The sequence below is a fragment of the Diadema antillarum genome, unplaced genomic scaffold (genome assembly GCF_040938485.1).
Source record: "Diadema antillarum isolate AM-2024a unplaced genomic scaffold, OU_Dant_1.0 seq00001051_RagTag, whole genome shotgun sequence".
Taxonomy (NCBI): domain Eukaryota; kingdom Metazoa; phylum Echinodermata; class Echinoidea; order Diadematoida; family Diadematidae; genus Diadema; species Diadema antillarum.
In genome coordinates, this window is record NW_027271881.1 from 1 (window position 1) to 50,896 (window position 50,896).

The 50,896-nt window shown below is 38.8% G+C and overlaps 1 long non-coding RNA gene across 1 annotated transcript; it reads right to left on the minus strand.

Annotated features, from left to right (window-relative positions):
* Positions 1-13,835: 13,835 nt before the first annotated feature.
* Positions 13,836-50,510, minus strand: LOC139743140 (uncharacterized). Its single transcript, XR_011711736.1, has 3 exons — positions 50,451-50,510; positions 23,862-23,886; positions 13,836-13,924 (listed from the first exon to the last, which is right to left on the minus strand). It is a non-coding gene; the product is annotated as an uncharacterized lncRNA (long non-coding RNA).
* Between the last annotated feature and the right edge of the window lie 386 nt (positions 50,511-50,896).

Sequence of the window (50,896 nt, forward strand, 5' to 3'; positions counted from 1 at the left end):
CAGGAGTGTAATTACAGCAATTTGCCGGTGTAGGTTTACGGGCATAAAAGCGCTCCAGTGCTCGCTCTTGAGTCTCAAGGACTTGTGGGGATGCGTAGCTAATGGCATACACAGCGAGAAGTACCTACTTGTGCGCTTCCTGGTTGGGGAGAAACGCGATTTCATTGGCCCTTCAAACTGCTGCGCCCGGGCATGCCTGAGACCCTGCGCAACACACTGATTGCCCCCAAAAGCGGCGCAACTGCCTACTACAAGATTAATAAATAATAAACGTGTTCTCAATTCAAATTCGGCCCATCCGCTCAAACGCATACTATTTTGCCTGTTGTCTCCATCCAGCCCAGCGTCTTTTATCGCTGCATTGCACGAGCCCATCTCTGGTGTGCACACACTAGATAAACCGCCTTCATCCTAAACTCTCCAATGAACATTGGAATGGGATGGAATGGGAGCTATTAACATTGCATCATACCAATGATAAATAATGACCATGGTACATATGGTGCATTCAAAAAAACAAAACAAAAGGGAGACAGTTTTTCTTTTCTTTTTTGGCGGGGGGGGGGGGGGGGGGGGGGAGGGTTTCACCTGACACTACTACCAGCACATGGCATACTACAATACAGCGAATCTTCTCCGTAAAGGGTGCAATCTTTTTAGTCATCTCCCTTCTTGCTAGATTAATTCACATACTTTTTTCACTTGTATTGTCTGTGTCTCTGCAGGTTTGATCTTACTATTTCAAACCTTTCCTTACAATTTTCAAGGACATGCACACAAAAAGACACAACCCCCCCCCCCCAAAAAAAAAAAAAAAAACCAAAGCAAAACAAAACAAAACAAAACAAAACCCAATTGCTGCCAGCATGATGTATTAATTCTGACACTTGGACTCATAAATATTTTAAATTTGGGCCACTTACATATTCAAATGTATTTCATATTAAAAATAAAACATCTTCTAACAACAACAACAAAAAACCACCTCTAATAAGCATTTGCAATTCAGGCCCTTTAAACTTGGAGTAACAGAAAAAAAAAATGAAATTATCTGAAGACACAAAGAGACTACAACAAATCTAACAGAAACTGATATCCTACGAAAACTTTAAAAGAATACTTTCAATTCTCATTCGTTAAAAAAAAACCAAAAATGAGACAGGTGAAACTCATTTTCTACAAGTGGTGCTCCAACTACAGATCTCTACATAAACTTGGTTGGATATTAGACAGGCTGGAAATCATGTATTATTACTTTTCTGAATGCCAATTTGGCTCAAATTATCTCTCAAGGAAGTGTATTTCTTTTTTTATCCATCATTTATTTGCTCAATCTTGACTTGGTGCACCAGGTACAATAAAATTGGAAAGTTAAACACGATTACTATAAAACCGCAAATTTTCGCATGCATGAACCTTCAGCGAATTCTGCGAGGAGCGACTATTCATGAAAGTAAAATGCACATGAATTTTTTTTTTTTTTGTCTACACAATCCAATACATGTAGTTTATTCATTACTTTTTCATGGTCTGCAATTCGTGAAGAATTCATACAGCAAAACAGAAGGCTGTCAGCTCCAATTAGCGAAAGTTTCATGCCACGAATGTTTCTGGTTTTACAGTACTGTATATATGCTAGTATACAATGTTTCACGAGTGATTGAGACCCGAAATGACCGAATGATAATTGAGTATATCCTTTTCAGGGAAATATAAGTTACAGATTTCTCACTCGTTATCTGTAGTCCATTGTGTTACAGGAGGCAATTTTATCACAAGTTGCTAATTTCGGAAATATCAATTGACTTGAGGAATGTGAAAAAAAAAGAAAGAAAAATGAACTAAACATCGCAAAACATATCAGGTATACAACTCTCCTTTTTCCTGCTGGATCAATATCGGTAAACTTCACTCGTTTATAATTTTGTGGACGAGGTAATCCATACCTATTACCTAAAGAAAATGTTTGTACGTTGGTACTTCAGCGTAAGTTCCACTGAGTTTAAAGTCCTGTAAATCTGCACACTGGACAATATACTATTTACATATTATATATATCACACCAGCATAGCACAGCTGTTAATTTCATAGTTTTTAAAATGATAATATCATCAAAAATAAAATCATTTTAATGCCTCTTCTTTATGAATATCCAAGTCATAATGACACTGTACCATATTGTGATATTCCAGAGAAGCCACCTTGTGTTTTGATAAAAACTCATTAATATTCAGTGACGTTTTTATCATAACAAATTACCCTTTCAAAAAAAATATATGAATAAATGTATATAAACAAAAAATATATATTCATCTATATGTCAATCATGTGTGCCTCTCAGTGATGTACTTGTACAGTTAAAGGACTGGGGATGGTTGATACTTCTGTCTGCAAGCACTAACCACAAATTTGATGAGGATCACATTAATTTGATTTCCTCAGGAATACTTAACCATGCACATTACCTCGAAGAGTTAGGTATGAGTAGCAGAGGGAGTGTATCTTCTTCTTTCTTTCTTTTTCTACGGGTAGCTGGAACCACTGTCTGCGCAAAGATAGTGACTGTTTTTGTCAAATCAACGGTGACCCTGAGGTGCGCACAACATGATACTCCTGAAATCTCAGCCCTTACCCTCAAAAAAATTCGGAAACAGATACCACCCACAACCGTCCGCTCTCGCACGCATATAACACGAACACACCGTATATTCGCGACAATGACGAAAAGTTACTGGTCCATCAGAAGCCTGCATAGGTCAGCTTACAAGAAGTGATGGAGGCCAGACTTAACCCACCAGCATGTGTGAAGTCACTGTTCCCTACGCCACTACTACAACAGCTGTTTTACTCACCAACTATTTCAAATCCATCCACCTTTGTCATGCCCTACGAGGAAATTATAGGGGACTTTGATTGTTTATCTTAAATTTCTTTGTGACTCTTTAAAAGAAAGGGGTGGGGGGACAATGGAATGATTAAACAAGCTGGTGCATTCAAACAGATAGTTCTCCATCCACAACTGTTTATGAAACAATTTGAGATTGAAATTTGCAAGAACTTGAACACTATTTCAAAGTTGCAATAGATAGCATGAAGCTCAAAACTGTTGAATTAAGATTAACTTGCTCAGAAACTAATAGCTAAAGTTCAATTTCACATGGTGGATAGATATTACACCACAAAATGGACCTTGGAATTGCTTGATTTGCTAATTCAGTTTCTCTTGGGATAACTGAAGCTAAATTCAGCAGCATTTGCAATTGCCTCACTTTTTGTGTAAACGAAATTAAACAAACTAACTGTTAAGATGAAATATAGATGTGTGTCTTTATCTTTGAGATTGAGAAATTAAAAAAGAAAAAAAAAAACTAACGGAAACAGTACTGAAAGTTGCTTCATAGCATCAGTCTATGGTATAACTGTATATGGTGGATGATACTGAATTCCAGTTATCCCGAAAATTCCACATATCCAGCGTTTCAATGCTCGTGACATCAAAAAAGAAATAAGTTTCTGGATTTTACCTCGTATTCAATATGGCAATGGAAATTGGTTTGAAACTATGTTGACAAGCTCTCAATTTCTTTATCATTTCTGATTGCTACTTTGCAGCCAATAAATGTGTACTCAAGATCATTTGTCATTCAATCATGTACTTGTAATTTGTTTTTTTTTGAAAAACGAAAATGAACTGAATTGAATTGAAATGGCTTGAACTCAAGATCCTTTGTGATTCTCTCGCGTAATTCTCTCATATATTTTTTTTTTTTTGAAAAATGAAAATGAACTGAATTGAATTGAAATGGCTTCTGAAGTGAATAACTTTTAAAGTATAACCTTGATGTGACACAGCACTGGAGGAGTTTACATTGTACTTGCAGTTAACCGACAGTGTTTTCAAACTTACATAATACACACTGTATTCAACTTCTCAAAAGTAAACAAAATCCTGTCCCTAAAGACTAGTTTGGAAGTCCTGAAGGAATATGACAGTTACAAAGGTGTGCCCCACTCAAAGTGCAATTTCACATCATGTAAAAACTGATTTGAATAGACAGAGTAAGTTTCCCCACAATGATTACTGTACTTAGAAAGTTATGAAATCTGTAATATGATTAATAAGATCTTAAAGCTTTCCCCCAACAGTGAAAATTGGTTGCAGCTACATGTGTTAATTAGTTGAAGTAATGGTATCATCAACTCGCCACTCTCCAACTTATTCCTGCCAACATGCAGTCCCATACAAATCCCTGTGAATAATTTAGCAATGACTACTCTTTGCCCTAAATGTCAAGCTTGGTTCTTCCAACATGGCAAATTTTTGATGGGTTAGTAACAAATTTTTCTCTTGGATTTCTAGTCAAAAGACATTAAATCTAATAAAAATTTTCAAAAACAGTGTAGGATGATGGGAGACTGGAGATGTTATGACATCTGATGCCAAATATCAATTTCCATATATACATATAAATTACGTGGTTGCTACTAATATCACCCAGTTTTGTGACATTATATAAAACACTGTAATGCCACACCTTCAGTATTTTATGATTCTTCTCTCACTCAATTCTATTAACTCCATGGAAATCAACTTAAACTTGGTGTGAAATTGCATTTTGATTAAGATATCTCTAACAAACATTTGTTGCTTTTCAAACAGTATAGACAGAGGGGAGAGCTTTTTGACAAAAATTAACTAGAGGGAGGAGACTCAAATTTGTTTTGATTACTAGCAATACAGTCAATAAATTCTGATGTACATTTCGGAAGGAGAAATCTTCATAAGTTGACAACCACGTAATCTGATAGTCACCTGATTAGGCATTTGCTGAACAAAGCACAGTGAGAGGTATTTCTTTCAATTATTTGACAGATGAAATCAGGGGGATTTTTTAACATCTTTTTATGACTACCATCTACAATCTAACTTTATCCACAGTAACTGGTACATCGTGACTTTTCTCCTGAATTCAAATAGGGGGAGGGGGAAAGCAGCATTTTTTCTCTTTACAGCTCTATCCCATTTTGAAATGGTGCTTTCTTCAAACTCCCCGAATGCTGCAAAGAAAACTTAGATTATCCATGAGTTTAACTTGTGTAGTTATGTACAGTGTAAGTTCACCACATACCAGTAGTCTTCTTTCTGTCTTTTTATTTTAATTTTTCTCTTTTCCTTTTCCTTCCTTTCTGATTATTTGCACTTTCAAAGAATCATAGTAATTTGTACTCCAAAGAACCCTACATGGATTGGGAAGAACGATCTGTTGGTTGAAGTAAGATTTGTAAGATTTTGTAAGATTTTTTGTCAGATTTTATTGACTCTATCAACCCCCTCTCGGGGTATGAGAGTACAAACATATTTACAATATACAAAAATGTAAGTGATAATGTACATGTTCATGCGAAAATAACAGATATACAATGTAAATAAACATGTTTACAAAACAAGGCGTAAAGGACGTTTAACTACTCTACCACTACGTGTACACACATTCACATCTGCTTTAATTTCTACAAAACTACTGTCTTTCTTCTTTGGTTATGAAGAAAACTGAAACATAATCATTCTGACAAATTTGGCTAGTTTTTTCAAATAGCAAGCATTAGCTGAATTGAATAGTTTGACCATATGTAATGCACTTGGTCTACTGGCCATCAAGCTACTTGGTAAATACAATAGTCTCTCTTTGTGGAAAAAGGGACAAACAAAAATATAATGAAATTCATCCCCTATATCAGCAGATGATAGTACAATGCAATTCATCTGTCAGGCTTGCATTGAACCTGCCCTTAACGGGTAATCCATTAGATCGACATCTGAATTTACTTAATGTAATATAATCTTTCTTACACAATACCTGTAAATACTTCTCAAACATCAAATTATCCTTAAACATTCTATAATTTGTAAAAATTCTATTTGACCATGTGGCTGCTCTCCACTCTTAACTAAACATATCAAAAAGTCTAACTTTTGAAGTATGTGAAATCCATGCAGCACTAAATCCACCCCCTTGTGCTAACCACACATTCCCTAGCCCTGCATAATCAAAAATATTTGCGATAAATAATAACTATTGTGATTTTGATGGGGAGTGTATGTCTCCTTGTAAATGGAGAAGAAATATGAAAAGTGTACATGAGTGTTTGGTTTCTTTTCCCATAGCTAATCTCAACCAGAATCCAATCATTCGACATTTAATATGGTTCAAAATTACTCCAAGTCCGGTTTCACCATGAACCATACACTCAGGAGTACATTTGTTCACGAGTTTTCCTATGGAAAACTTCAATTTGGTCTATGCACTCATAACCCCAGACTTCAAAACCATAGAGTAAAACAGGTAAAACAAGATGATCAAATAGATGGCACTGTGTGTCCACAGAGAGCTGTACTTTTTAGCCTTGATGAACATGCTATAAAGTGCTTTTCTAGCTTGTGTGACTTGTTTAGAAATTGCCTTTTTAAAACTACAGTCGTACCATTATAATTAAATTTCACTCCAAAGTACACAAAGTCATCTACAACCTCAAGTGGATCACCAGCACAAACAAATTCAGGAATTCTTCTAACCTTCCCACGGGAGAAAATAAAAATTTTAGTCTTGCTAGCATTAACAGTCAAGTGCCATGTCTGACAATAACTATCCACAGCATCAAGAGCTTGTTGCAACTCCTCCGGAGTTTCTGCTAAAATTATTGTATCATCTGCATAAAGTAAACAAGAAAGACTTAAAGCTTTTTTGACGTTATCAGAATCCAGGTGGTCAGAAATCTCACTTTCCAAATACTTCAGTCCACCATATGATTTTCTAATGTATTCTTGAAAATCATTCAGATAAATGGCAAATAAAAGTGGGGAAAGGTTTTCACCCTGTCGTACACCAGTGTTTACCTAAATGATTAAAATGATTGACAAAATCCCATAAAGAAACATTTCCTTTTGTCTTTACCTTGCGTTCTTTATTACTGTTGAGTAATTGCCAATATTCTTTCGGATTGGATGCCTGTAGTGAACGGAGAGATTCATTTAAATCTCTATGAAATGTCCTTCTTTTATGTCTTAATAAATTCTGGTAAAGCTTTCCAGTAGATTCATAATGATTCAGTAGAGTAGTAGCTCCTGAACTGCCCAGAAATTTAAGCTTCCTCATCAATCGATTTTTAGCATTCAAATACTCCTGCCGCGCAGCTCTGCATTCTGCATCAAACCAAGGCTGACGGTTGTTTTTATCCTTGACAGTCGCATTTGTATTTATATTATGACGAGATTGTCTCCACTTACAAATGCCAACATCTTGTGCAACATTGACGAACATATCGCATAATTGTGAGTAACAAAACTCAATACTATCTTGATTTGCATTAAAAATTGCGAGTCTGAATTGCTTCTTTTATTTTATTTTGTTTTGTTTTGATTTTGCATGTGCATGGGAACATTCTTTTGATTACAAATACTGTAAACATAATACTACCACTGTATATTGTTGTGTTCTGTGGTTTATCTTTTACTGAATGAAATAATGATGATGATGATGATGAAATAATGATGCAATGCTCTCAAACTAGAAACAGTCACCGAAGAAATTTTTCAAACTGGACCAATTTCAGAAAATATAGCTTGTTTTTTGTTTGTTTTTTATTCTTCTTAGCTGGCAGAAGTGTTTCTACACATTCAGTGTGTATCTTAATATCTAATAAAAAATAATCCTGTGTTATCTTTTTGAGCTAGTTATGAAAAAGCATGACATTTGCAGAATATTCCACATTTACAGTAATAAAGATGAGAATGATGCAATGATGTTAACTAACACTATGATAATAATAATCTGCACCATTATCACTATCAAAACTGCAAATTACATTAGCATGCATACAATATAACAACTATCTGGAGACAATGACATTGTGTAAAGCACTACAGTACTCCTAAGATAATTGATCAATTATATCAACTGCAGAAATATCTCACACACAAAAACAAACACTTGAGAGTATACCAGGTAGGCTGATGGTGAACTGGAAATATTTTTATAATAGTAATAATAATGATGATGATGATGATGATGATAATAATCATCATCATCATCATCATCAATATGATTTATAATATGCCAATCCACTCTGTGTGGTGCTCTTAGTCCAAATAGAATCAAGAAAGAGAAGGCTATAAGAAGAATAAAAAGTACAGAAAAACAAAAACACATATAATTGAAAAAAGACACTAAACAAGTGAGTTTTCAAACCACTTTGGAAGGAATATAACGAAGGGCACCAGTGTGAGCAGATGGTTGTGAGCCCTACGTTGTTGCAACTTTTGGAAATTATAAGAAGGCCACTGTTTGAAGGATTTTAGGATTCTTTTCATGACATCTATTGAAAGGCTCGCTGGTGGCATCTTTATCCAACTGCTTACTCGTCATCACGGAAGGCTTGACGTTCTGATGCTCCACTTGTAACCTGTGATTTTGTCTAGCTTCAGCACCCTAAACCTTGAAAAGTTTCTTTCATCTGTTTGCTCTTTTAAGGTACTGTTTACCTTTGGGAGCAGTGATTTAAGAAATGTTCGAGTTATCACATTTGAAAAATTTGTGTAAAATGTAAGGATATATCACTATTTTTCCCACTAGACCATAACTGTAGACAGTTTAGTCTAGAAACATTGTTATCATAATGTTATTCACATTTTGTATATTTAACAACAGTAACATTGATTATAATAAATTCAAATTTTTACATTCGTTGTTTCTATCCCTAACTCACATTTTAGAGCTATTTTGAGGCACTAGTGCTAGGTTTTTGTTTCATCTGTCAATGGTAAATAATGACTTTAACATTATAAAATGTAGTCCTGAACTACCATTGGATGGAAATTCACTTTTTGTTGCTATGGTGCAGGAGCAGACATCACAGGCGTGGAATCGAGTACATATCACAATTTATATAACACCCACTCATTAAACACTCTCTCCATCTCAAATGCTGCTGATTCTCTCTTGTTTCTAAATTCATAAAACATTAAAGGTAGGGGATACCTTTTACAGACCTCCCAAAATGCAGCAAAACATTAAATATGAACCTCAGGGGACTTGTTTAGGCCACTGCTGAGAAATTTGGAAGTCAACAGTTATCTACAATTTGAATAATGTACAAAACTCAACTACTCAGTAGTTCTGTGTGTCAGCCACACTTAAGCCTTTTTGTTGCAGTCTTCTGTATTTTTTATCTATAAACACAAATCTAAAAGTATAAGAGCTGATGTAATAACATATAGAGTGTGGGGCAAGAATGTATATAGAAATGTTTGTAAGTTTTGATGAACTTTCTTCACAAAATATACATGATGGACACACATGCAGTACATGGGTCTGCAAAGGTAGCCTAGTAATGTACTGGAATTTACGGTGAGCCCCGAAAAAAAATCAGTTCAAAATCTAACGGTCAATAAAAATGTACTGAAAGTTACCTTCCACTTTCAATACTTTATGGGATTTTCTAAAATGATACTCTCTTCAACATACCGCTGTATTTATACAACTCTTCATTTAAGGCATGCAAATGGGATTCCCTACCTTTAAATGACAAGGATCTATTTCAGGTGTTATATAGAACAAATAATAAATGTTTTTCATTCGTACACTGAACAGAATATTTCATTTAAAGAAAGATGAAAACATTCTAACTTGGCTGTGCCTCGTTGAATGGATCATTTCATCTTTCACCTCATGAAATATTCTGTCCAATGCACCCATAAACATTCATTATTTGCATACTATTCACCTGACCTACATTAATGTATCAAGAGTACCCGCACACAAGGCATGCAGACACACTTTCCAGAGATGTGAATACATGAAACAAAGCAAGTTTATCTGCAATGTTCTTGAATTTTACAGACGAGTTATAAAGGCTATCATTTTACACCAGTTAGGTAGGTGGGTGGGTGTGGGGGAGGGGAAGGGGGGGGGGGGGAGTTGAGGGCAGCCTTGAAATAGAAAAATCCCAGCCCAGCCATTTTCAAGGAGACGTTTTGATTTCACCATCTTGCAAAAGGAAATTGATTTGTCGCACCACTTAACATCGCCACACGAAAGGGTGAGATGAGAAATTAGAGATCCACTTCTCTGTTTTCACAGGTAGTAAACCTATGCACTGTGTGGCCACAGATTTCTAATTGTTTCATGGGGAAAGGTCAAGTCAGATGGCTTTCGTCTGCCTCTGGTTTTGTGAGGGCTGAGTGTGTTAAGGCAACGCGGCAGCATTTATGCAGGGATGCAAAATTAGTAAATACATGTATGTACCATTGCAGTCTTCTTAGGGCTGAAACGCTGTATTTTTGGAGGGGGAAAAAACACCCCACAATACTGGTATTTGTTACTTTTCCTGTGATGTGTACTAATACAATTTGGAAAAACAAAACAGTATTTTCAATGAAACCTATGGTATTTTGTGGGAAAAAAAGTGTATTAAATGATGCAAAAAAACTAACAGTTGGCATCTCCATTCACTGTAAAGCAAGATATATTCATGGTGTGAAATTTTCCCGAATTGGAGCCGACGGCCTTCTTTTTTTTTTTTGCGAATCGCCTCTGACATTCTTATGTGTTATAGTGTACACGAGAACTTTCGAATGCTTTTAATTTTGCAAATCTTGACTCTGGCAAAATTTGCAAAATAAAAATACATACAAACATTTCTGGTTTTATGGTATGTTTTTTCTTTGTTAACTGTTACATTGTGTTTCCTTGTTTAGTTCATTTTCTACACACTAAGCCCATCTAGTTTTCATGACTTTGTGAAGCAGGTGTTGAGAGGGTGAAAAGATAGAGTTAGAACAGGGGCGGATCCAGGAATTCTGTAAAGGGGGGCATGACTAATATTTCTGGTGCCACTTCCTGGTTTCATTTCATTTTTTTTCTCTTTTTATTTCTTTTGTTTTTGACAAAAAATAAAGGGGGGCGTGCGCCGGTTGCACCCCCCTCTGGATCTGCCAGAAGATGAAGGGGTAAAAAGCATTATGTGCAACCCATCATGAAATAAAACCTGGTAAAGTTCCTGTACCCCAAAGCTTACAATTATCTCCTACAAATTAAGTAGTCAAAGCCTATTGAGAGACAAACACACATTTGACATATTGGCTTTGTTGTTTGAAGTTTAGGATGTTGGAGCATATAGAACATCAAACATTTGAGCACATTAACTAGGGTCACTTAAGAGCATTATAACTTTCAGAACAATTATTGTATCTTCCTTGTAGCCAAATGATATAAATTAGCAGTTTTCTTCGCTTCAACCACTGCCAGTTTACCAGAGTTACCCCATGACAAGGCAAATTTCCCAAAATAAGGCACAGAAGAGAGAGTTCGTTCTTGATCAGGACTGGAATTTAGGGAGCTTCGGAGGAGATCATATGGGAGTCCTGTACATCACTGTACTCAATTTATGATACCAATGAAATTTTCACACCGTGGTCGCTCCCATTTACAATTAACTACAAAGATTTGCCTTGGGTGTTGCTAAGAAAATTCAAAAGTGCCCGGGTACCTGGGCGCATGGGTGGTGTGAACTGTAATTTGACAAGGGTTGTCTAAGTAGGAAATGATACCTTTGGGCAAAATTAGAGGGGGAAAAAATGGGAGGGGAAAAAAAAAAGGCTACCAGCACTTCCCCTTAATGAAAAACTATCATGATAAAACATATGATGCTTCCCAGATCATTGAATATGATTTTGGCTTGTGGTCAAAGTTTGTCACTCTATTATAAGAAAAAACAAATCTATTACAAAGATTTAGCTCATTTCAAATAAGCTTTTGTATAGCATCTTCATCGACTAATGACCTATTGTGCATCATATGTGTGTGTGCGTGAGTGCTCTTGTGTGTGTGTGGGTGTGTATGTGTGTGTGCGATTCTGAATACATGTACTCTCACGTGGTGTCTTATACACCAGTAGTTTATATCTAATTTGAATTTGTTGCAAACAAATTTATGCTCCTCTTGTAATCAGAAAGAAGAGTCATATGTGCATGTTTTTTTCTGAACTGTGCAAGAGTTTCCCAACTCTGCCAGGCTGTAACTTCACTCTTAAATCTGGACGAAATCAAGCAATTACACTGGAGTGTTATACAGTATTTTCAAGTTGTGAAAGGAAATTCAGGCAGAATAAAGTTTGTTTAATATGATTATTACTTTGTGAAATACATAATAATTTACTGATTTAGAAATCACGGTGTCTTACTAACTGAAGCTGAAATAAAGTAATTTGTTTTAGAATTGATAGAGGCACAACAGAAAACAGAAATTGAATAAGGTAAATTAGGAATTCACCTATCAAAGTGGAAATATATTAACTAAACAACGGAAGAGCTTGCTGTATATTTCTTTCATAATCTTCTCTATTCCTTTCCCCATCTTTCTCAAAGATCAGACGGTATCTTTGTGATAAGTAGATGATGATTAATGTCGTGTCGGGGGGGGGGGGGGGGGGGGGGGAATCAACCATAAGTTTCACAGTGAGTTAGCCCATGGACCTACAACGTTGTAGGTCCATGGTTAGCCTGTATCTATTGTTACAGGATTGTAGCAGATGATAATAACATGGTCTTCTTTATCCAGGGTAGCCTCTTCAGTGTTGCCACTGTTCTACCACAGGGTCCTGCCATTATTATTACCCTAGCATTGCCAGGTACCCATTTATACACCTGGGTCGAGAGGGACATAGTGGGCAAAAACATCTTGTCCAAGGACGCAAGCACTGGGCGGGAATCAAACTCGGGTCCTCCGATTGGGAGTCTGGAGTCTTATCCACTATGCCCCAGCATGCTCATAAGAAGGGAGGTAGGGGTAAATGGGACATTAATAGGGTGGTTGTTGTTGGTGGTGGTGCATAAAGGCGCTTCATAGGGTGGGAAAGTGGAAGTACATTTAGGTTTATGGGTTAACGGTTGCCTTATTTTCAGGAAGAGAAGAGAACTTGCCATCGCAGAAGGGGAAGGAGGTATGGGCTTCCAAATGTCTTTACTTACCTTTTCATAATTTTGATGTATATTTTTTTGTTTGTGACAACAGTACCAAGAAGCAAAGGGTGTTTTGCTTTGTTTTATTTTTTTCTATTTCGTTTACTGCTGTATTATGTTAATGATGAAATTCTACAATTTTGTTGCTGTGTGTAATATTGGAATATGCTATTGTTTTATGTGATTGACAGACAGAACTTAATAAAAAAAAATATGTATGTGAATGTACAATTAATATCTGCTCATTCATTCAAAATATCCACGGGGAAATAAAAGTATGACTTGACAACAAATGCCTTCTATAAATAAAGGACATAAACAAACTTATCCAAACGATCACAAAAACAAACACACGCACACACACACACACACACACACAGAAAGATAGACAGACATATTCTTGGAGACAGAAATGGCAGAAAATATCAGCATCACAAAGAACTCACATTACAGGTTGTTTGTACGAGAGCTTTGAGGTACATCATATATCCAACTTCAACTACTATCCATGCATTCGTACAGGAAATGGAATGTAATGCAACATTATTCGACAATTTTTATGAATTTCTTTTTTTTTTTTTTTATTTAGAGCACACGAGGACTCTTACCGGCCAGCCGGAGTTCCTGCCGCCCTGATAGTTGCCCCCTTGCTGGTTGCCATACCCGCTGCCGTACTGCTGGGAGTGCTGCGAGCCGTAGCCACCACCTCCTCCTCCCCCGCTGCCACCGCCGCCCCCGTAGCCTCCCTGCTGCTGCCTGTAGCCACCGTACTGTCCACCGCCCCCGCCGCCGCCGCCGCCCCCGCTACGGCCCCCGTAGCCCTGGGAGTAGTTGCGCTGCTGGTTCTGCTGGTAGGCGTGCCCCTGAGATTGCATGTTGCGCCCCCATCCCTGGTTGGATTGCGCACCCCTGAGACATGGGAGATGGCAGCATAGACAAAGGAAAACAGAGAGAGTAGCTCATAAGACACATTCCAATATAGAGAGATGTGGTAAAATTCTCACAAAAACAAACAAACTATGCACTGTCATCAACACTCTCACTCACTTCGTTGTCATATCACAGCACAGAACAATCATAACATGATTTCACTTCCAATTAACTCATAATCCGGACTGAAATTCAAAATTCCTTTTCTAAATTAGCATCTAACATGAAATGTAAATAGTTTGGCATATCTGATTCTCCTTGTTGAGATCCAAGGCAGTTAAAATACATCTTGAGGCATATATACTGTAAAAGTGGTTTCTTTCGCGATGGTTTTATTTTCGCGCTTTTCGTGCTTTGAGGTTGAACCGCGAATTTAACATCATGCAAAAATGTTTTTAACTCATCGCTTGTTACAACGCTATCATTACCAACCGCGAATTGAAACACACGCGAAAAAGTCGGCACCGATGGAAACCGCGAAAGTTTCTGTACGCGAAAGAAACCACTTTTACAGTATGACATGGCTCTACACTAACTTTTTATTTCACTTGCCCTGTCTATGGCAGTTGATTTTTTTTCCCCCATCTGGTACTCTGAGGTTTGCACAAGCTGTGATTTACTATGAATCCAAATAGTCATAAATTTTTGTCACAATTCTGCACAAGCCACAATCAATGCCACTTGAAATGTGATGGCATGCACCATGCTGCACATATGGTAGTCAGGTATAGACATAGAGTAGATTGTTGTACACCCACACTCCAAAACTAAACACAGAAAATTAGTATAATGAACAAAATGACCAAATTCAGTAAATAAATTTGACCAAATGATCCTGTACACGCACATACGAGATACACACGAAATTTCAGAGAACGCATCTATAGCAACCACCCGTCTTCAATGGCCACTCTTTGTATCTCCCTCGGGTGGCCACTATAGACAGGTTTGACTGTGTATCTCAAAGACTATAATGAGATTCACATCAATGGTGCCACGAGTGGGGGGGGGGGGTGGGGGGGGAGGGGAGGGGAGGGGAGAGAGGTAGAAGAGAGGGGAAGATGACAAATATGCAGACTCTCTGTGTTATTCCCAGACAGACAACAAACCGATGCATGAAATTAAATGATTCGGCTCAAACTTCATGACATGTCAACAGTCAACAACCAAAATAATATATTTCATTTTTTCCTCTATTTTTTTCTCCTGATCACCTGATCGCTGTGTGTTTTTAATCTGAGCTGAGTCAAAATGTGATCATGCTGCATACACAACATGTTCCCCCTCTATTGCATTGCCATAATGTGTTGATTTCGAGTACGCATGCTCTCTTAGCTCAGAGAATTAGCTGCTTTTGGGCCCGCTCTGGCATCGAGACAGCCAGTACCTACTGCTGCTCCAAGCCGTCGACAGCCCAGTACTGTCACCACTCCTTGCCCATACAATAACAGTCATAAGGTGTGTTTGTTGCTTCCTGGACTTGTTAGCAATCATGCCAGGTTTGCCTTCACAGATAATAACAACTTTTCAATGCAAACAAATTCTGCACAGAAATGGCCTTCTTCTGAAGAGATTTTTTTTTTTCTGTTTCCCCTCATATTACCATCAGAACTTACAATGTACTTGCCCAGTTGCCAAGTAAAATCTCAGTAGGCTTCAGACACTACATTTCAGTGATATGGTACCATATCTTTTTATCATAATTTTCACCAGGTATTGATGGTGCTTCAAGAACAAAAACTTCAATTTGAGTTCCATTTTGTTAATTCTACCATTGGCTATTTCTCAATTCTAAACTGATCAAAACCTCTAAATCACCATATTCATAAATCATCCTAAAATTGGCGACATATTGCAGAAGCTAAAAGTTAATGCTTTGCTCTCAAGTTGGCAAATGTTTGTTGTTCTTTTTTTTTCTAATTTTGTGCAGGTGTAACCATTTCAATCAGTTCAAACTAGTCTTACTTCGATGCTGGCTACACATTAAAATTTGGAGTTGCCAATTTAACAAGAAAAAGATAATCATTTCTGAATCAAAATTACCCAAACACTGGATGGGATTAGCTGTAACATGACACTTATATCATGAAATGTCAAGCTTGTGATTTGTTGCTGTTGTCTTATAATAGTTATTTAAGACCATTTCATCTTGGCTGAACAGACTATATTTAGTGCACATTCAAGTACATTGTGTGGGTCTGGAATTTCTCCACTTTTCTTGGCAGATCAGCGGTGACTCAAATGTGATTTCTTACAAATTCTTCAAATATCTGACGAGAGTCTGAGAATGTTTCCTCTAATCCCACAATGTGACTCTACTTTGAATAAAGATGATTTCATATACACAATTGTACTGCCACTGATAACTAAAATTAAGACTACAAATTCAGTCCTGCTCCTCTGATCTACACACAGCAAGTAAATAACACAACCAATTTTGATTTGCATAGGAACTTTTCATAGAATGCAAGACTTCAAACAGTTTATTCTAGCCCTGTCATGGCAAGTCTTGAGCACATTCTGCTGGAGGTACATGGTAAGATATAAACAATGTCAACTCATAGCAAAATTTCATATTTGGGGAGGTATTTTCTGAAGAAAAACAACAAACAAACAAGCACATGATGTGAAATAGCTACTTAATTTTCATTTCCTCAGGCCAGTATGGTATTGCGCTTTACTTATTTTATAATAAGAAACTGGTAAGCTTGTACAGGCGTTCTTATGATAACCAAGAGTTTGAGTGCCACATTATCCTTAGCATGTCAACATTCTTCATCACAAATTGTTATATACGTATGTATTTGCTGTTCGATCTATCTATACAAGAATATTCATATATACATGTTTATGTCACTTCTCAAGAGCAAGCAAACATTGACAGATCTTTTTTTTTTTTTTTTAATCTAAAAACAAAGACTTTCTACAGAATTTTCCTCAGATAGACATATCAATTATTTGTTACTTGAAAAGAAATATCACAGGCTGATCAAAGTTTGGCATTAGCCTGTTGAAGATTATTCTTGAGTATACTTGGGAAGGTGTCTATGGGAAATGCTTGTTGTAGCAAAATCAGCCTGTCCTCAATGGGTTAAAGTACTGGGATGCAACATTGAATACTTTAGCATCGGCAAATACGACATAGACCCCGTTTACAGTGCGGGGCTGGGCTGGGCCGAGCCGCGGCCGAGCCCAGCCTCAATTGCGAGGCCGGGCCCTGCAATTTTGTCCGTTTACACTGCCGGGCTCGGCCGCGTTTTTGATTCAAACCTTTCGATATTTTGTTGTAGTGGCGCTCTGCTTGTAAACAAACGCAATTTGGTATTGTCTGGTTTGCAGACCCTTTGCCAACTGAATTAAGTGGCGAGAAAGTCGCCGTTCGGGCAAAGGTCTTTGCCGAAGGAAAAAAATCCTTTGCAGGACAAAACCACCTTAAACTATACTAGTTTTTGATGTTGAAGGGGTACATATCCTGAATAGCGAAAGTTACAGGCAGAGGGTTTGGAAGCCAGACTAAAATTGGCAGCGCATTTGGCCCAGTTTGTGTTTACACCAAGAAAAGGCCGGGCTCGGCCGCGGCTCGGCCGCGGCTCGGCCGCGGCCGAGACCACCTCCAGAGCGAGGCCAAATGCGAGGCCAATTTTGGCCTCGCATTTGGCCTTTTGCGCGTTTACACTGAAATGAATATTTTGTCGTAGTGGCGCTCTGCTTATAAACAAACGCAATTTGGTATTGTCTGGTTTTCAGACCCTTTGCCAACTGAATTCCGTGGCGACAAAGTCGCCGTTCGGGCAAAGGTCTTTGCCGAAGGAAAAAAATCCTTTGCAGAACAAAACCACCTTAAACTATACTAGTTTTCGACATTGAAGGGGCACATATCCTGAATAGCGAAAGTTACAGGCAGAGGGTTTGGAAGCCAGACTAAAATTGGCAGCACATTTGGCCCAGTTTGCGTTTACACCAAGAAAAGGCCGGGCTCGGCCGCGGCTCGCGAGACCACCTCCAGAGCGAGGCCAAATGCGAGGCCAATTTTGGCCTCGCATTTGGCCTTTTGCGCGTTTACTCTGAAATGAAGGTGGGCTTGGCCGCGGCCGAGCCTCACACTGTAAACTGGGTCATATACAGTTGGATTGTGTAAGAACCAAAGGGAAAGAAGGGTATTTAGCTATAAGAAGAAAAAATTATCACATTGATACACTTTGCCCGGATTAGTGTGATGTGCATTTGTTAATAAATGCCACTAAAATACTTCTTCATTTCATTTTGATCACTGAAGACTATTGCACTTCAACATGCAGGTTAAAAAAAAAAAAATTTAAAAAAAGCTCTGATATGCTCTTAGTGTTCAAACTCAACAGGAGCAGAGGTATTTTTTGATTTGTTTAGTTTATACAAAATACAAATGGTATACAAAATGCAATAGTATATGTGCATGCATGTGTGTGTGTGTCTGTGTCTGTGTATATGTGTTTTATGAACGCAAGGTGATCACAATAACATACTATAATAAAAAGAAACACACAAATATTTTATGAACACTGTTTCATATCCTCTGTCACTGGTACATTTTGATGATGCTTGATACAGGACTGCCATTCTGTAGGGTGAACATTTCCTCCATTTCTGTTTTTTCCACAAGTGACGGGTCTTTTTTTGACACTCCTGCACAGATTTGCCACTAATGTATTCACAACATATTTCTAACACATCCACATACTCTCCACACAAAATCTGTTTTGGTTGAGAACACATGTTCCTTTGAGGTCTGTTTTTTTTTCTACTAGGAAAAAAATAACGATTATATCAGAGCAGGTAGGAAAATTGGCAATCCTCAACAGTATAGCGCTACATACAATATCCTCTCTAGACCTGTGAAAAGTCTATGAATATCTCAATTTCTAGTCCATTTCAGAGAAAAGCTCTGCATTTATGTGCTAATATGACTTGTCAGTCTTTGCAATAGCACAACATGCACACACACACACACACAACAAAAAAACAAACAACCGTCCAACTCTTCCAAAAGAGACACCAATTTTTGAAGTTTACATCATTCCCCAAACATAAAAGATGGTCAGGTGGATTTTTGAAAGCTGCTAATAAGTATTACACTATCTCTACTCATCCATCTCAGGTTTTTCATTCTGGATTATTTTTGGCAACATAACTATGCATCAACCAGGCCCACAAGGTTTGAAAAGAAAAGAAAAAAATGCAGCACCACCATATTAGCAACATCTCTCATCTCAGCAGCTGATTGGCTATGACCTGCTGTTGCCATGGTAATCATACGATAGTTAATTGGCAATATATGAGAGATGCTCCATGGAAAGGTCCTGGGATCACACAGACATATGGACGGACAGACGGAGTGCGCTACGAAATGTACCATTCACATCGACCTGCCTTTGTTTCCCCTACATTTACATCACATGTGTAGTAATGTGCTTTTGCCACAACCAACTGCTCTTCAGTTCACATATGGCTACACATCTGCATGCACGCACACACAAACACGCACACACACACACAACAAAACCACACACACTGAAGCATTGACAATGTTCATTACAATTGAATGATTTCTGAGAATACTGTTACCCTGAGATATCCCCCCCCCCCCCCAGCTGCAAAAACTGATGTAAAGATGGTACCTCCATGCTCAGTTTCATACCAGTAAGGATACAGATCACAGACTAGGCCTTTTCTCAGAATTTCTCTTCAATGAATGTTACTCCCTTTCCAAATGCTTTCTCCCCCCCCCCCCCAAAAAAAAAGCACATGTTTAGACTAACACTGTATGAGGGCTGTACAACTCAGTCCATAGAATAGCACGGTGCCAGGGGACTAAGGAACACATACGATATCTATATACATCAATCCCCAGCTCCCTCTCTACACTGTGCTTAGGCCAGACCTACCGTTTAGTCCCACACTCTGCTTTAGTCCTCTGTTCAGTCCTACACTCCGCTGAGACCAGACCTATGTTTGGTTACAGTACGAACGGCACCTTCGTGATTCAAACCTCTTATAATACACAGACACCAATGGCCGACTCATGTCATACCTGCTTCATGGCTGCTGCACAGTTCTAGGTCCTGGCCTGCCCTCCTTGTATTATCCTTGGTATTTTTATATATCCAGCATACAATCCCATGCTTTCTTTGCCCAGCTCTCGGTGACGGCTGCTGTTAATACGCGTCACAACTCAGTAAGCAACTCGCAATGTGTCTGCAGGTGCGGTGTCTTATGCTATCGCCATTTATATCACATCCTACTCTACCATCACACGCACACACACACACTCACACACGCACACACTTACACATACAAGATGAGGAAAGAGAGAGAGAGATAGAGTGAGTAAAAAAAAAAAAGAGACCTAGCATTAGCTTTTCAACACCTCTTCTCTCGGTCTTGTCTCCCTCCTTCCCCGCCCGCCCGCCTCTCACCCCAGCCTATAGAGCCCTCCAAAATGCACCGGCCACTCTTGTGTCATGCCTACTCAGGCTCTCCGGTGCCTTTTTCATACCAGTCATACTTCACCCTGGCTCAATAACCATCCTCCTCATATTCATTTTATCTCAAAACTCTTTACTTTCTGTCACTCCCTCTCTCGCTCTCTCGCTCTCGCCCCCAACAACGGCCCTCCGTCCCCGCGTGAAGGAGTTCTCTATGCCGGCATGATGACACTATACATGTCCCTGGTCTCAAACTCCTATTTTAACTCTCAAGACCGTCTCTCCTTCTCTCCCCCCTTCTCTTCCTTACCCATCTCTGCCATTTTTATCATTCTTCAGATGTTTCTCACAATCTTGCACTAGCGTGTTTTTCAACACAAACCAAAGTACCCCCATCCAGACGACCACTCCACCACTGCCATGACTGTACATGCACTTCAGTGTTAAGTTGGCTCATAACCTGGGCGAAACAAGCCCTGTAACTCACCAGCCCCCCCCCCCCCCCCACTCCTCCCAACCCCTCTTCTCCCAGCTAGATGAGGGTCCTACATAGCCCCTTGATCGGCTCTCTGCAGTGAGGGAGACTATTTAAGAGACCGCTGTCCCTGCAAGCAGACCAGACATACGTACTTCGGCTGTAGGACGCCCACTTCAGGGCTTGGCCCCGGGCAGGCTGCTGGCATTTCAGAACTTTCCACTCAATTTTCTCTCACCTCAGTGTAGCCCTTCACCCTTCCCCCATCCAAAATGCTATCATAGCTCTTATCCCCCTCTCTTTCTTTCTTTCTGTCTGTCTGTCTGTTTTTGCTCATCAAATATATGTATACATTGTATGTATAAGTATCTACACATGTGTATGTATATATAGATAGCGTGAAAGTGGAAATTTTCGCAGTGTTGAAATTTTCGCACATTTTGCTCACCCAGAAACCAGCGCGAAAATAAAAGCATGCGAAATTTTTGATTGCCATATGTTCCAGAAGTTGATGTCCTAATTTTGTGGAATTAAAAACATGCGAAACTCTTCTTACCAGGCCGAGCACAAAAAATTAGTTGCATGAAAATATCCACTTTTATACAGTTATTATAGATAGATAGATAGATAGATAGATAGATAGAGATAGATAGATAGATATGCATTGGTGCTTTATCTGCTACCCATTCTATCTGTCCATCCGTCTGTCTGTATGCATGTCTGTACCTCTCTGTCTTTGCTCCTTTAGAGAAGAGCACCTAGCTGCATAAGGGTCATATCAGTACACAAGTATCATCATCTCATCGAGATAGCTATAGATACTGCATCCCTCTTCCGCTTAGGATCAATTCCAGGCCAGCTTTTTTTTTTCCTTCTTCTTCTTGGGGGGGGGGGGGGGGGGGGGGGTGGGGGGGAGGGGCCTGCCACTGACAAGATAAGCGATGACAGCGTACATGGCATTGTGCCAACACACAACCTGGTATGTTTACATGTATCTTCAGAATAACTCTGCGCGAGGGAAAAATATATATATAAAAAATTTAAGGAAGTGTTGCACATGAAAACAGCAACACATGATCAATTTGTCTCTATATTCCCAGAGAGATAGATTGAATGCTCCCCGTCTGTAATTGCTCTTCGTGGAGTATCACCACTGACATGCCATGATTCATAAATCACACTCCACGTCAATGGAGTGCCCGCACGTAGCATGCAAACGTAATCGTTGAGGTGAAACTGCAATATGGTTGCTGGAGTGGCACGAACAATTTTGTATGAGAAATGAGACCAAAACAAACAGGAAAGTACAAAGAGAGGGAGAGAGAGAGGGAGAAAAGACAGAAATGAGAAAGGAGGGGTTAAACGGACTGTATAGTTTTGCTTGAGATGGGACTTCAGGTTTCCAACTTTTTGTAAATATGAAAGAGCAAACCATTCTAACAGGATTTCATAGTTTATTTGATGAAAGTTAGTTCTAAAACAGCTGACATATCGTGAAACAGAGGTCCTAATAAAAGGTGGGACCCACCTTTTATTAGGGCCACTTTGCTTTACTTTATTTTAGGATATCTCAACCATCTCAAGACCGATTTTTATCAAATAAGTTTTGAATCCCCCCTAGAATTGTATGCTACTTGATATTTAATAAGTGGTTTCAAAATGTTAAACTCTGAATCGCCCATCTATACCAATTCTAAACCATCCCTTTAAGGAAAAGTGTGGGGAGAGAGAATGAGAGGGGAAGAGAAAAAGAGAAATATGGAAGAGATGTGTGGTGGTTCAACATCCAAGGTAATCCTCAACTGCAATCTCTACGTTGCTGTTCTCCCAGACAGATGTTCATGTGATGCTCACTGGAAGGGTTCAGAGCATTAACAAATGATAAGGGTCACCCCTCGTTTTTCAAATCCAATAGGCGCACCATTGTCGTTCCCAGTGAATTGCGGCCTCAACGGGTGGGTTGGCGCTCTTTTCTCATTAGCCCGACGATGCTGCTACTACCAGCAGACATGTGTTTGGTGGCCCACACCGAGGGCACTTGACCAACACTTCACAGCAGGGCAGAGCCGAAAAGGTAAAGGTATGAGCTGGCCTTGAGTTGGCCACAGAAGTTGCTAGCAACCGGCCCACAGCCTTCTCACTTGCTGATGCCGCACAAACGGGACAATGTGTCTGTCTGATGCTCTTCTCTTATGGCCCAAACTCTGCAGCATTGCCATGTCCTTTTGTTTCAAACAACATTCTGAATCAAAAGCATTGAAATTCTGCTCTTTCTTCTCTTGACCTTACAGGCAAAAATCAAATGCAAATTTCACATCCACTTGATGCATGCAGAACAACAGAAAGATCAGTTGTCTTCCATAGCAGTCTAAAAGGATAGTTCTGGGTGCAAAACAGCTGAGGATGTTAGAACTTTGTTTGTGCTACTGTGTTTGTGCACATCATGTCAGGCAGACGAGAATCTGTTGTCAAGCTCATTTCCATGACAAAATACTCTCTTTTGTTGTGCAAAAAAAAAAAAAGAAGAGAAAAGAAAAGAGACGGACACAAAATATGGCTAAGACCTCTAACAGAAGAAATTTTTCTATGCGTGTATAAACACACATCCAAAATCATTGACATAAAAGAAGAGCAGAAACAATTTTCAGTAAGAAAGAAAATGCTACGTGACCTTTAAATACGCAAGGGAATACAACCGTGTTTTTTTCACATTTATTCAAACATCCATGCATTTCATTCAGCGCAGTAAATTGCATATTGTATATCTGTAAAGATACACCAGAACAGAAACACCAAGGTCAAGCATTTATGAAGAGGAAAAATATTCACAACAGTATATCACTTGAAACAACACAAATTCATTCAGGATTTTTTACGTTCATTATTTGCTGTTGCTGTTGTTGTTTTCCCCAATATGCCCTCATAACACGCGTAGATCAGTCAGATACAGTTTGTAAAGAATAAATTAACACAATCTCACCTGTTGTAGTCTGTGTTGTAGCGACCTGCAGAAAATGACAACATAAAAACAAAATTGGTGATTAATCACCTGTTGGCATACTGTCTGTTCATACAATTAAGGCAAACAATATTTCATGGGCACAATCAGGTAGAAAAACCATCCATTTTCTCTTCTTTGTCACTCTTTTCTGTCCATCTGTCTCTTCTCTTTCTCTCCTCCATGATATTTCATGCACACACAATTTTCCAAAAATTCAAATTTCAGCTTATATTTTAGAAAAACCATCCATTTTCTCTTCTTTGTCACTCTTTTCTGTCCATCTGTCTCTTCTCTTTCTCTCCTCAATGATATTCATGCATACACAATATCAAAAAAAAAAAATCAAATTTCAGCTTACACAATTTTCCAAAAATTCAAATTTCAGCTTAATATATTTTAGAAAAACCATCCATTTTCTCTGCTTTGTCACTCTTTTCTGTCCATCTGTCTCTTCTCTTTCTCTCCTCCATGATATTCATGCATACACAATTTTCCAAAAATTCAAATTTCAGCTTATATTTTAGAAAAACCATCCATTTTCTCTTCTTTGTCACTCCTTTCTGTCCATCTGTCTTCTCTCCTCAATGATATTCATGCATACACTACAATTTTTCAAAAATTCAAATTTCAGCTTACACAATTTTCCAAAAATTCAAATTTCAGCTTACAATTTAGAAAAACCATCTATTTTCTCTTCTTTGTCACTCTTTTCTGTCCATCTGTCTCTTCTCTTTCTCTCCTCAATGATATTCATGCATACACAATTTTTCAAAAATTCAAATTTCAGCTTATATTCTAGAGCACATGAAGACACAAAATGACAAGGATGATGAAGTTCTACATAGAAGTGGGTAAAAAATTTATGATGGAACATTGATTGCTTTTCCCCATTGTATAATATCACATGACAATTAGGGAGATGTATGAGGTTTAGAACATTAAAAGAAAAAAAGGTCTTAATCAAGATGGGGAAAAACAAAAGGACTTCTTATTACACTGATTCCTATCACTGTCACAAACTTTCAATTGTTTGATATCACTCTAGTAAATCTACATAAATCTATATCAAGTGCAACAATTCATCTTATCTTACAAAGTAACCCTTAACCATCTATTCCTCTATTACACTAGTGTTTGGCAAGTTTATCTTCCTTTTTACTTGTGTATAAATGCCAGCTATCCCTCCATTACATTGGATTTCGGCAAGTTTATCTTCCCTTTTTGTTTGCAATATTTTCTCCTGACTCTGTTCGTATTGCTCATGTGGACAATTCTGCCAATACCTCTCTCAAAATATGTTTTATGGACCAGAATTGCATTGGGAATGTCACAGGATAGAAGTAACTCTGACTTCAGGTAAGAAACCCCCATTGACACTAACATGCAAAATCCATGCTGCTCGGGGTCAGGCCCTTCAGATTCACCCCCAAGTTGGCATTGTGTGGGGAAAGTCCAAATGTCAGAGTACAAAATAAAATCATGGATCATCACCACTGGTTTACTATCTATATGGCAATATTCTTGCCCCGCCTATGAAAGTTACAAAGAAACAAGGATGCAACCTATACTTAGTAGAGACAAAAAAAGAAAGAAAGAAAGAAAAATGTATTAAGTGTTAGGTCACAACTTTTAGTTTATGGCAAGAGTCAAGTCTGCATAGGCTTCAGTTGCAGAAGGCAATACCTGCATAGACTGCAGTTGCAGAAGGCAATATCTGCCAAGGTTGAAGCAAATTCTCAGACCAAAACACGATAAAAAGCATGTTCTTCAGTCCAAACAGATTAAACTTGGACACAGTTGTCTGTACTTCCATTTTTCTCTTCGTCATACATTGCACGGCCAATGAAAAGACTGAGCTTTTCTTCCCTTCTCATGTTTTCTAGATGTTATTCGTGAAAGTTGCAGTCATTAAAAGTCTGAGCAGTGCATGGTTAGCCACTATGGGCTACAAGAGGAATTGAACCTGTGGTTCATTATTTTTCTCTCCAATTCACAGAGTACTGCAAATCAAAGAGGAGAGTTACAGTACAACCAGAAATATTTGCCGTATGAAACTTTTGCGAACTGGAGCTGGTGACCATTTCTTTTTTTTTTTCAGCATGAAACTTTCACGAATGGCCACTGGCATTCAATGAATTGTGTAGGCAAGACTTTTCACACTCAATATACTCTTGCAAATGTTGGTTCCTCATGAGATTTGTGAAAGTTTCATGCATGTGAAAATTTCTGGTTTTACAGTTAGTAGTGTCACTGACAGTGGAGAAGCATAACAAACCAACCACAAAAAGTGATTGGATCTTGGACGGATACTACAAAGATACATATCCACCTTTCAATTCTAGGCAGCTATCCACGGCCATCGCGAGTGAGTCACTTTTGGTCACGTGACTGAAGTATTGTTCTTCGTATCTGCTCATTTGCCTTGATGAAAAATGTCACACTTGAGTCTTAGTTTCTTGGTCCAGAAAATATTAATGACTCTGTGCGTGACATAAGAAAGGAGTTTACGAACACAATGTTCTGATAAATCTTTTGAGAGAAAGTTTAAAATAACTGAAGAGCAACTACTTCCAACAGTGTAGAAAGTCCAGCAAAAGTTGTACAGTCAAGGGGTTAAGATGGCTTTTCTGATGTGTCAATAGCTCACCTCAACCCAGCTGATAACATTTTAAAGTCAGAAATCCAACTATTTGTCTCACTGTTATTGTGTTTTTCTGACATTTTCACTGATATTACCTTTGTGTTTCTGATTTTATCAAAAGTAATTTTCCTTAAGAGCACACATCTCATTTAACATCAATCCATACAAACAAACAAACTAACACACACACACACACACACACACACACACACACACATGTACATACATACACTTTAGTCCAGTGCCTTCAGCTTTGGCCTAATCTTGAATTTAAATCCATGAATGACACTTAAAAAAAGAAATTATCTTACAGCAAACAAACATAAAACAAGCTGGCACAAAAGTCACTCTTTCATGTTAGATATGTCCAGCTGGCCGTACATCCTAAAATGACCAAATTTCAGGAAATTGCATTATTCATGTGTTGACTGATTTGCATGACAACCATGATGTTAATCTGTGTATGAGAAAATGCTGTCATAACAACTGACAGACTATAGTTGCTACCACATATTTCATAATAGCACAGCCCTACACAGCCGCTTGCTAGATTGCCCTGGGGATGCATGACATTCTCCAAGGGCAAGCAATTACAAGGAGTCCTGAACCGGAAAACTACCGAGTATAAATTTGAGAAAGAAAAGGGCTTAGAGAATCACAGTCATTTCGACTGTACAGTACAATGCAAGAGTAACACCAGGGCCCTGTTGCATAAAACCCTTACCGCTGGACTTACCGCTCCTTTCTAGCGGTAAGTCTTCAAATTAGCGGTAAATCTTATAATCCTTGATGCTGATTGGCTGTGACGCCTAATTTTGATGGTAGTTACCGTTGAAATTCAATGGTAAGTTTTATGCAACGGGCCCCAGCAGAGCATTCAGACTACACACAAGTTTGAACAAAGTACTAATGAATAATGTGTGGTGAGTAACTTTTACTGGGACACCATTACTTCCTCGACCAGAATGTTTCATTACTTTTTAAACTTGATGACTCAAATGGGTATGTACTTTCACTAAGTTTTATGCAAGCCTATCAACCAGTGAGAATGCATCCCTCCCTCCGGAGGCATTCTCACTGGTTAATAGGCCCTTCCTCCCCCCCCCCCCCCAAAAAAAAAAAAAAAACTCTAAAAGTACAAATGTAATGAAGAAAATAATAACGTGCCCCCTAATTTTTGTATTATATACACATGATGCTATGAATGCATTGATATAAGAGAGCTGGAGAAGAGAGTGTTTGGATTGGATTGAAGGGCTGAATAGATGGAAGAAGTAAGGAAGATTCTTTGACCATCACCTTGCCAGCATCCCTCCTCACAAAGTGGGTGTCCACTTGAGGTTGAGGTTTGGTTGATCAACAGGCCAACACCTCTCAATCCGTTACAGGACAGTGTCCAGACCACAACAAAAGCCAGACAGCGGGCATCTCGGAGAGAAAGGGGGCAGTGTAGTAGGGGGGCGGTCATTACTGACCACTGCTAACACAGTGTCACGGACTGTCACTCATTCCTCCTCAGCTTAGCCGCGGTCACCTCAGGGCCTCACATATCTCTGGGATAATCCTGCGGATCATCACCTTCTCCTAGCATAGTTCCCAAAGCACCATCGGGACGAAAAAGATCTTACTTACTCTGGCTATATCTTTTCTTCTGCAGTACTGGTGATGAGCCAGGTGATGATAAAACAGGTCTTGGCGAATTGATCCACAGCATCTGATTCCATGATTCAAAGTACTACATAACCACTTGCCCAATTGTCTGGGGCATGTAAAATCAAAGTCGACCAAGTGTTTCAGAACAATGAGAAAAAAAAAATGCTTGTAGGAATTTGGCAAGCAAAAAGTTTTAGAGCCATCTTTTTTTCACTTTTCCCCCTTTACAAACCCATGAAAGGAACACACAGAGGCCTGATTAGCAATGCTATGCACTTTAATTTCATTTCAGCAACTTTCCAACACTTACGTGAAGAAGCCCCAATTCAAATGATTGTGTGTGACTAAGCACTTGACTTACAAGTGGTTTTCCATACAAGTCTCTTATATTTTGGACTTTCTTATGGGGCATGTAAACTTCATGTTTGGGAAGTGTTCTGCCACAATTTGAAATCTGCTTGCCTGACCCGGCAAGTGGTTTAATTTTTTTTTTCTTCTTTTTTAAAGTCATGCAGCACCCTGTAATTAATATGATTAATCATATCAAAATGGCATCTTGCATCAAAATGGAAAGAAGAAATCTACAAACTGAACATGAGAGGTCAAAATTGTTCACTTTTGTAAGTGTTGTGGTTATTGTGAGTAAAAGCAGCTGCAACTCTTCAGTTACCATTTCAATGATGTACTCAAAGCATTAGTTGTGCATTTCAGTTCATTTTGAGAACCACCTGCTCTGCAGATAAAACTGCAGGAAGAGTTACTGATACAATCATGTGATATTCAGTACCATGAAATTCACACACACAATACGTCCTCGAACCCTTCAAGATATGTTGACAAAATCAAAGACTTTTCTTTTTTTATTTTCAGAAAAAAAAGAAAAGAAAAAAGTCATTGAAAAATGTTTCATCCTTGACTGACATCTCAAACTGCTCAATTCACAGTCAAATATGATTTAATGACTGCACTGACTGCCCTAAGAACAAGAGATACATATGGGCATATATATTCTTTATGATCTATCAGCCAATTATGATCTGGAGCGAATGGATCGATGTGATTTCATGGGTGAGTATCTAAAAGCCACCCGCATTTTCTGTCAATAGATGTGTAGAGTGTAAATGTAGTGACTAATGAATCTGTAAATTAAACAACTTTGGGAAAGCCTTACTCAAAGCAGTGTGTGGGATGGAACAATTCCATGTCTGAAACACTGTACAATATGGAAACCTTACTTTTTGGGGGACGTCATTGCGTACATTTTGTATTATTTGTCCTCAGTTACACAACCTCTTCAGCCTGGTGCATTCATTTTCCATGGCAACTAAGGTCGAAAATTATCAAGTCATAGTGAGTCCAGTATTACTCTTTTATAAAGAATCTGGGCTTACATATGTACACACTTACACACACACAAACACATATTCATTCCTCTTTAGTCTGTTTGACTTCTAAAATCTGAAACACCCTCTTAAGTGTTAATTGTGCAAGCAGTGTATGGACTGCCACAGTAAATACCCTACTTCTGAAAATGCATTTTTTTTTCTTCAGCTTGGTGCATTCATTTTCAATGGCAACAAAGGTTGAAGATTATGAGGTCATAGTGAGTCCAATATTATTCTTTTGAAAAGAATCTGGGCCTACATATACACACTTACACACAATATATATATTCATTTCTCTTTAGTCTGTTTGGCTGCTAAAATCTGAAACACCCCTTAAGTGTTAACTGTGCAAGTAGTGTATGAAATGCCACAGTATACACCCTACTTTGAAAATACTTTTTTTTAAAACTTATTTATTTATTTATTCATTTCTTTTTTTCACTCATTTCATCAACTGGAAACATTACCTACAACACTTCATCAAATACCTGACCTTCAAAAACAGCATAAATAACAAAATGAGAAAAAAAACAAAATCAAAACACCACACTGTGAAACATCTTTCCCTTGGACCCTATCAAAGTGATCTTAAAATCTACAATATGTGTATGCTCAAGACACATAGGGACATCACTTTCATCTCATCCCTTGCAATTTCACTGCTTCTTCTGAGAGAAGCATCAAGAATCAAAAGCATCATTGTGCATGTTGAGGAGATAGAGCTGCCAAAGATGAAAGTGGATGTAGAAAGGATAAGGCCCAGAGAGTAGGGCAATGTGGGGATTATACTAATGGTAACAGCCACTAATCGGCCGAACAAAGTTTGCCAAGCCATAGCCCCCACGCACCGCACCAGAAAAAAAACCTCAGCCCCCTTTCTCCCAGCGCGCATCCCTTGTTTACCCCCTCAACAGCGGGAGACAAAGGTTACTAATTACGAGGGCCGGTCCAGTCCCCGTTGAGCCATTGAAGAGCAGAGGTTTGCCGGGATCAGCCTATTCATGGCTGTATGGGCGGGAACAAACACTCAGCCGTGCCAATCAAAAAGATTGACACCTGGTCTGTCCGTTCAGTTAGCATTATGCCCGTTTTCTGCTCCTTCTTTTTGACTGACACTCTCCCTGCGGGGGAGCTGTGGAGCTATGAATACCCACAAATGGGATTGTTTTACCTTGGCAAAATGACCATGATTCCCTTACAGTTTGCATCAAGAAGAGAAAAATACAACGGCCGGATGGACGTCACTCATTCCAAATCCTCTCACGATCTACAGAATCTTTTGTCGAGAAGATGACATGGTACTTAGAGAGCACCTTGCATTTATATCACAACACCTCTTGAGTACTCCTAGTTATAAATCTTATAGCTATCAATGAGTGTATCACACATTGTTGTGGCAGGTAATATAACTTCACTACCACATTGGCGTCGCCAGTAAGAGTTCATATCTCATGACAATACCCACTTAACAAAAATCACAGTGGAAATATGCATAAAAAATAATCAAGGTGAGTGCTTAGCCAAGGACACTACAGCTGTACAAACACTCAAACCCTGTAAAATAGAATAGTTACTGATCTGGTATCAATTTGTATGCAGTACATATTTGACCACTTACAACTATTGTCACAAGCACTGGTGCATTTCCTAATCAATCTTTTAGGTGATAATAAGATATATTGATATGTGTATACCATTTAGCTCTGATAGTCCTCTTTTAAAGTTGCATTGATTTTAGAACTGATTTTTAATCTTATTTCTCTTTAATCTTAGGGGGTTTTTGTGTTTTTTTTAAGGTTTCAGGGTCTTTCTCAGAAGTTTCAATGAGGGAAAGTTTCATCAGTTTTTGTTTTTCTCAAGAAAAAGGCTGAGCAAGCGGAGAGTTAAAAAAGTGAGAATTGTCATAATTCCAGGAATGTATCTTTTTAACAAATTGCATAAAATGTAATGTCAGACCACTGTTTCTACTGACAGACTAATATTTCTTTCTCTTTCCAGTAATTATCTGGACTATATCCATTATAACGTTTTCTAAGTGTCAAATGCTCCAAACTGAGCGTTGACAATAAGAGCCCATTTAGGTAAGCTAATAGATCTATCCCCTACCCCTCCCCCATCCCCCCACAAAAAAAAATGTACAAAACATGATGGCTTCATCAATTAGCAAGATTTCAGAGAAACATAGAGCACTTAAAACAAAATAAAACACAGAAAAAAAAAAACACACACGTCATTCAGGCACACAATACATGATATCTAAACAGTTTACAGAGTAAAGCGTTTCCTTTAAGTGAAAGAGGAAATTTTCTCCTTAACCACACTTTTACTGTATCTTTCTCTCCAATTTACAAGTTTTACAACTCAGCATTCCATAAGGCAGCAGTTTTTCTTTTTCCACATGAGCTCTTTGTGTTTCATCATATAACAGTTTGTTTACAGAAATGTGAAAAGTCTCAAGAACACAATTGACTGATATCTGATTCTTAAAATGGAAGTATATTTTAGAAGATTACAGTTCCTAAATGTATTTCTCTCACAAACCAGCATTGGGTTTGGTTTTTTTTAATCATTTTTGTTGAAAATTATTTTTTCATTTCTTTCTGATTTTATGCAGATTTAACACAGGTTTAACCACCTCCATCAGGTATCTTTCCTACATGAGATGGCCAATGAAATTCAGGTGCCAAGAAAATGACAACATTGCAATTTCCCAAATTTGATTCTTTGAATCCATGAATTAACATTTCACCTCATCAACACATTGGCCGTGAATGTACTACCACCGAACATTTTAAAATCAACCAGTATCAAAGAGCCCCACCAACAGATTAGGTTCTGGATGTCATCTCGTTCTTTCAGACGTTTCTCACCCACTAGCTTGGTGATGGGCAAGAATCGTTTCATTGGTCTATTTGATTCCTGTTTCCAATAATTGTTCATCACTTTGTATGAATGCATGTTGCTAGGTTGATCACAACTTTGACATGCTTCACATGCTTTCTTAGCTGTTATTGATAATTATACATGTACTCTATTTTTCTAGCTTTCCAATTGTTCCATTTTTTTTTGTTTTATCTTTTGAGTTCTGTGACTAATATCCAGTGGCCATACAACAACAACATCAGTCTTTATTATGAAATGCAAAAGAAAAAGAATAATGAGACTAGAACAATTAATTTTCTTATATCACGGGCTAACTAGCTCAACAGATCTCAAGGATATTGATTTCTTTTGAAAGAATGGAGAAAACAAAAATACTCTGCAACCTCCTTACCAAATCTGTAGTCATCAGCAAAGTAGGAAAAATAACTTCCAGAAACAGATGAAGATCTAAGCAATATTTCCCGGTTTATCTAACGCTGAACTTTTCTGGGGGGCCCAAGGATACAAATCTCAAATCCCTTGCGATGAGACATTCTTGAGTGTAAATGTTTTTCTGCCCGACAACAAAAGATGGCTCATTGAAGCTCGGAAGTCTGTGTCATCAAGACGGAGACTTCGGGCGTTCGGCGGGAAGAATGGAATCCATTTCACTCCACCACTTGGGAGGAGGGAAGCTGATGGCTAGCCTACAATAATAGTGTGTTATCAAAGACTAATTACTCCTCCAACGAGTTGCCCGTAGCGATGCAGATGAGAACGACGATGTGATTGAAGGGGAGGCTCGAGAGCATCCCTGCACCCTCGCGAGGAAAATTAGTCCCGTTTGTAACTGAGTTTCAAGTGGAAAACTATAACTACTCACCAACAAAGTGTTTGAATATTGTACACATGTACAAGGGGTACTTGCAAACTAATAGCATATTTCTCTTCTAATGACGATGAAATGAGTTTTGCAGAAATACTCCGGTTTGTATCTGCTCTCTGCGGCACTTGAACATAACTATACGATGCTTCAAGAGCTTTGCTGAAGGACTGTGGGCAGGGGAGGAGCTGGGGCTGTAATGATACAGAACCTGATAAACAGGACAACTTAGTATATAGTTGCATCACAAGATTTTTTTTTTTTTTTTTGTCTGTAAGAGTGTATTTGTGCAATCATCATTTCCACGGATTTGTACCTGATTTACAACTTGAATAATAATTTACAGAAAGAAGAGAATAAGGTAATATAAACACCAGTTGAGTTATACTGCAGTCAGGTGAGAATTGCACAGGTGAGAAATTTCCAAAATGCATGCAGGAAGGGTCGCGGGAAGTTTCGCTCGCAACTTCTCAAGAAGGTTGCGGTGACACTGCCCAAGTACGCAAAGTAAAATACGGAGTAGAGAAACTACGCACAGCTTTGCTTGATGTGACCGCACCTTATGAGTACCAGGTACATATTTGAGGGGTCTTTATTTGCAAATTTCTGGAGTCAGGTGCTATTCGAGAATATGATACAAAAATGTTCTCGCATCTACGATGTACTGATTATACACAGTACATAAACAAGGTGCGTGATAATGTTGTCTAGTAGGCCCAAGTCTTGACTTAAGTGTTCACTGTGTGAATGGATGCACAATGAACTTCCCATATCTCTGTTCATTGCTGTACTCTGTGACTGAAAATTTATCTATTCGCGAATCGTCAGGCAATCCCAATGCGCAAAATATTAGACCTACTAAACACATGGCACGTACCTACACTTCTCAACCAGTAGGCCACGGCCCATTGGTGGGGCATTACGCTTTCAAAGGTGAGCCATGATGTTGGCCACAAGTGAAATAAAAAAGATCCGCTTTTGATCTTTCTGGGTCTTGAGAAAAAAAAAAATGTAGGGTCCAAAGTGGGCCTCAGGTTGATAAAGGTTGAATTAAGTGCCAACATCCACAGCACATTCTGACCTACATCCTACATAGAGAATGTGGACACTTTACAAGGTTGCTTTAGAGTGTTTCACAGAATATAATAGCTGTCCATCCCCTTTAAATTTGCTGTTAACAACCCCAAGCTCTCTCACACTCTTGCCAAACACCATGAAAAACCAACTTTCTGATCACCAAGTTTCAGTATGGAGTTCAACCTGACAATAAAACTTCTCACATTAAATGCTCTTCAAAGCAGATGTTTCTGGACAAAACACACATTTCATGACAACGAAATACATTCCCATTTCAATAATCTTGCTTTGGGAAAATCTCAAAAGAGCCTACTTCAAATGTTTGGCATAAAATCAACTTAGCTTCAAAATTTACATATACTGACAAAATTTGCCTAACTATGCTACTAGTCAGGCAACTCCAGTAGTTGAAATACCAGTTTAGTATACATTTCCAATTGAGGGCTCTTCTGCCTAACTCTAAGGAGCTTGTTGGAACATGGACTACTTAAAGGCATTCAGTAAGAGACTTTGATCTCAAGAATTAGAGGCATAGATTTATGACGTACACATTCATTAAATATATTTTTATTTGTATCATAATACATTTCAAATTGAGGTATTTTTTTGCCTAACTCTAAAAAGTTTGTTGGCACAGTGACAGACCTTAAGCTTGATTTAAGAGATAATTACTGGTAGATTTTTTAGATACACATTCATTTATACCCAGAATAACATAATTAGTAATACAAATGAACAAATGCATAAATATGAATGATAATTTATACAAATAAACATTCAAAGATTAGCAAAGGAAGTAAGTACAGAGTAATTGGCAAACAGGCCTTTTAATGGTAAAGGCAATTTCTGTCAGGTATGCTTCACTATTTCCATGTCATTGATAGTTGTTATTTCCCAGAATGGGTACAGAATGGCAGAGACAAATGACGAACACATGGAAAGGACCATAAATATAACTTGCACATAAATCACATAAATCACAGAAGAGAAACTGAAGAGGAAATAGGTGCTGGAACTCTTCCAGCGGGACGAGCGTTACAGATGCGGAGTGTTGAACAGCGAGACTTTTGTACAGTGTCCACACAGATTAATAGTATCGAAGGGTTGAGGTGGGGTGGGGGGTCGGGGGGAGGGGGGGGTGAGGAGAGACCCTTTGAGAACGGCGAAAAGACAATTGTTTGCTTGACATGCGAGACATATCTTGAAAAGTTACCAGAAGGGCCACTCCCGGTTGAGAGGTCTCAACAATCTGGACTCTAGTGTTTCCAAGAGTGGGCCTCTAGATGAATGCTGATGGTGTAGACAAGTGCATGATTATGCTGTTTGTGCCAGTCAAGAGCGGGGGAGTTATACCGGACGCAAAGACACACGGGAACACAGACCGAGACAGAGACAGACAGAGAGATGGAGAGAGATGGAGAGAGCAGGAGAGAGATGGAGAGAGATGGAGAAAGGGGGAGAGAGGGGGATGGATTTGAATGAGTGGTGAAATGCTTGTTTGGCACTGGGTTCTTTAAACCCGTTGAGGACGAGTCCCGAATATACTCTGGGAAGTGTAGGAAATGCATGCTGTAGCAAATATCAGCCCGTCCTCGACGGGTTAACTCTTTGTGTGCGCTGCTTTAAGTGCTGATTGGCACGGACTACCCCATAGCAGTGTGTGGACACTGTTCAAAGTCCCGGCACAGAATGGGTTAAGTTATGTACAGCAAATGATAAATCAAGAGACAAATGTGAAATGAAAACGGGCATGCAGTCATGAGGCGTCAGCCTGTGCCATACATGTTTGGTGGACACAGAAGTACAACACTGACACGAAACCTGCCTAACATTCCAAGGCTTCCAGTGACTACTTTAGTTACCAAGCATAATATGTTACAAGTATCATGACAGTCTGGCACAAAGACTAGTCTCGGGCTGTAATGAAGGAATGCGACAGACTGAAGAAACAGCAAGGAGAAGAATACAAGAAGGAGAGAAAAAAACAAGAGAGCAACAGAAAAAGTGATAGACAGAAAGATGGGAAAAGATGAAAAGTAAGAGAGAGAGAGAATGAATGGAAAGTGCTTGGCGAAACAAATGGATGATAACAATATAATGTGTCAAGCAGTTTCTCCTTGGTCCCTCCCTATTCATGGGCCGTCTTGCCAGGGTTCTCTGGCTGTTGGAACAATCCTTTTCAGCTGAAGGGCAAAGAATTGCGATTGGCAGAGGCGTTTGGGATGCTAGCTGGCGGGGCTCAAGTACCCCAATTCCAGCGGTGTCATGTAGGCAATGAGGGGCTAATGTGGAAACAATAAAGGGACTTAACACCTGCAAACGGGCCACAAGGAACCCCCTCATTGTCCGGTGCGGAGGGATTGAGAGGTAATGGATTCACTGAACAAAGAGTGCAGATGGTCTGCAACAAAACAGAATGTGAACATTCATGCATTTTGCCATTTCAAGAAAGCATCCAGATCTTCTTCCTCTGCGACTAGTGAATGAGTAACAGCAGTGATGGTGCCATAACCATGTCCTAGTTTGGCCTACGATGACCTACATTAATATTCTCTATTTGTCCTTATTCAAGACAAAAGCTTGGAGTACACCTGTTGATGTTGCACCAAGAATGTGTGTATTCCTATAAATTTCATCAGAACCTGTCACATCCAAGCTTGTTGTCTGTCATGTGACTTAGACCTACCCTTCTTCAAAAGATCCCGGTAAATGTGCAAACTACTAGCACACCTTTCAAGTGAATGATCCAGCTTGCTGAGAAAGGATTAAAATATTAAATATGTTTATTAGATGTTATACGTTTTGCCCAAATCGAACACTCCAGCATCCTGACAGTTTTTACAAGCTCACACTGTCGATCCTTGTCATATACGAATGTGCCTTGTGCACTTTATAATAACAAAAGCGAGATAGATTGTAGCAATCAAAGTCATCAAAGTGATTATAGAAAGTGTAATTGCCATCTTTCTCTCGTCTCCCTTAGTCTCTCCCTTACTCTCTATCTCTCGCTCTTTCTACTTTCAATGACACAATATGTGCGGTCTTATTGGTTTTGCTTCATGTCATTCCTCACAATGATATCCCTCTAGTTCGGACATTTCATTGCTGGGGTTATATGGTGCACACTCCGTCATTCAGGTGACCCATTCCCCGAGATAAATTGCTCTGGACACGATATTTATCACGACTCGTTTGTCATGTGAGACTACCTTGTCCGGCATTCCCCGCACAAAATACGAGAGCAGCAGCAAATGATTAATCAGTAAAGCGTGGAAGCTGTTGGAGGTATCAATATCGGTCATATTATTGCCTACAATTGGGGGCCGAAACCAAATCCACCTTCACTGCCTCTCAATAGCGCCAGTTTTACAACAAAGGCTTGCGTGCCAGCACAATGACATATTTGGATGACTACTGGTCACGGTAATATGCAAAGCTACCATCATTCATCCATTTAAAATGATAAGAATACAAATACATATTTCAGATGACATTAAATCTAGGCCTCAGATCAGGCACACATGACAAATATACACAGTGACAAATAACTGATTCATTTATTAGTTTCATTTTAGCCACTGATTTTGCGCCGTTTTATCAATGTCATCAGCTGGAGCTAAGAGATCACATCCATACTCAAGGGGGTATAAATAGGTCAATAAAATTTCCCTGTTTAGAGAGTTGGATGCGGCAAAACTGGAACAAGCAATCAACAAAGGAAAAAAGTTGCTTCTCCTCCACCAAAGTTTAACAACAAAAGAGTTTTTTTTTTTGAGAAACCCATTCCACACACATGCCTTTCATTGTTGCTTGCACCTGTAACATCACTTAGCCAAGACAATTTCATTTAATACTGTACGAGCTGAAATTTTCGCGGTGGTGTTATTTTCACGAATTTCACGAATCGCTTTTGAACCGCGAAAATAACGAACGCCCAAATAACTAAGTTCAGTTAGAGCCTCGCAACTGCAAAATTAACAACACGCTAAAATATTCTGCAAGTAGCAATTTGCGAAAATATGTGTACGCGAAAATTTCAGCTCGTACAGTACTGCGCGATGATGTCAGCCATATTACATGTAAGTTATAGTTTCTATACAAACACACACACATTCTGCTTGTTTTTTTTTTTTTTAATGCGATTAGAAATGAAATACTAATATGGTTGTGTTCAGGTTGAACCTAAAGTTGTAAATGAGAATAGATTTCATGAGAGAGAAATATCCTCAGAGATGCAGTGGAAAGTTTAATTGTGAAATCACATGGAAAAGAGACTCTACCTTCCTGTGGAAGTTACTGCTTGAAAATACAGGGGAAAAACGCACACAAAACAACACCAAATAAACTTCAAAGATGTTGCCTCTGATGAAATACTTGTAACTCAATTAAGAACAAAGTCATTCAGAGGATGAATATTGGAATGAGGCTTGGCAATAGTAATACATGCATTAAAATTTTAAAGGTTTTAGAAGCAACTAAACATCCAATTTAAATTCAAAAAAAACAAACTTGGAATTTGCACCTACCAGGGTACTTCTCTTTCTCTAAATAGCACTGTCAATTCGAAAACCGCATACCCCAAAATACTGACATTCACCCTTATTCATTTTGCCTCCATTATATCAAATAAATAGGACTGAGTACCAGTGCTCAATTCATTCTAATGGGGGGTCAGGTGTGAAATTTCGATACAGAGAGATTAGTTGGCAACTGCTTTGTTCATTTCCAAGGATATCATGGCAAAGAGGGCTTACATTTCATACTTCCAAAAAAAAAGAGACAGAAAAAGAAAAAGAAGACAGTTCCAAGTACCAGGTTGAAGATGGGTGAAAGCTACTTTAAGGCCGCACGAGAGGATTGACTAATATTGCATTCAACCTTGAACAGATGCCTAGTACTCCTTCCATACATAACTGATGCACCCGAGATTCTAACCCACCGCTGGAGCCAATTCGGACATTTCTGTGAGTGACCCTGCAGTGAAAGTACAGCACCGATACTGAGAGGCTGGCTGGGTCGTTGCACTATCGACTGTTTTTTGCACATGCATGTCGGCATTCCAGCGCAGGGAGAAGTGGCGACTGAAGAGGCTCTTTGGGGTGATTGACAAGCTTCTTCCAATCTCTTGGGTAAACCTTCAACCCCCCTTGCAGTCCCTTACTGTCCCTCAAAGTAATCATCTGGTGTCTAGCTGACCAGTTAAACTCTGGGGAGGAAGGCATCTCTAACCCCCTCCTCCAATTCACACTGGACCTCGTGACTTGATTTGGAAGACCCCCCAAAAGGGGCAGGGGGGGGGGGGGGGTGGTAAAAAAAGGGATGAGGAAAGAAGGGGGGGGGGGGGTGGTGAGTAGGAATAAGGCCAAAAACTGATAGACTCAGCCTGTGGAAGCACTGTCTCGGGATACGATGCAGGGTCTGGCCCTGTGTTTGCGGACATCTTCACTGTAACAATTGAAACCAAGAAGGCCTCCGGTATGTCCAGAGCTTGGAACTGGACAATAGCCCTGGTACTCTCTCCTCTCCTCCATGTTTACACTCTCGGACAATGGCCGCCACAACGGCCATCCATCTCAAGAGCTCCCTTTTAATAACTGCCATTACTGTCTTCTCCTTTTTCACAATACCAGCCTCTGACTGGATCACGCATAAATTCCTTCAGACCAATGTACACACACATAACACAAGGGTGAATAGCTGCACAAGGAGATATAGGCCTGCTACTGGACAGGCTTAATCTGTGGAATAATAGGGAGGAGACAATCGCCAGAAAGACTGACAGCATCCACAACTAGCGTGTGTGTGTGTGTGTGTGTGTGTGTGTGTGTGTGTGTGTGTGTGTGTGTGCGTGTGTGCTTGTCCGGTAGAATACCAGGCTGCGCTTCAACTTGGTGGCAAAAACATCACTGTGTCCTCATTGAAATTCCACCCTCCCCCCCCCCCCCCCCAAAAGAAAAAAAAAAAAGGAAGGAGGTGACAAAAAAGAGCAAGCGTTCACTAATAGATGTCCGAGACACAGTTTAAATAAGCTGTAGACAGGAAGGTTTTACTTCGGCCCGCAGTAACAACACCAAAACAAACAGCAGAAGCTGGAGCTGTGTATCCATTGTAAATGTTATGCCTTACAGAACGTCACTCTCTTTTAAAGGAAGACAATTGAGTGAAAGATACAGCAGCATTCTCCACGAACCGGACACAACCTTCCCGACACAAAGACGATTCTAATTTCTGCTTTTTGTTTTTCACATGAATGGAGCCCCAATGTCTCCGCCTACCGATTCAACTTTGCTTTTTTCCTTCATAAGTAACAAGAAACAGCTTTCAGTGCAAGAAAAAACACTTTTATCTAATCCCATTTGAAAATCTTTCTGTGTGCTTCCTTTTGCTAATGGCCTCCAAAACACAGGCTGCTTGCAGCTTGGGGGAGTCCAAAACTAACGCAAAAAAAAAAAAAAAAAAAAAAGCACACAAGACTGAAACAGTCTACAAAAGTGATTTCATACCGTGTTCGATTTGGCATGAAGAAACAGTGTGATATTGAATAAACAGAGTGGTCAGGATTTAGAGATATTTCAGGTGTGTCATTAAGTTCAAATCTTAGACCAATCAATGATTTGCAATATGTATGTGTTATTTTATCTGTAATTCTATTTGCTGATGACACCAGCCCCCCCCCTTTTTTTTTTTTTAACCAGGAAAAGATGTTGCAATGATTGATTGACTTGTCAAAACTGAAATGGGAAAAGTGCAATCACGGTTTTTAGTGAATAAAATACAAATTAATTACACAAAGACAAATTAGATGATCTTTAGGTCTCGTAATATAAATATTGATGCAAATTAAATACATAAGTGTTACAATTAATGATATTGAAGTTGAATGAGTTAAAAGCATCAAATTTTTTGATGTAATCACCGATGAATGTTTAACTTTGAAAGACCATGCAATACTGTATTAATCAAATTACGTACAAAATATCAAGAACAATTGGTGCATTGAATAATCTGAAATATATATTACCATTGGAGATTTTAGTAAATATCTATAGTAGTATGACTTTATCACATTTATCATATTATAAAATTGTATGGAGCAATCGTGCAATCTATTTGTGCAGAGACTTTTTACACTTCAAAAATGGGCAATACGTACAAGAACTAGGTCATATTATTTGGCATATACCTCGTAATACAGAATTGTTTCAAAGCTTAACATATAAGACACACATGTATATATTGCATAAATAAATTTCAAATTGCTACATGTACTCTTTCACAAAGATTTACTGCCTGTATTCTTAGAGAACATTATTTTCTAATTATTATGTGACCATGTACAATGTATGAACCTAGAAATTATTTTTTTTAATGTTTCAATAACAAATGTTAATACTCCTTTTCAAAGACGCAATTTCTCAAAGACAGTATTGACAGCATTGTTTTTGTTGTAGCTCTCTGTTTGTTTGGTTTTGTTTGTGTTTGTAACGATTGAAACAAGAGTAGGAAAAACAAAAGGATTAGCTCTGATAGGTCAATAGCTTTTGCTGATCCCCACATACATTTGCATGCTGCACTATCTTGTGTCAGATGATACAATGTCATCGAACCTGTTTCTATCTGCTGTATCTTGAATTGTATACTAAAAATCTAATTATGATTCCACCATGATACAAGTTGTAAGATATTTTGAATTCCTTTGAGATCTAAATAAATGACATACAGTACAATGTATGTTGTATTGTTGTTGTTATTGTACTCTTTAAAATATGTGAAACAAACTTGAACTTAATGTTTCCTCACAATCAAACACTGATAAGAAAGTCATGGAATTTTAAAGCTTGCTGCATTCATCAAATGCTGGTATAAGTCATCACCACATATTGTCCCAAGTTTGACATTCCCTTTAATACACAATTTTGAATATCAAACATACTGATTTGAGTTTTAAAATAGAACATTTAATAATGTGATTTAAAAAATCTCTATAACATTTGACATCAACACTAATATCGTTTTGTGAAAATGTTGCAAAAGTGAGAAAAAAAATTAATAATCAACAAGTTCATGATTTTGAGATATATGACGTCTTGTTACCCCAGAAACAATAGGCAAACTAGAAATGCAAATTAGATGGTGGAATTTGCTCTTTGCCTCAAAGGTCTCCTCCTAACCTGGGCTCAAATCTTCATTGAATTTACTTATATTGGAATGAAATCTTTTGTGCTTTTTTATCATTCACATTCAATTGTAGTTGCGTGGTAGGACCCAGCTATGATGACTACTATGAGGCACAGTTTGTAGTTGCTATATCATTGGCCAAAAACATGATTTGTGTAATATCGCTGTAAACAAACCAGTGGGAAAGTTGTGCGAAGGGTTGTGCGAAGGCATCAATTAAACGGGGAATACGCAGGATCCCCAATATGTGTGGACCAAAGTACTAACTATTCAAACTAGCTTGTAAGCTTGAGTTTGGATTGTGATGTAATCTTCAAACTGCTTTACAAGTGGAAGTCAACATGAATTTGATACATTACCAACTGAAATCAACTGCAACTGTGGTAATCTTCATGCAATTCTTGTCTTTCAACTGTCAAAGAGCAAAATATCTAAAATGGCAACACAAAAATGTCATACAATGAATATTTGACATTTTTGACAGTTGAGATTCGGCATTAAGTAATGCATACGTCTGTGAATCTCAAGCACATGAACTCCTTATACATTTTCTTTAAACATTTTCATCTTTCAGCTGTCAAAGGGCAAATCAAAACTTGTAACACTTGACTTAAAATGTCATACCATTCTGAACATTTGACATTTTCGACAGTTGAGATTCAGTACTGAAAAATGCATAACATGTCTGATGAATGTCAAGTACTGTACATAGTCTCCAGTGAAAGGGCACACAAATTCTTCATACATGGTGAGTGATGCCATACATTCTGGGTCCTGTTTCATAAAGCTGTTTGTAAAATTAAGCCCCTGTCCCATAGACATGCTGGATCACCCCGGATCTGATCTGGGATGATATGGGGAGAGATCCGTGTTGACCTATTGGGCATCCATGGACATCCTAGAGGCCAACATGGCAACTTTTGGAGGTCAAAAAAAATCTGGCGTCATCCGGGGACTGCTGTGTTGGCAGCGCAATCTGGGACGGTCCATGTGGCCGCCATGTTGTTGCTGTGTTGGTCCATGTAAGCGCCGTGTAGATGCCGTGCGGTTCCAGCCTTTTCCATGTAGCTGCCGCGTTGATACCATGTGTACAGCCTTCAACGCTCGTCGACGCTCCATTCAGGGCGAAACTATCCCGGAACTCCTCGGATCATTGCGTAGATCCTTGAGGATCCGTGCTTATATGTGACTAGGGCTTTACGCAAGACTTTACGAATGACTTAGATATATGGCAAGCCAAGTGGGTTTTCTAATCACTGTTAATTTCAATAGCTGAAGTTGAAATTTGTAGATGATAATTTGCAGATGATAATGATTATCATCCTTACATGTTAACACACGATTTTATTTGAAAGTGTATTTTTGCTCCAATGTAGATGAAATATTGACATACAGTTGTACTTTGTTAAAATGTAAGGATAAAAATGGGCACACATATTGGCACTTCATATTCCAGTTGTACGTAAAGTCATGCATAACTTTACAATTTTATGAAACAGGGCCCAGGATGGAGGCATTGCTGCAACTGCTACTGACTTTTTCCACAAATGCTCCAGGTTCTACCGCTTTCACAGGACATCATTAAGACAGATTTGCTCGCCCCATAATCAAACGCTTGTTAGTTTCACATAGGTTTGTACCATGTGTGATACTGTAAATGTTGATATTTTCATGTGATTAATTTTTCACACTGAGTGGCTCAAAAACATATTCCTTGGTTGTTGAATTTGCGCTATGCAATTGTCCATCCATTCACAATATGCAGAGAAAATTGAGATGATATTTTTCAAGAAGATTATTGAGAAGATATACTGTACGAGCTGAAATTTTCGCACTGGTTTTATTTTCGCGAATTTTGCGAATCGCCTTTGAACCGCAAAAATAACAACAGACAAAAACAAAAACGTGCGAAAACAAGGCAGGGAAATGAAAATCAAGCCATGCCATGTGCTGCAGGATCGCATCAAAATCATAGTGCCGTACAGTACACTACTAGTACTCGTAGCTAGCTATGTACGTAGGTCTAGCACACAGCTATCATGAGCTGAGCCATATGGCCATGACGTAGCTAGCATTAATAAGTACAGTACTTCAAATGCGGAACACATTCGTACACACTGTGGAATCAGGGAGTTAACACACTGAAGTACTGTCACTTACTCGTTCAAATTCATTTCTTCACTCGGCCGTATTAATAAGTAGCAAAAATACAGTAGGAGGATTGACCAAGCTATGTACACAAAGCCTGTTTTATAAACATTATAAGCACGTATAAATTTTCATCGGGCGTGTTATTTTAATGTCCACTTGCAAACATGTAATGAACTAGTATCCCGTCCTGCGCTGCGCCTAGCTAGCCTTCAACTTGTTGACTGTGCACGCACGTCGCACAGTACAGCTAGCTATAGCTGTTTAAAGTGCGTTCAGTCTACTCTTGCAGCTGCATTCTTGGTGTTCACCTGTCGATGTCCGGCACGAATTTCGAAAGTCCTTGTAAAATATTTCTTGTTGATATTTGTTTTACTTTCAAATTGAGAAAGTACTAGTACTTACACGTGTAAGTTACTTTTAGTTTAGACAACTATAGTTTTTTCGTGAGAGTTCAAGTAAGTTCAGTTAGAACCTCGCAACCGCGAAATTAACAGCACGTGAAAATGTCCTCAAAGTAGCAATTCGCGAAAATTTCAGCTCAAATAGTATCTTGCTAGCTAGAAGTAGCACGAAATACGCAAAATTAATGTACCGTGAAAGTTTCTGCATATACAGTAACATAGTTCAGTTCATGAGAGCACATATCTGACCTCGGAAAGCTGATATGCCGACATGAGATGCCATACAAGGGAATCCATACATCGCAGGGGGAAAAAAATGCAACATAGGATACCACAAGAATGACAGAGATTACTGAGAGTTATGACAGTGATTCTCACTAAAAATGATCAATGCTCCCGTCCTAGCCCTTTACCAGGGAAGCTGCCATGGCAACAGCTCGGTAGACACAAGATATGCATTCCTTAAATGTAAACATCTAGGTCCTTACAAAGGCCAAAAGCTTGTTAACGCACAAGTGCAGTTAACTCCACGAGAGTTGGTGTTTAAAAATGCAGTTATTATGGCAATGCCCTTCATGCATCTGACGAACATAAAAAATTGTTTTGCGCATCTGCATCTTCACGCCATGATGCAAATAAAAACAACCCCCTCAACAACTATGAAAGTATTGCAACCCACAGGATTTTGCAGTGGAGAGACTTCTTTTCAAACTTTTGTGCTGTGAGCAAGCCCAACTATATCTAAGTATAAACTAGAAATGTCGCTATGGCGACTGATGCCTCCACCATAATGCATGATTCTCCCAATAGGCGTATAGTACAATGTCTTCACAATGTGTGATCCATGACAGTTTCACATAACTGGCAAAATATTGAAATGACAGGTTTGTCAGAAATGTCTTGAACTGGGTTTGCTATAATTTTCAAAGAGTGCAGGTACACATATTTGGGAAATTGAGAATTTTTACTTGAATTCTGACAGACCTTTTTACTACTTTATGCATTGATTAATTTCCAAGAAGGTATGAAGAAAGAGTGTAATGACGGTACAAAATAGATTTTTTTTTTTTTTTTTTTGGGGGGGGGGGGCATTGAAACCTGGCCTTTGACCCTTAACCTTTGACCTTTGACCTTCTGGCTGGAAATTTCCCAGAGAATCTGTATTAGGTAATGCATGTATTAAGTTTTGGAACTAATAATGCAAGCATTGCATATACTAGTATATGAGGGAAATAGTAAAATTTTGAGGAGTTGACCTTGACCTTTGACCCCTGACTATTAAACCCATGACCCCTAAATTCCCTAGATAATTCCTGCCAGTCAGTACATGCGTGTGTACCAAGTTCCACGAAGATACATTGAACCATTTGCGAGAAAAGTGATATTGCAACATTTTTACCTAACCTTTGACCTTTTGACCTTTGACCTTATGACATGAAACTCTCTCTGGAGAATCTTCACGCAGTAGTACATGTTCACACCAAGTTTCAAAAAATACCTTTGGGCATTGCATAAATATGGGGAAATTGCAACATTTGTAGCATTTGACCTTGACCTTTTGACCTTTGACCTCTTGCCAATGTCACTAAAATCTACTCAACTAATTGTCCCATCATACATCATCCTTGTACCAAGTTTGGCGAAAGCTGCTTCATCCAGTTTTGAGTTATCACGTAAACAGATAAATTTTAGGATTTGACCTTGATCTTTGACCTTTGACTTCTGTCCGATTTCACTGAAAAACTAATCAAGTAATTGTCCCATCATAAATCATCCTCCAACAAAGTTTGGTGAAATTTGCTCCATCCAGTCTTGAGTTATCGCGTAAACGGATACAATTTCATGATTTGACCTCGACCTTTGACCTTCGACCTTAGCCGATTTCACCCAAAATCTAATCAAATAATTGCCCCATCATACTTCATACTTGGACCAAGTTTGGTAAAATTCCAATAAATATTACTCAAGTTATCGCGTAAACGAAAGCGGATGGACGGACGGACATACGGACGGACGGACGGACAACCCGAAAACATCATGCCTCCGGCACCACTTCGTGGTGGAGGCATAAAAACAAAACAAAACAAAACACCCACATTCTTATTTCTTCAACATCTTAAGGACTATTTGATATTTAATTGTATATCTTCAAGAGACATAGAGGGTCTACTGGGGATCTTGTAGGAGTAAAGCAGTGCAAGGCAGTTACACAATTACAAAAGCAGGCCACACTGCTACAAAGAGCTGTGTTACTGCAAATTTGAGGAGAAATGTTCAGCCAATAGCGACTAAGTGCAGTATTAAAAACACAATCTATTAGAAATCAAGATGACTCGGCATAGACTGATGAGCCTGTCTTTAGATTGGGGGCCTCTTGTTAACTGTGTGGTAGGTAATATGGTCAGCCCCCCACTTAAGACAGATCTTGCATTCACTCTGCTGTGTGGACTTACTGTCGATGAGTGTAAAACGACCTTTGATCTCTTCTTACCTACAAAACGCAGCAGTCGTATTCAAGCTGCAAAGTTTGCGCATGTGCAGATATGGTTAACTTGCAGAATCATTTTGTAGGCAAGAAGATTTCAAAGGCTGTTTTAGCTGAAAAAGCATGCAAAGTGGTGTGTAAGAGGAATAAATCATAGAATTGGTGAGTTTAACTCATTCCTTGAGTATATAAACATGAGCATGCCAAATTTTGTGATCTCTTATAAGTAAAAAGGGGGAATTCTATCCTTGACTCCAACTTATCGAAAGTAAGTAAGTTTGAATCTCTCATAGCACAGTGAATGCAAGATATCAGTCTGTGATGGGGGGCAAGCCCTATTACCTACCACCCTTCACACAGTTAACAAGATCAGAGGCCCCCCCCCAAAAAAAAAAAAGAAAAAAAAAATAGAGGCAGATCTATCAGTCTAAACTCAACACTGTCGTGTTAATTCAATGCAGCATAGCTGTCGAAATCCAATAAAAAAACTGCAAAGCATTGTTTGGAGATTATAACAAACATTCTACGGCAGACTCCAGCTGCACGATAAATATGGTACCACGGGTCCACAATGCAAAACATACCACAGCAGAGCAAGTTCTAGCTGCACTAAATGCATACAACATAATTGATCTTACTTTCGCTACATGCTCGTAAATGAGATACAGAAATTACATGCGTTTGTGCATCTCTCCTTTTTCCACCCCCCCCCCCTTTCTTTTTCTCTTCCTCAAGAACATAACAGACAAACTGACAGCACTGTACCATGCAACACTTGACGGCCAACTCACATCTTACGGAACTAAGATTACGACCCACTGTTCTATTTGATGGCCCATCAATATGTCACAGCTGAATTACAAGCGACCTCAACAGAAGCCGTGTTATGAGCAACCCAACTCCACACAAGTGGGCGGAAGCCCTTGTGGGTGCTATACACTCTCAAGTCAAGATCAATACAATGTGCTCTTATGTGTGGCACTAAATCCCACAAATACAGCAATATGAACACGTAAACTCTTATACCCAGGTCTAACACATCTCGAATCACTTCACTTAATATGTGCTTCATTACCTCCCCCTTGGTGGAGGTAATGTTTTCGTTACCGTTGGTTTGTTCGTTAGTTAGTTCGTTAGTTCGTTTGACCGTGTGCAAAATAACTCAAAAAGTGGTTAACGGATTAGGATGAAACTTGCAGGAAAGGTTTAGAATGACACAAGTAACAAACGATCAACTTTTGGTGGAAATCCGAGAAATTTTGGAGAATCTATGAAGGATTTTTGATATGTTGGTAGGTAGGGTCAATGAACTTGGGAGTTCAGGCGGCGCGTATTTGAGGTTTGCATGCGCGCACTAAAGTGCGTGCTCTAGTTTCTGCTAGGGTGAGGCGCCCGGTGCAGCTGAGGGTTTATGACGAAACAAAGGCTTCTATATTGGGAAATCGGGCGACTTTCAGCACACAATGCTATAAGTACGTATGGGTGGAAATCATTGATATCTCTAAGGAAGAACAAGATCAGTGGTGGAAATGAGCTGCATGCTTGGCAGAGGTCTGCGCTCTCAGAGTGCATTTCTAGTTCTTACTACATTTTTGTACGAGCACAAGAAAAAGTGTAAAAACGAAATAATAAGAAATGTCCCTAACTTCAACTTTAAGAGCACTAAAAAACATTTTTGCCATAAGCACTATACAAATTTTCAATATCATTACTATTATTATTATTATTATTATTTATTATTATTATCATCATTATTATTATGACGACTATCATTATCATTACTATCATCATCATCAACATCATCATCATCATTAGCAAAGGAAACCAAAGCCCAAATATAAATGTGGATTGAGTGAAAGCAGCAATATTAGTAGAACGCATCAGTGGAGAAAAAAAAAACCAACCGATTCAAAAGTCATGAATTTATAACTTTCTGTGCCGTCATCACTGGAAAAGAAGACTACTACACTTCATGATGTCATTTTGGACAACAAAAGAAAAAAAATACGAGAATTCCACAGAATTTATTTTTTCATGAAAGTACACATTCCTTCGACTTGTTACTGACCTATGTCAAAGGTAATATCATTTCTCCTGCTTTCTGAAAGAGGTAAGTCCAGTGGTCTTTGATTATGCTAGAAAAGTGAATTTTCTTTATATTTTCTTTATATTGTCTAAAATTACACCATGAAGTGCAGTAGTCTCCTTAACCAGTGATGATGCCAATGACACTTCAAAAATTCATAACTTTTGAATCGCTTGTCAACTCAAACTATTACTGATGTGTTCTACTAATACTGCTTCTTTCATTTATATTTTGGCTTCAGTTTCCTTAAAAGCAATTTCTAACATTTATGCTTGATGGATAATCCATTGATAACATATCAGTGCAGAGTACCATGTACTTTCAATATATAAGCTGAAATGCTTACAGTACATCATTTCAGGGTGGAGAGCATGTCACATCATATGAATCAAAGTCATACCAAAAAATCCACCATGGCACATTAAACATTTCCAACTTAGGGTCACTCGCAACTGCTTCAATTCTTATCGTGGAATGACAGTAGCCATTTGACCAAAACAAAACAAAACAAAACAAAAAAATGCTTACAGGCAGTTACCACTTGCTTAGTAAGGTCAAATCAATGACCTGTGAAGCAAGGGCAAAACAGGACGAATGGTTTTAAGAAAAGATTCCCAAAGTTATTCTACAGTGGTTGGCCACCGGAAACAGATGTATCCTCGATTTTTCTCCCTGGAGTTCCCTTGAGTTATCAGCGATATTCTTTGCATGAGTGATGCTAGGGGGATCTTACGCTTGGGTAGGTCAACAAACGAGCTGCTCTTACCTCCTCCGCCGTATGATGACCCCTGATGCTGGTTGTATCCCCCGTAGCTGCCTTGACCCTGGCGGGAGGGGGCAGAACCGAGGATGGAGCCACCTCTTCCTCCATCGTAGTTGGAGCCGTGATGCCTGCCGGAGGAGAAGGTGGGAAATGAGGTGAAAATAGAGTGCAATGTAGACAAAGACAAGAGTTTCAAGGAGGCAGATATTTCACTTGAGCTGAACAATTGCCACCAACCACCTTACAATAGTAAAGATGGGCTTTGCCGTACACTGCATTGACTCTCACAGGGATTCCTGGATGATTATTTCGCTTTACTTACAGCTCAACACTGCTAAATCAGAGTAGGTCTACTTTATGTATGTGCACGTATGCAAAACATTTACCATACACAGCTACAAAGAGATTTAAAATTCTTCATCGCATGAACATAAAAGATACTCCTGACA